The sequence below is a fragment of the Epinephelus lanceolatus genome, chromosome 11, assembly GCF_041903045.1.
Source record: "Epinephelus lanceolatus isolate andai-2023 chromosome 11, ASM4190304v1, whole genome shotgun sequence".
Classification (NCBI taxonomy): Eukaryota; Metazoa; Chordata; class Actinopteri; order Perciformes; family Serranidae; genus Epinephelus; species Epinephelus lanceolatus.
The window spans coordinates 21963966-22022510 of NC_135744.1; the positions used below are offsets into that span (position 1 = coordinate 21963966).

General features: G+C 40.5%; 2 protein-coding genes across 2 annotated transcripts; one reads left to right on the forward strand and one right to left on the reverse strand.

Moving 5' to 3' along the window:
• The first annotated feature begins 273 nt into the window (after positions 1-273).
• On the forward strand, positions 274-22323 carry cnih2 (cornichon family AMPA receptor auxiliary protein 2). The gene is made up of 6 exons (XM_033636100.2): positions 274-1808; positions 8107-8175; positions 15876-15923; positions 19043-19155; positions 19235-19378; positions 22163-22323. The coding sequence occupies exons 1-6, from the start codon at positions 1728-1730 to the stop codon at positions 22188-22190; spliced, it is 483 nt and encodes a 160-aa protein (XP_033491991.1). The 5' UTR covers positions 274-1727; the 3' UTR covers positions 22191-22323.
• Positions 22324-37979: 15656 nt separating this feature from the next.
• Positions 37980-58291, reverse strand: tm7sf2 (transmembrane 7 superfamily member 2). Its single transcript, XM_033637249.2, has 11 exons — positions 58211-58291; positions 54232-54314; positions 52394-52590; positions 50321-50375; positions 49621-49815; positions 47891-47994; positions 45576-45695; positions 45254-45422; positions 45080-45160; positions 44780-44902; positions 37980-38750 (listed from the first exon to the last, which is right to left on the reverse strand). Exons 2-11 carry the CDS (start codon positions 54302-54304, stop codon positions 38590-38592), a joined length of 1278 nt encoding a protein of 425 aa, XP_033493140.2. The 5' UTR covers positions 54305-54314; positions 58211-58291; the 3' UTR covers positions 37980-38589.
• Between the last annotated feature and the right edge of the window lie 254 nt (positions 58292-58545).

The following is a 58545-nucleotide window of genomic DNA, read 5'->3' on the forward strand; positions in this document are numbered from 1 at the left end:
GAAAAGGGAATGACAGAGGCAGGGGTAGAAATGGAAAGAGAAAAGCAGACAAAAGAAAAAAAAAAACATTTGCAGCCTGCCCTGCCCCCTCATCGATCCCTGGGGAGAAAGGGATTATGGAAATGTATAAATGCAAGAGAGAGAGAGGGAGACTGACAGACAGCGAGGAGGAAGAGGAGGAGGAGAGAGGGAGAGCAAATAAGAGAGGGAGGGAGACAGCGCGATGCTATTGGTTGACCGTTAGAACATCAAGCGTGATAGAAATATTTCTCTTGCAGTCCAAGAAACAGAGGAAGGCAGAGACAGTAGACTCAGGAAACACAATCAGGTCTGTTTTCAAAACCTCTGGAAGAGATAAAAAAGACTTTAGAAAGAAGGAAGGGCAAATAGGGAGGAGGTAGACAACAGAAAGGTGGACTAATTAACTTATGACTTCTTGGAGATCTCTAAATCAGAATAAATGCGGCTCAACATGTAGATGTTCTGCACGTCTCCCCCTTTTTTTCCTCTTTCATAATTAACCCTGCAGAGACAAATCTCAGTGTTTTTGTAGAAATCTGGGGGATGCGTTTGAGAGAAAGATGCAGAGCAGGGAATTGTGACATGGTGCCGACCCAAATTGACAGAGACGAGGACAGAGTGGACTGTTCAGTGGCAGACACGTCTCCAACCAGACACAGGTATTCTCTACTCGATATTAAGCTCGGGCGAGATGTCGATCCATGCTAACTCAAACTGTCATCAGTGTTTTGCTCTGATCTTGTATTTGTAAGTCCTCGTGGATGTGTGGTGTTGGTGTTGTGATGCTAAACAGTTGTTTCATTTGAAACCTGCCTAAGTGATTTATACTTATCATTTTATACTTTAATTAGCATTTGCTTTGACAGAAATTAACTGTCTAACGTGCAAAGCAATACGTCGTATCAGAACAATGTGATGATTTCTCTAAAATAATTCAGTAATAAAGTAAGTAACATACCAAGACACTGTCTGTAAATTATGACTCACAGATAATCTGCAAACTGGCTGTTTACAAATGTGTTAAATGTGGTTTTAAATATGCGTCACTAATGGTGTTTTTGATTTAGAGCAACAGATGAGCTGAAAGCCATAAGACAAACTACTGAACTATCACAAGCCATAACCATCTTAGATGATAATCCTCCTCGCTGTCGTTTAAACGCCGTGCTGTGCTCAGTATCGACAAGAATCCTGTGCTTCTGTTGTCGGCGTGTCACTCAGACACTTTGTGGCTTACTGTGAGGAAGAAAGAGAGAGAGAGAGAGAGAGAGAGAGAGAGAGAGAGAGAGAGAGAGAGGAAAAAAAATGTGTAGGCTTTTTCTAAAGAGAAACTACATGGAGGAGGAGGAGGAGGAGACAGACATCTTGCCTGTCAGAGACTGAGCATCAGGCCAACGACACACAACTGTGGCTGTGAACAGACATTAAAGTGCTTCCTCAATCAAAGCGAGACAGGTCCTGCTGTCAGGTATTCAAAACGAGACAAAGAGTGGAAGCAGTGAAGCCATGCTGATTATTGATTGTTACTAAAACTGAGTGCTCTACCTTCCTGGAGGACGCCCGCCTCAGAGGGGAGGGGGGGGACAGACAATAACCTCCACTAAAAGAAGGAGGGAGAGCAATAGCCAGAGAGAGGCAGAGAGCAAAGGGAGAACTTCCCTTTCTCTGTGTCGACCCATCTCGTCGTCAGGCTGGCTGGCTCAGCCATGGCGTTCACCTTTGCGGCCTTCTGCTACATGCTCACCCTGGTGCTGTGCGCCGCTCTCATCTTCTTTGTCATATGGCAGGTGAGTGGCAACCGTGCACACTGGAGCCACAGCACACACACAAACTCCAAATAGGGCACATGAACGTCCACGGCCCACGCAGGCAGACAAACGCAGCCCGCCTACACACAACACCGACAGGAACACAGCATACACACACCTCGCTCAGGTACTCCAGAGGTAATGACATGCATAAAATGTGTCGGCTGAATATCACTGTAATTGTACCTATATGTGACTGACATTTTCAATTGCCTCTTAAAAGCCACCAAATGGCACATTGTTCCCACACAGCGAGCTGCAAAGACATAATTAGTTGAAACAGACCACAGAGTTACAAAAGACTGAAAAACAAAAGATGTTAAAGGGACTGTTCATCCCAAAATCAAAAATATATATTTATCCTCTTACCTGTAGTGCTATTTATCAATTTAGATTGTTTTGTGTGAGTTCCTGAGTGTTTGAGATATCCACCTTCTCGCCAATATAATGGAACTAATGTCACTCGGCTTGTGGTGCTCAAAGCCCCAAAAAAATACATTGGAAAAACTCAACACCAACATCTCTTTCCAACACATTCTCACTCCCAACTTGTCAAATATCGACACTTGGTCAGAAAAACAACTGACTTTTGGTGTCACATGGGACACAAACAGCAGACTCACTGGAGTAAGTCTAAAATTTGTCTCATCCATTTCCCCTCTTGCCCGCCTAATGCTTACTTTCTTCCCCGGAGTGTCAACAAATGGCACCGCCCGGGTCATTTCACACTGCCGCTAAAGGTTGCCTCGGTGTGTCAGTGTCTGACACCAACGGGCCACTGACCAAGCTTCATTGTTTGACGAGTCAGGAGTGAGACCCAACTGCTCTTTCCAGAAATCATGACCTCAAGGTAATCCACAGACCTTGTTGTGAGCAGTTTCATGTAGGAACTATTTTCTTTCTCCCGAACTACACCCACAAACCGTATCACCGCTCAGAAGGAAGCGTGCATGGAACATGTACGAGAGGCTTGTGCTCGTGACAGCATGAGTGTAACCATTAATGACGTCATGCTCGGCTAGCTCAGTGGTGCTAGGTGAGCTAGCAGTAGATGCCAGGCTTTTCTCCTACAAATTATGTTTGCATGTTTCTGAATTACGTGACCTAATCCCTGCCTGGATTATGTAGACAACGTTTCCTTTGGGTAATGAAACACTACATTCATGTACCATGTCGGCTTCATGAGGAAGATGTTGGGAAGGATGGTGAACGTACAAAGTGCAGGAACTTGACACCAGAACCCTGGGTTTGTGTGCAGACTCTCGTCTTAGGTTTAGGCAACAAAAGCACTTTTGCTGGGTCTCAAATCGCGTACTTCTGTACTTACACTTAATATTTTGAGTGCATAAGTGCGTTCACACTGAGAAGTATGGAAAAATGCAGTGCACTATGAGTACCGGGATGGTGCACTCAAAACGGTCAAAAAGTTGAGTGTGGAAGTATGGACATTTCTCACCCTCAACGATCGCCATCTTGGCCACGTAGCGGAAGGGGAGGGGCCATTTTTCAAACTGGAAATGGCAGCCGAGGACTGTGAACGTCGCTGCATTGTACAAATGTAAGTTATACGTGTTTTTTGCAGTAAGCACCACTATACTTGATGTAATGATTTGGTACCGCAAATGATAACGCAAATGCTAAAGCTAGTTTGCTAACTAGCTAATTTGCAGTCGTCATTTCCGATGAGTGCAACGGCTGTGTTTGGTTTGAGACAACACTACCCTGTCAAAATTCACGCACTACGCCAATAAGTACATAGTGCACATAGTATACTACATGGAAGTGCACTAACGGTACCGGAAGTATGTGATTTGAGACACAGGGTTGGTGATCAGATTTATATGATGTTAACAAGGGGCTTTTTGGAGTAATGGTCTCCCCATCTTTAAATTACTTATTTTGTGCTAGAGATTGTCTACCTGTTATTGCTGTCTTGTTGTATGTTCGTAGTCTGCACAATTGTTTTGTTGCAGAGTAAATAAATCTGGAAAGATTGTGATTTCAGTTTAATATTAATAATAAAGGTTATAAAAAAAAATAATGCTGGCATCACTACAAGTGGATAGTAAATTGCAAGATAGAATATTTGGTTGGAAAACAACTGAAATAGGTTGCAAGTGAACATTTTGCTGATTCTTTTAGCTTGCCAGGCACATTATTTAGCGACATTTCCTCATTATGTTAATGCAAATGTAAAGCACTCTGCATTGCATTTCCCTCAAAATGTATTTGCTGTTCCTCACTAGTTATATATAAATGTACTTTGTAGGAGGCAGCGCTGTGGATGCAAGCTTCCCTCTGATATGGCTGATGGGTGTAGCTCAGACAGAAAATAGTTCCCACATGAAACCGCTCAGAGCAAAGTCTGTGGATTATCTTTATTAACTGGGTCATGATTTCTGGAAAGAGACATTGCTGTTGAGTTTTTTTTCTTTACGCTTTGAGTACCAAAAGCTGAGTGCCATCTAGTTCCATTATATTAGAGAGAAGGCAGACATCTCTACAGCCGATATCTCCAACACTCAGCAACTCACACCAGAACGATCTAGATTAATTAATAGCACTACAGGTGAGAGGGAAAATAGGTATTTTTGATTTTGGGGGTGAACTGTCCCTTTAAGTCTTAATTTATTTGTGCATATTTCATCTGTTTCCACACACTGACCTGCTTACATACCAGTATATCACTAGTGTAATTAACTGGAGCCCGTCTGACCCTGACACATTAAACAAGAGCGGCTCCATCTCCGGCTCACAGTAAAACAACCTATGATCCCAGAGACAATAAACAGTTCCTCAAACAAGGCGCTCAGGCTTCAGCAAACTGCACAAAATGAGTACAGAGACACAGCAAAACACACTGATCATAAATTTCACCACCAGACTGTTGTGAATCCGTCTGCCTGCAGCGTTTGGAGAGGACACTGACACACTCGGATCACTGGTTACACAAGAGCAGACTCAACAAACACTGAGGCTTTGATCTCTCACCTTTAACATTCGATCCATGGAGGCAGGAATTATATGAAATACATAACACATCATTACGAACATAAGACTTGAAATGACTAACGTACCAATTGACTAAGTGGGTGAGACTACATATGAGTCAGTCAGTGTGTCTGTGTGTGAAAGAGACGGGGGGGAAGCGTGTGTCTGGCTCACCATTCAGCCATGTGACTGAAACGCTTATCAAACTATGATTAGGTTCACCCCTTCCCCCAGTCTGCCTCTACCCATGGGTACGGCACCCCAATTCTACGTGGCTCTCGACCAATCAGAGCGTTTGTTCGATGCTATAGTAACCATGGAGCCCGCTGAGGGGCTCACCATGTCGCCATGGAAACTGCATCTGTTTACAACGGAGCTAAGTGTGAAGGAAGATGAGGGAGAGCTGTATAGACTCGTATGGGGGCAATAACCACCAGCACTGTTTCTATTCTGAACAGATAGTGTTTTCATGTAATCAGTCATTGTTGACGCAAATCAGATGCTCACTTATCTGCAAATAATGTCTGTGTTTTATTGCTTTTCAATGAGCCATCAACGATAAGCTGAGCTGCTTAAAAGCTGAACTGATGATAAGCATAGCAGGTGGCCTTTACACCGAGAGTTATTAGTATTTTTATAGAGCTATTAATCAGGGAGCTGGTGAGAAAAAAATATCACTCATACTCATACTGCTTCTCACAGGGAGCAGATAGAGAGCTATTAGGGAATCCGAACAATGACAGAAAACACAATTTCATATTCTGATGTCTTACTCATGGGTGTAGATTTCAGGGGGTGTTTGTCCCCACCAGTAAAAACATGAAAGCAGGAGAGGACTTTTTCTTTGACAAATTAAAAACATTTACACCATAAATTGATGCACAAATCAGTGCATAAAAAAATCACCAGAACAGAGAAAATTAAGTGTTTAAGCTCACAATTTTCTGGCAGAGGACCCTCAAATTGCACAATATTGAAAAAACAACAACTATGGCCTTGGTTTTACTGAAAAGGACAAGGAACAAAATCGTGCAAGATCTTCTGCAGACTTCCAGCAGACCATAATTCTCAAACTCAACAAAGCTTTAAGTCTTGCATTTGAAATATGACAAACTTTTGCCAAGCATAATTTTGAATGTTATGTAATCCTGCCAGATTATGAATAAATAAATGCCTAATTTTGCCATTAGAAATTAGTTTCCTTGACAGCTGTCGATGTCTCAGAGGGTATTCTGTAAATTCTAATGTGAACTTTATTATCAGGCTGAATTAAAATAGACTGGTATAATATTTTAGAGGAGATTGGGGGAAAAAACAAGAGAAACAAGGGTAAAATTCAAACCAACACTGTGTGACAAACAGGGCTGGAACAATATCTGATTATTACAAAGCAAGGCAAGGAAGCTTTATTTGTAAAGCACATTTCATACACCAGGGCAAGTCAAAGTGCTTTACAGAGCAATAAAATATAATATATAAAACATAATAAGTAATACAGATTTACAATAAAAGCGTAAAGAGAAAAAAAAAAAGTAAAAGAAATTACTAAATTATTTACATTTTTAAAAAATTACAATAAAATAGCAACAGTGCAGACAAAAGGTGAAAAGATAAAAAAGATTATTTAAAATGTAACTGATTTAAAGTCGAGTTTAGGAATAAGTTTGCAGTCATTACAGGGTGGAGTAGGCAGTGTAAAAAATCTATGTTTTTAGCTTTGACTTAAAAGATGTCAGAGTCGGGCTTGGGACGTTATTCTAGGTTTGTGCTGCATGATAACAAATACTACATGATTAACACACCCAAAAGAGTTCATGCTAATGATATTATCGCAATATCTAGAGAAAATATGAAAATAAATAAAAACATGCTATCAGTCAAATTCATCCTTACTGTTTTTTATTTTGTCTCCTATTTGACAAATGAATTAAACTCAAAATACAAGTATAGGGAGGTGGAAAGAGAGTCTGTAACCATAACTGTACACAATCATACAAAATGAGCAATTACACTTATTAGATAATGAAAAAGCAACCAGATGGCATTGGGTAAAGGAGATAAGGTGAGAACTGAAAGACACTGAAATCATTTAAAGGTCCAGTGTGTAGGATTTATGGGGATGTACGGGCTGAAATGGATTAATATATATAATAAGTACATTTTCTTTTGTGTATAATTACCCGAAAATAAGAATCATTGTGTTTTTGTTACCTTGGAATAACCAATATATATCTATGCCATGTTTCTACAGTGGCCCACAACGGACAAACCAAACACTGGCTGTAGAGAGTGTCCCATTTGTGTTTTTGCATTTTCATTAGCAGCCCCTCCACGACAAGACTGTGGAAATTGAAACTGCTCTATTGATTGATTCTACCAGTTTAAATCACCGGGTGCATTTGTTTGGGAGAGGAAGAGACCTCTGTGGATAATTTGGCTCCTGGTAAAAACCTCCTGAACAACTGGATCTGAAGTTATCACAGAAAATAGCACGTAATAGCAGGTTGTAGGCTAGCAGGGTGTCTCCGATGTGCCAAACAGCTTTGGAGAAACACTGATTTGTAATGTGAAAATGCTTTATTCAGTGGTTTTACCGGTTTAAATTACCTGGTCTGTTTGTTTTGAAGAGGAGGAGACCTCTGTGAATAATTCAGCTCCCGCTAAAAACCTCCTGAACAATAAACACCGAAGGAAATCTAACCAGGGGAAGTTCAGCTGGTTGCAATCTGCAGCCTCACCACTAGATGCCACTAAATCCCCCTAAATCTTACACAATGTTCCTTTAAGAGGCACTAGATTATTTACAGGATATTATCCTAAAGGTATTGTTGACATGATATCAATATGTCATAGTTATTGTTGATACCAATACTGCACAACACCACTAGTGGCAATACAGGGAGAATTTAAATCAGAATTTTATCTCCTTCAATAGTAAGAAACTACACAGTGACACATGTAGGAGCTCATACACAGCGTAAAGGGAATGAGCAAGGCTCCAAGTAATTATACATACACACATTCACCATTTAATCACCATGTGTGCTCGAGCAAAGGGAACGATGTGGCTGCAGCTGTACAAGATGTAGTGGGTGTGCAGCACAGCAAACTGTTCTAGGAGAGTTACAACAGCATTGTACGACAGGCTGAGACAAGACCATTTCTTGTGTAGTGTGTAGTGTTAAAGAGATACCAACTATGTCTTTATCTGATATATTACAGTACATTCATTAGTGCTGTAAAGGTAACTAATTGGAAGCAAACTCACGTGTCTGTTATTTTTCAGATCATTGCGTTTGATGAGCTTCGCACAGACTTCAAAAACCCCATTGATCAGAGCAATCCCACCAGAGCGGTAAGAACCCTGCTGTTTCACTTCTTTCAAGGATGATCAAACCCTTGTGTGCACGCAGAAATCCCTTCTGTACAGTTCCAAGAGGAACCTTCAATGCGCTGCACATAGATACTGAGAACAAATTGAGGATTTCACATCAAAAATGTTGTATATGACCTTGAATGTATCAGTCAATATTACAGTTTTCCAAAACAGTGTTTAAAGAACGATTTTCCAGGAGAAACCCTGTAGAAGATTGTCATTTATGCCTGTAATCATAGTGGAAAAACCCAATCCTCAACACATTCTCACTCCATCCTCGTCACATATTGACGTTTGGTCATGTACTTTCCACCTCACATATGACGTGAATGGTACCCTGGGTGCATTGGTTGTTGACATTCTTGACACTGTGTCAAGTTCTGCCTGTTACATGCATTGTCTTCTTTCAAAATACACTTCCATTTTCACAGGAATTTTAACGTTTACATACAGTCTCTTTCAAAATCAACGCACTACTTCGGTGCAACACTGCAAATTGACTTTTTTTTTTCCCTCAACAACAAAAGCACGTAGTTAGGTTTAGGAAAAAAGAATACGGTTTGGCTTGACGAACTTATGGGACACAAACACCGCTCTCTTGGGTGAAAGTCAGTGTTTGCTGGACACAACCACCACTCCTCCCCCCAGTCGGACTTTTGCCACGTATCATGTCAACGTTAATGGACTGCTTTTTTCATTGGTTTCTGACACTGCAAGTGCAAGTCCGCCCAAGCGCCAGATTTCGACGACTTCGGAGTGAGACCGGGCTCATTTTTCACAAGAAACCCTGCAGTGCGTTGTCATTCATGCCCGTAATCATGCTGGAAAAACTCAATCCTCAGAAAAACGTGTTGGCATTGTGCATTTCTGCATACCACGAATAAATGACACTTGCATGTTATGAAGTAACGAACAAATTTAAACGTCACGTTTCAAAAATGCTGTGGTTAACATGTGTTTTATGCAGAAAAAACACTTGGTTATTGTTAGGAACAGATCATGTTTTGGATAAAAGTAGCTGGGTTTAGGGGCACAACCCCTGCTGGAAAAGCAGCAACGTGTTGGTGAAAAACAACCCGCAGGAAATACAGCTGCAGGTCCCTAAAAAAAACACCCACGTTTGGGGGCTGAAAAGTCACTGGAAACTCACTAAAAACAGCCAGTTGTGTTGTTTGTTGATGTCAAACAGTAATTTGCAGCTTGGCAGGCGTCTTGCCTCACGACGTATCCGACATAACGTATCCATGGTTTGCAGAAACCTCTGAGGCCAACATTTCCTTTTGTCAGCTGGGCTGGGAAAAGCAACCCTAATTATATGTAAATGAAAGTTCTGTGATTTTGGAACAAAATCCTTCAAATGTTTTATTCAGCTGCATTTAGTCAACATCAAATATTTGTACTTCTTTGAAAACACTTCCTACTAATCCAGGCCTCCAGGTGATTCCAACAGCAGCACCCAGGCAGCGTTTGCCTTGAAAGCTCATTTGTATGCAGATTGAAGCAATCAACCTTCTGCAAAGACAGCGCCTCGTTGGCCTAATCAATTAAAGAGATGGATGCAAATGAAGCCGCTGCTTGTACAATGAGATACTGTGCTGTCACCACAATAAAAGCCCAGATACAAGATTTCACCTCACTGTAAAAAACAAACAACTCATTCACTTAAGTCACATCTGAAAATCTGTCTTGCTCTTTTGCAGAAACATAAAATAACATAATTAAAAACGACTGCCGTTATTCATTTGGCGAGTTAACAGCAGCTGTGAATTTCTTTTTTCACAAGTTAGCGAATGTTCTAGCAATCATGTGAACCTGCATCTGAACTGCAAAGTGAGAGTGATGAGGAGTGGGAGAGGAAGCTGTGAAACCAGACTGTGGGAGTGTGGAGGCACGCCAGCTACAGCGGGGTGGACACAATAACTGCAACACCTGTAAAATATAATGCAAATGAAAACAATTGCTCCAAACAAAACAAAAAAAAATAACCTGATGTGAATAATCAGTTCAAAGTGGATGTTATTTTTTACCCTGCAGACAAAAATGGAGAGCTGCTTTCTCAGACAAGGTATCAACAAATATTGAATATTACAAGCCTCCTGGCTGCAGCATTTGTATCAAGTCTGCTGTATTAAATTGTATTACACTGGACAGGTGTTTCTTTCCAACCTGTAACTGACAACCTAAATGTGTCAACGTGTCAGATGTGTTCAGAAAGAACAAGATCTGCCAGGATGTGTTGCTGCCAGTCTCTCGCAAAATCAATAAACTGCACAAACAGAAAAAGACACACTGTACGAGGCAACGGCCTTGGAAAATAAACAGCAATTATTTCTGATGTTAGCAGAGAGCAATGCAGGTTCGCTCAGCTGCAGTTGTCTGCAAAGCCACAAAGGCGGTCAATATTTGACGGTGAAAGAGTAATTACCAAAGAACATAAAGGAAGAGACTAAAACATTTTTCCACATCAGGTGCAGGTGTCACATCGCCACAGTGGGAAACACTGTGACAAAAAAGAGCAGTGCTGTGTGAAATGGCCACAGTATTATGCCTCTCTCTTTGTAATAGCAAATTATAAAAGTTGATGTCTTGACATTTCCTTCATTTCAAGCCGTCTCTTACAGGGTTGGGACAAAATATTAATACGGGAATATCTTGTATTACTTCCCCTTGCAATATGTTACTGATACATTAGTGCCAAATATCATTTTTATTAAAACATGCAGGCGCTCTAAACGGATTCCCCTGCCAATTGGGCTTACCAGAGTCACACCTCCATGACTTCACATGGTAGCGCTTATCAAATCGAGTGCTCCTTCAGTGAAGTTTCTCTGTAGGCCAACACAGACGTTAGCATCGCCCTGGGTCCCTCGTCAGAAAGCCTGTGGGATTTTTCAGTTGGATTTTTGGATTACTGCAATAATAATCTCTGTGGTAAATAAAGGTTTATGATACTTACAGCAAGATACAGCAAGACTTGTTAAGTAAGATAATCATCACAAATGAAGACACCTTCATGATTATTGAAGCCTAACTAATGCTAGGCTATCAACAAACTACACCGCGGTTGCATGACTTAACGACGCCCCCACAACGAGGCTGTAAGGCTGATTTCGGCATACACTGCTGCATTATCCATCCACAAAACAAAATTTGAATGTTAAGCCTACACAAATGCCCCACACTGTCAAAACGACATAAAAACTTTATGTTCACTTGACACAAAAACTCCTCCCTTGTGAGTTTGACATAAATTTTTACGTTAAAGGGATAGTGCACCCATAAATGAAAATTCAGCCATTATCTACTCACCCTCATGCCGAGGGAGGCTCAAGTGAAGTTTTAGAGTCCTCACATCCCTTGCAGAGATCCGAGGGGAGAGGGGGTAGCAACACAACTCCACCTAATGGAGGCTTACGGCGCCCCTGATTCAAAAATCCAAAAACACATAATTAAAACCACAAAATATCTCCATATGGGCACAAGTGCACACACGTGAGCGTGGTGCACAAAGAGGCAGTCAGAGCTACAGGCTACAATGAGGCTAAAAACAGAGTTCAAATGACATTTTTCCAAACAACTTTTTATGTCGGGGCTTCAGGACACTTGGATCACTACGGACGAGCAGTATGGAGATATTTTGTGGTTTCAATTATGTGTTTTTGGACGTTTGAATCAGGGGCGCCGTAAGCCTCCATTAGGTGGAGTTGTGCTGCTACCCCCTCCCCCCTTGGATGTGAGGACTCTAAAACTTCACCTGAGCCTCCATCGGCATATGGGTGAGTAGATAATGGCTGAATTTTCATTTTTGGGTGCACTGTCCCTTTAAGTCACGACAACAATTTATAAAGTCGATTTCGCTTTAGGCTAATAAACAACACTATCACATTGTGGCATGTTGGAGCTAAATAGGTGGAGTTTCCCAGCATGCCGAAGAAAACTGTGTTTAAATGTGTTCTAAATGACTCATGTTATCCATTACACACTGATTTATGTCTAAGTTTTTCACAATGACTCTAATGGGTTACAGTTAATGTTGTGGTAAAAGCTATTTTGCACCATGAGTTAAGTCATATACACAGTTAGTAACCTCGTGCTTGTGTAGATATTGGTGTCTAACACAAAGCTCTGCTGTGGTGACATAAAGAGCATTTCTTGATTTTGAATCTGTCTCTTTGCTGTATCACTGCAATTAAGAAATGTAAACTTGCCACAATATGTTCTTAAGTTATGTTAAACTAACATAAAATTCCTGTCAGACGAGTGTCATGTGACACATTTATTTTGTGTCTGGTGGTCTCAAAACCTTTATGTCACTGTTTACCACAGACTTCATCACAGGCATCTAACATCAAAAATCTCATTGATTTCAAGACAAGGGAACCAGCAGTGGTGAAATGCTAACTCATTTCCAGGTTTTAGGGCTCAATCCTTGGGCACTCTGTGAGTGAAGGTAAAGTGAAAATGGCGGACAGGGCAGAGTCGGACAGCAGAGGAAACAAATCAGAAAGGCACCTTCATCTTTCAAGTCAAAAGATGAATAAACAAAATCAGTAAAGACTATGGGATTCGCAAGACAGAGATACATTTTTTTATCCTCCTGCATTTTGTTTTGCAATGCTTTCATTTTGTCTTGTCTTATAAATGCAGTGCACCGCTGTACTGTACAGCTGTGCATTCAGTGTCGCCAATTTTCTCGCTGTTTAGCAACTTTTCAGACCCACTTGTGGCTTTATTGTAAAAATAATGATGGCATCACCCAAATTTCAGTAAATGCATGATATTTTTAAAGACGTGAGTAATCATTTTAAATAATTGTGATCTCAAAATTGACCAAAACAATCATCTCAATTGACAAATATGTGAACGTGACACCACGCTGCAGTGAATATATACTGTACATACTTCCTGATTTCACGCTTTTTTTCCTTCTTCTTCATTTACACACACATTGTAATGTATCATAGATAACTATTTTCCAATGTATCATTTATCGTGGAATCACTGTATCGTGATACAATCGTTATCGTGGGCAACATATCAAGATAGAATTGTATCGTGATTCCCGCTCCAATTCTTTAATGAAAGGGCTGTAGAAAATATTACAAGGTTGTTTGTTAGTGAAATCAATATTTTATTCTTATTTGCTACTTGATGAGATTATTAATCACACTACACACTCGACAACACTCTTTACCCTGCATTTCTTTTATTGGTTCTGTACGTTCTGAAATGGCCCCGCTGCCTTTGATGAACGTCTTCAGTTGTGTTTCCCTTGTTGGAACAATTAAAAATTCATAGTGAAGTGGATGACCTGACACTAATTAGGGCATCTCAGGGAGGCTCCAGGCTGTAAAATCAGCAGAGCACAGTTACTGCAGGACAACAATTTATGAGTGCAATTACAATCCATAAAACGTGCAGCAGCTTAGCTGGCAGGTCCGGCAGTGTCCTCTTTACATTTTAAAGCTCAGCATCACAGAAGGATGTGGTGCACAAAGCAAGCAAAAAGAACCAAAAAACCAACAACTGTAAATAGATAGAGAGGGTGGGGAGCCAGTGGCTGGCTTGGAGGCTGGATGTTGTAGATTCAGGGCAAAATCCAGTTTCAGGTCACCGGGGGAGTTTGCAGTTATGTCCACAGATTCATAAAAATGTGGAGGCTGTGCTTCTGGCTAAAGGGAATCACAGGAGCATCAATACTGGAAGCCATCTTCCTGTAACTAAGACAGATGCTTCAATATGTCATAAAATGAGCCTGCGAGTCTTTCCAGCTGAGGCTTCGTTAAATACAAAGGAAACAAACAGTGGTATGGTTTGCACATGCTGCTTATCTACTTGATGTATTTTTGTTCCAAAAAATAAATGAAGCAAAACAAATGAACAATTGGTCTCTTAATTACCTGACTATTAGTACGTGTGTGCACCTGCTCTCCTAGCCTGCTGGTGTTAATCTGCGTGGATGAATAAAAACAAAACATCTCATTTACGGTGAAAAACAAAACATCTCATTTACGGTGCTAGCTAATCAATGCACACCCAAAAAAACATCACCATTAGAGGCCAGTAGCTGCTGGCGACCAGAAGATGGATGGCTTTCATTTGTAAAACTGATCAGTGAACCCTCTCATGGCTCACTGGAGACTCATAACGGTTAGCTTTGGTGCAAAATGTCAGCACCAAACATGACTGTCCTTATTGCTTCAAATGTGGCTGTCATTACTGATGAACGGTTTCCATCAGTTCGGTTTTCTCAGCTAATCATTATTTCTTTTTCATGCTCGGTTGCATTTAAATCTTTGTTTTTAAAATATAATGGAAATCAAGTTAAAGGTTTGAAACAGAAAACAAAATTGGTTATTCAGTCAAATATTATTCACTTATTCATATTTGTTAAGTTTTTTTCTTTTTTAATGGGTTGTAGGCTACAGAAGCATCTTTTAACCTATCATATAAATTTAAGCATGAATCTCTACATGTTTGAAAGCACTCAGCAGGTCTAGAGTTGTTATTTTATTGATGTTTCACCCACAGACTTTATAAAATAACAGACGTAGCCTCCATGAGGTCACCCATTTGTTTTAGGATGGCATTTTCACTGTAGCCATCTGGGTTTGTTGAAGCAAGAAGCAACCCGACGGAAAGCCGCTCAGCCTTGCAGCCAGTTTCTCCCAGTGGCCACTCATGGTATTGCCATGAAAAAATACAAAAAACATTGGCCTAAACAAGGTCAATTATCACTCTTTCTGTTATGAATTTTTCATCCACGGAAATGTTATATTTGTAAAACTTTCCTGGAGCCATGAAAAGCGATTTAAAAGCACATTACGTCAAAGTCTATGATGTAAAGTCTATGAGCCGAGCCAGAACTTGCAGGTGGGGCCAGCAGGAGAGACTTTGCTGCCCATATTCAGTGGGCCGTGTACCACAGAAGTAAACCTGGAAGCTATAAACTTTTTTGGCATATGCGCTAGGCAAGCAGCTTCATTGGAATGAATAGGCACCATCTTGGTGAGGTGACTCCGTGGATGAGCGAGGGTTGGATCTGACTCAGAAACCAAGGACACTATGCACATCCACCTATACCTGCAACCTAATGCTAGCACTAGCTTGCTAGCTTAGTTGTTAGCAAAATGCTACTTTCATGAACTGAAAATGCAACGTGAAGGGTCCAAATTCTAAGATAAAAACATGGAGAACACCCAAAAACAAGTTCACAGCTATTTAAAATGTACACAGTGCCACGGATACGCATTGCTACACCTCTATCCTGATTTACAGGCCGCCGTGGTAGCAACTTGTCAATCATAAGTACCTATGAGCTAAAACATACTCTGCTTTATGTTCTATTTTACTTTAAATGGGACCATGATTTACAAAATGAACATCATGCTGTACCAAAAGAAGACTTAAAACTAACAATTGACACCATGAACTCATTCGGAGAATGTTTACTGGGGTAAAAATTCAAGTGAGAAATATTTATTGTCTTCCATACAATCTGACTTATTCCACAATGGCTATGTCCACTTCCTTTATACAGTTATGGTGTCACCAAAATGTCTAAAAGTTTGTCAGCTGAAACAGAATTCTCTGAAACCTATATCATCCTTTAGATTTATTTTCATGGACAGGATGAATAAATATTCAGACTGTTAATCAGACTTTCTTTATATCCACAGAGAGAGAGGATCCTCAACATTGAAAGAATCTGCAACCTGCTCCGCAGAGTGAGTAATAGTTGTTTCTACCTGCTGATGGTGGATGACTAAAACAGAAGGGCTTCAGACAAGCATGACCGTTTGTCTCTCTACTCATTGTGAGGACCATGACGCACACTGATTCATTTCACATGTAGCCCATCCTCACAACCCACCACCCACCACCACTGCTCCGCAGTGCAGACACACAGAGATGGAGGACAGCTATACAGTCAGAGAGAGTGCTCAGTGTCCCTGAAATTAAATGTGACATGCTGTGGAGGCCATTTTGAACATGTTACACAGCATCAGGTACGACAGAGACTTCAAGTACGCTCAAGTTATTACATCACTAAATATGATACCACAGGGGCCATAAATTATCAGCATGCTACTGTACCACTGGGGCCCATATATTTATGCAGAGTAGTAATACCTTTCAAGGTTAGCTCGGGGATCACTATTTGAACCGTAATGTATTTTATATCTGTGAAAAGATGAATGTTTTTATGACTGAATGAACAGTTAGTCTGTTAAAATGGCTCTCATAGGAACACAGTCTGTTAGGTTCAAAAGGAGGAAAATGGTTATTGGAGGTGAATGTGCATTTAGCTCCTGGTTCACAGATGTTTGCTATTGACTTATATATTGATTTTATTGATTCATTCTTTCACACAGTGGCGCACTGCAAGGACTTAAAGTGCCACTAACACATAACCACTCTACCACTATGTAATTGGAGAAGAATTTAGCTGACACATTTGTTTGATATTTTGCTGCGGTACAAATATAATTTCAATGACCTTTGACTGTTGCAGAGGGAGACAACATGCAGGGAGGTACAAATTTCCTTATGTAGCTAAAACCAACGTGGAGTAGCAACAAAGGCTCTGTCAACATTACATCAAATACAAGATGAGAAGATTCTGAACATATCAGTATATTTTCCTTTGATGTCCTGATCTAAAACCCTAGTTCAGGGGTCAGCAACCTTTACTATTAAAAGAGCAATTACTGGCCAGAATAAGTAAACAAAATCTGTCTGGAGCCACAAAACATTTGAATCAAGGTAACAGCCCATTAAGTCTAAATTAGCCCATCAACATTACGAATAGGTCTAAATGAGCATCCATTGGTAGGATTTACTTCAAGGTGCCTACTCTGCAGTGGGATGTTGATAATTATTTAGTACTTTAACTTTGCAGCATTGGCGGTGAAAGCAAATTAATCTGTCCGCACATTATTTAAATCCTCTATTTTCCTCAAAGACTTTTCCTTTTTGGATTCAGAATCCATAGCTGGCCTTGCTAGAGCGACTCCGGGCCACTGCTACTGAAGTTCAGCAAAATCTAGAGGAAAAGGCACCAGGTCATAGACGTAGGACACACATTTTAGTTGATGAAACGTTAACACATTTTTTTAGTCCAATGTATAGGCTGCACATTTTTACAATTGTAAGAAGCAATAACCACTTTAGGCCTACAACAATGAAAAATGAAAATCTGAATGTTGAGGAGGGTCTAAAGAGCCATATGCAGCCCCGGAGCCACAGGTTGCCTACCCCTGCCCTAGTCTCTTGTGGACTTTGAACTAGCACAGCAGATGTCTCCGTTCGTAAAGTAGATATCAGACAAAGCAGCATGGACAAAAAGTCACAAACAGATAGTTGGTCATTGTTGCTGTTTCTGGTGCATGCTCATTACACAAAGTAACAATGGGCATGTGCAAATCATGGGGATGCAACCCAGTCACCAAAGATAAATTATAGCAAGGTATGTTTTGGCAATCCATGGATATGTTACTTTTTTACATTATCATGTAGTGGATATGTTGAATGTTAAGTCCCAACAACACTGCGGTTGACATGTGGTCAGGTTTAGGCACAAAAACCACTTATGGTTGGGAAAGGGTAATATTTTGGCTTAAAAATCCCAGTTTTGGGGACACTACCACACCAGGAAATATGGTTTCTCATCACACTGTCTTGGCAGAAAATGCAGTTATCCCCTATGGAAAAACACCCACATTTGTTGCTTAAAGAGCCGCTGGAAAAACAGTCACAGATCACTAAAAACCTTCCATGTTCAGTGCCTAAAAAGCTGCTTGTGAAACAGCGAAGGTTTGCTACAAAACACCCGAATTTTGTGTCCAAAAGTCATCTGATAAAAAAGCGACGGGTCCTTTACATACAATCGGTTTTGTTGTCCGTTAGGCTGCAACGGTAGTCTGCAGCTCGGCAGGTGTCTTGCCATGGTGACACACCATCCACCATGACAAAGTCAGCTCATTTACTACGAACGATTATAAGATACATAGGTAACGGGCAACTGTAACACGTTTTGCAGAAACGTACAACACCAACATTTTCTTCTGGTGACTAGGCCGGGAGATCGTTTCCCAAACGCTCCGTTTTACATGTCCACATGGATAGAAAGTGGCCGCAGTTTTGAAAAATCAGCACCTTAGGAGGCGTTTTCAAAACTCCGTTTGCGTGTGGACCAGAGACCAAAATGTAGAGGGAAATATCCATTTTCAAAAATATCTGTATACAGAGTCTAAAAGTTGTTCTTTAAAGCAGTTGTAATCAACATTTTTATGTGCTTTGGCACCAAACAGCAGACAGACAAAGCTAGTTTATGAACATATGGATCATTTAGCCAGATAAACAGCTGGTGGAGATCAAAACCAAAGCTAAAAGAAGAATGAATATCGGACTTACATTTATCAGGTGGTCAGATGGCCGACTTCAAATGAATGCTAATGTTGCTCCATACCAGTTCGCTAACAATTTTGCTACATCCACTTAAAAAGTGATAATACCTGTCACCATGGAGTTCACAGCTTGTTGGTTCAGATGTCTGGAAGCATGTTAGTTATCTGAGCGACCTGAACCATCTGCATCAATTCCTACTAACATCATCTCGCTACATGTGTATGAAGCTATATTTGCACTCGTAACAGCAGCGAGCCATGAGTAACATTAACACCTTCTGTGTGAAAGTGTTTGGTGTGATTTTGGTTTTGTAGATTGTAGTTATAACACAACATGCAACCCATGAGTCTTTCAGTGTTTGTCCAGCAGTTACTTAAGTGTGATTACTGTGATTATATGCAGGCCTGTAACATAACCTCCTGTCTGTTCTGGTTAGTTGGTGGTACCAGAGTACTCCATCCACGGGCTCTTCTGTCTGATGTTCATGTGTGCTGGAGAGTGGGTCACACTTGGCCTAAATATCCCGCTGCTCTTCTACCATCTGTGGAGGTACGGTCCCATAACAGATGTCCGACAAGCTTCTGTTGATCTGGTGCGAGCGTGAGCCAAACCTCTCTGCTTTTTTCAGGTTTTTTCATCGGCCAGCTGATGGGTCAGAGGTCATGTATGATCCTGTCAGCGTGATGAACGCTGACATTCTTAATTACTGCCAGAAGGAGTCCTGGTGTAAGCTGGGTTTTTATCTGCTCTCTTTCTTCTATTATCTCTACAGGTCAGTACGAACTCACAATCTTTTAAGTATGATCTTGCTTGAGGAGGTTTCAGTGACTACGTTTACATGCAAACTAATATCCCACTATTATTACAAATATGACAGTATTGTGAGTTTAATGCAAGTCATGTTAACAGCATAAATTAGGCCAATTCCTGATTAAGACATGAAATATGCCAGTATTATTTTGGTTTTAAGAGCATTATTAACAAGTCTGCCACTGGTGGAAAACTGTGAAAAAATCCTATTTTGAGGCAAAGAAGCAAAACAGTACAAGCAGCTGCAGCCGTTCCCACTTTTTCACATTTGACCTGGCACATTAATTGGAGTGTGCAGGGCTGCATGTAATTGAGAATATCAGTAGAATATTCATTTTCATTAGCCATTTAAACAGCTTAGTAGGAATAAAATTGACAGGCGTGCGCCCGCTATTTGTAATCAACATACTGCCACGCCCCCGTTTCTCTACATAAGGAAACAGGTTAGCCTCCAGGTGGATGATGGAAAAAGCAGTGAAGTTGTTTTTACACACATATTAAGGTCCTAACACACCAGTGTCTGGCCATCAGTGAGCGTCTGTGAATGTCTTGGCAGTCTGAAACACCCGTTCATCACTTTCTTCAAACATGTTATATCAGTCGCGGAGAAGCGTTCTGTCCTGAAGGCACAGACTGCAATATCTTCTAACTAGGTTACATGTGTCATCTCTGCTCAGAGGTAGATCATAATCTTTTATATAACTGGATGACTCATCATCATAATAATAATAATAATAATAATAATAATATTTATGATAATAATAATTTCATGGCACTAAGTATGTTCAGTATGGACATTCCCATACACTGTACTGTAAGCTAGGACTGGGACACTCAGTTTTTAGATTTTAATTACAAGTATTACAACTACAGTTATTACAACTTGTCATTGCACGTAAGTGTTTGAATATTTTCTACATGAAACTGTGCATCTTTTATGTTTTTTATTGTGTAGTTGTTTGGCTTGTAAAAGAGATTATTGATCACAGCGGGACCTACCTGGTAAAATATGGGTGAATATAAAAAAAATATATATATTAAAAAATGATTACGAAGATAATTGATGGGGATGAAAAGGCATCAAACGAGTGCATGCATAACTAAATTAACAGTTTTTGAATATTGTTGTTTATTAAAGCCTTTGTTAATGAATGCAGTTTTAACGTGCTATGCATTTAGTGTAATCATCATCATTTGTGCATGCTAGTGGTACGTGGGTCAGGGTTTGTGAGAGTCAATCCACCCCATCGTAACCGGATGTTATATATATACATAGAATAGAAAGAACTTTTTCATCACCAAAAGGAAATTCAACTGTCCAGCAGCTCAAAAAAGTAAGTTAAAATAAGTGCATAAATAGAAATTAAAAATAAAATTAAAATTAAATTAAAATTGCGATGTGTATGTGACTGATTCAGGAGGTGTTAAACAGTCTTATTGCCGTATATACATACACCGATCAGCCAAAACATTAAAACCACTGACAGGTGAAGTGAATAACTTCAAGATTGATCATCTTGTTACAGTGCATTGTTCTGCTGAGAGACCTTGGATCCTGGTATTCATTTGCATGCTACTTCACGTGCTCCACCCACCCAAACACCGTTGCAGACCAAGTAAACCCCTTCATGGCAATGGCACTGGTCGATAAAGATCCCAATCTGATTGAACATCTGAGGGATGTGCTGGTACCCCAGAGGTACCCCCAATCCATGGCCTCTGGGAGTGTTCTTTGGTACCTGGCATCAGGGCGTTACTTACAGATCTTTTGAGTCCCGTGGGTTGTGAGGTGGGGTACCAGCACATCTTACAGCTGTTTGATCAGATCAGGGTCCAAGGAATTTGGAGGCCAGGGCAATGTCTTGAGCTCTTTATCTCGTTCATCGGACCATTCCTAAGCCATTTTTGTGGTGTTGCATGGCGTATTGTCCTGCTGGGGGGCCACTGTTAGTGAGGAGTGCTATTGCCATGAGGGGGGGTGCTTGGTCTGCACCGGTGTTTAGGTGGCTGGAGTGTCACAGGTGGCAACCACATGAATGTCAGAGCCCAAGGTTTCCCAACAGAACATTGCATTGTAACAACATAACTAAGAGCGCTGCTTTGTCCCTTAATGATCCGCCTGCCCAAAACCCACAATATTTTCTAACAAACTTGCCCAAATCACCTGATCCGCGACTGGCGGACTCACAAGCTCTGTTTGTGCTGCTCAACCCATTAAATTTATCAACGCTTCTTCAGCAAAGTGTAGATTTACTGTAGCAACTCCACCTTGTCGTCCATCCAGACAAATATTCGTGTGGTTGCCATTTTGTTTGTTTGTACATCACCGCTCTGTAGAAGGAAGCGCATGTGCACAGGCACGTGTTGTTTCATTACAAAGTCACACCGCCAACTACTGGCCTGGTGTGTATACTACAGCGTTTTTGGATCCGTGTGCACAGCGACTGTCATCAAATTATTGTCGTCTGAATGCAGAACTTTTTTCAAAAATGAAAATGAGAAACGATTCCGTTTTTGTGTAAACATGGCCTAAGTTGGCAACACTGATCCCAGATTTTCACATATGGACTATTTGTGAATGAGGCCCATTATCTTTTTCAGAAAAGGGCAAAACCCAGAATATTTTGTGCATGTAAACGTAGCCACTGATGCCTTTCAACTTTGTTGTGATGTTGCTAAAGAGCAGCACAATCATTGATTTCTCCCTACTTTTCTGTGTGTTGCCATTGCCTATTTCCCACTGCAGTATGGTCTACGCCTTGGTGAGCTTCTAACAGACAGGACAAACCTGGAGAAATAAAGGGAAGTATCTGTAAGAAAGACACAGAGGAACATACAGAGACATTGACTCTTCCACTCCCCATGTACCCTTCACATCACTGGCTTGGATATTCAACAGTCTAACCTTGGACAAAACAAGAAGACCAATCTGAGTGATAATGTGAATGTAAAGGCCTCCACTCGATTTTATCACTTTCTGCTGTCGGACGACTGGACAAGGTTTTGACATGAAACACAAAGAAGACGCAGCAGGTGTGTTGCCTTTGACCCATTATACGAATTAACAATATATGTCTGAAGGGCTGGAGTTTTCCCGTGCTGCTCTTACTAATCCAGTCGCTCAACTCACTGTGAATCTCCAAACACTTATGGGCTGGAAAACAGAAAAACATGTCTGTATTCTTTGACTTTGAAAATATACTAGAAGGAGGATTGTTTTGGTATCATTCCATGTATTTAAGATAATAGACACCTCTAATATGAAACCAGTGCTTTGATTGTTTAACAGGTACATTAAACTGTAGGAAGCAGGTTAATCTGTACAGGTTTAGACAGGCAGAGACAGCCTGTCAGGGGAATAACAGATTGGTATGTGCATTTTTAACCAGGATGGAGATAAAAGCATAGACCAATACAACATCTGTTTGACGCCAGCCTCTGCCAAACACCAGAATTCAAAAAACAAGGAATTAATCATAAGTTGACTGCTTTGAGTGCTTGTAATGTGCATTCAGAATAAGTATGTCCATAGCTGTAAGGACGTATTTTATGCTACATGCTAGGTTCATGCTTTCCAAAGAGCTTCATGCTCAGACATTTAATGCCAAAAGTTAATATCTGAAAAACCATTGTGCCAAAAAAATCAATTAAAGGTTTGGTGTGTAGGATTTAGGGGGACATATTTGCAGAAATGTAATATTAGTTTTCTTTGGTGTATAATCAGCTGAAAATAAGAATCAAGTTTTTTTTGTTACCTTAGAATGAGAAGTTTTTATCTACATAGGGAGCGGGTCCTCAACCACGAAATCCGCCATGTTTTGGCAGCCCATTCTCACTCCCAACTCGTCAAATACAGCCGCTTTTACAGTGATTTTGGTGTCAGAGACCAAGGCACCGAGGCACCTTTCACGGTGGTATGATACGCAACGCCACACTCCAGTTTTAGAGGCAGTGGGCAACAACCCAATCCGTCTGATACAGCCGTTTTGTCAATGGACAAGGGCGTCAGACACAGACACAGAGAGGCACCCATCGTGGCAGTTTGTAACACCATCAGCAACTACCCCAATGTAAAGAGCAAGAAAGTCATTATAGGGCAGACAGGAGAGGACATGGATGGGTCCAACAAACTCTGGAGTTTCACCCAGGAGACTGCTGTTTGATTCCTGTGTGAATTTTCATGTTCTGGGATGCTGTGTCAAGTTCTGCCTGTTACATGCATAGCGTTCTTTCAAAATACACTTCCACTGTCACTGGAAATTTACAGTTTACATACAATCTCTTTCAAAATAAAAGCACTACGTCGGTACAACATGAATTGACAGTTGGCATGGTTGAGTTTAGGCAACAAAAGCATGTAGTTCGGTTCGGGAAATAAAGAACAGGGTTTGGCTGTATAATCTTACGGGACACAAACACCGCTATCTGGTGTGAAAGTCCATGTTTGTTGGATCCATCCATCACCCCTCCCACCTGCCCTACTCGGACTTTTGTCGCCTTAACTTTTGTTCGTGTCCTGCTGTGTTTCCCCCGATGCTGCCAGGTAACATTAAACTATAACAGCGTGCCGACGTTAAAGGACGGCTCTATTCGTCAGTGTCTGATGCCGCAAGTCACTGCCAAATGCCAGATTTTGACAACTTTGGAGTAAGATAGGGTTGGAATTTCAAGCCAAACCATGATGTTTTTTTTTTTACTAAACCTAACCATGTGCTTTTGTTGCCTAAACTGAAGGAATCAACCTTAAAATTAAGTCCTTTACCAACACTGTGAGTTTATTCTGAAAAAGACTTTTTTGCAGTTAATGAGTGAAAACTGTTTTTTGAAAAGACAATATACATGTAACAGGCGTAAATTGACACGCCATCCATGAACATCCAAAACAGACACAGGAGAGTACCTAGTGTGTCATACTTTAGCGTGTATGTCCATTTACAAAGTGACAGTATTTGATGAGTTAGGATGAGAACATGTTGGTTTCTACAGTAGCCCAGAACGGACAAACCAAACACTGGCTCTAGACAGGGCTATTTGGTTTTTGTTTTGGCCACCGTAGTTAATTAGCACCCCCTCCACCATGAGTCCTAAAAACACTGATTTGTCACTGGAAACTACTTTATTCAGTTTTTATTGTTTTTAATCACCAGGTCCAATTGTTTTGGAGAGGAAGAGACCTCTGCCGATAATTTGGCTCCTGGTAAAAACCTCTTAAACACCTGGATCTTAAGTTATTACGGAAGAAAGGTGAGCACACATTCGCAGGTGGTGGGCTAGCGGCCCTTCTGCGACAAGCCAAACAGCGTTGGAGAGACACTTGAATTTTTTTTTTATGTGAAACTGTTTTATTCAGTGTTTTTACCGGTTTAGATCATCAGGTCAATTTGTTTTGAAGATAACGAGACCTCTGAGGATAATTTGCCACCCGGTGAAAACCTCCTGAACAATGAACACTGAAGGAATCCTCACTGGGAGTTCATGCGTGACACACGGGAGTTTAACCTGGTTGCAATCTGCAGTCATCACTGCTAGATGCAACTAAATCCTACACACTGCTCCTTTAAGACAAGTGAAAACAAAAATGACAAAGCTGTATCTTAATCTACGTGCCGAGGCACTGCCAGGCCTTGTCTTTGTTTTCACTCTCTGTAACACACATTTTGGCACAGTGTTTTTTTTGCCCTTAAAAAATAGACAAAAAAAAACTTAGTTCTGTTGTATTTTTAGTGTGCAATGAGCGCCTTAGTCCTATTATCAGTTTACTCATCTGCATCTATACTATGGTCATTTTAGCACAGCAACTGTTCTCTGATCCGAGGTAGAATATAGAAATCTCATGTACAAAAAGAAATTTTAAAAACAGCAAACTAGCAATGTAATATGATTCATGAGACATATCGATGCAGTGTTATTCAGTGTATGTAATAACAGTGAGTGCGACACAAGTGGCAGATGACACAACAGTGACTCTATGACAATGTTTCAGTTATTTCAGAAGTGTAAAGGCAGCGGAGTCATCTCAACACATCTACAATCATACAGTTTCAGGAGGGACAGGAGTTCATGTTGCCGATGATATGTAAACAGAGAAGCCTTTTTTCCTCAGCTGGTGCTGCCTTCGCTATCATGTGTTCATTAGTTTGATCTGTTAGTAGATAAGTGATGGTTCAAATGTGTGATTTTAACATCAGTAGAAAAACTGAAAGTCCGGGGCCTGAGAACAAACTGTGATGTTTGTCATGCACCGGCTCCCTGTGTAATAAATGGTGGTGATGACACGTTTGGTACATGAACTGTGGGACTCACTTGGAAAAGTTTTTAATCATGGAAAGATTACAACTAAAATCACACCTTAACATGAGCTTACACGGAGGTTCAACAGCGGTTGCGTGTCACTAATATTCAGGATTTATTTATTTTGTCATTCATAATCAGGCAAAGAAATTGTCTGGAAACTTAATTACAGGACAGATTAGTAAATACTATTGTACGACTACACAAATAATTGTGTGTATGGTAGCAATATATATTAAAGGTTTAACTACATTTAAATTGGAAACATAAAACTTTGAACACCAGTATTAATACAAAAGGATATGGCTGGCATAGTTCTGTATTTTAAGTATTGTCAGGCGCGTAACACCAAATTCTGGGCCCCATGCATAAGTTTTGGGCCCCCCATCCTTCCTTCTTGATCCATGTCTCTCTCACGCTCCCTTCCTCTTCTCATTTGGAGCCCTGATGTCCCATTGTTGAGGAAAGACATGACAGTCTGGTGCTCCAGCAGCATCAGCACTCCCTCACTTGGCTCAAGCAAGATTTCTGAAGCGTTCAGAAATACTCACTCCATGTGCCAGAACACACTCTGGCATCAAATGGGCCTTTCGTAAATTCTGAGCACTGCTGGACTTTACCATTTGGATATTCAGAACCCCACACTCTCTGAGTAGCAGAGCGTGCTCTGGGCACTGTGTGTGTGGAGACGGAGCAGCAGAGTGGCGCACGGAGTGAATGTGTGATTAATTCAATTCATGTAGAAATAGAAGGCTCTGTTACTTCAAACAACAGCACCTTCATTTTACTGTAGTGTGTCAGGTTGGATTTACGATTGCACCCATAAAGACGGATTATAGTGCAGGTGCAGACTAAACCATTTTGCAGCTTTAAGTGGTGAGAGGGGCCTCAGAGAGCTTCCACTATTTTCTTTAAATGTAGTTCAGCCTTTTAACCGATTTATTCAGCTAGTTTTATTGTAGTTACGCCACTAATTAGTGAGAAATTTTAAAAATTGCTTTTTCAGGGCCCCCCTCTCACTGGGGCCCGGGTAATTAGTCCCACTCCCCTCCCCCCACTATGACGCCCCTGGTTATTGTCACGAATCCCATGAAAAGATTGAAACCAACAGTGTGTAAGTGCATCTGTCAATACATTCGACTTCCCTGTCCTGTCTGTGGCTCTCAACCCCAAGCTCATTCATTTAATGTTATATTATTATAAATACCCATTTGCCGCAGTAGTAGTACGAATATTTACAGCAGCAGTCATTGTTGGTTTTGATCTTTTCACAGGATTTCTTGACAGTAAGAAAAATACAGAATATCACCAGCCTTATCCTTAAAATAAGAGTTTCATTCCCAATTTAAAAAGAAAAAAGGTTTTAAAAAAGTGATAAGTACAACGTTGTCAAATTTCATCTGTAGTGACTGATTCAGACATATGCGTTCCCTTTCAGGAAGCTTCTGTCCTCCTTTTGATTTAAAATCTTACATAATAGCTTGTCAAGTTATAATTTGTCCTCCACAGTGCTACAGCAGTCATTATAATAATTATGATAATAATAATAATAATAGGGCTGCCCCTTTATAGTCGACCAAATGTTAGTCAACCAGAAGGTCAGTGGTCATTAGTCAGAAGATTTGATTGGTCGCTTAGTCACAGGACAAACAAAAACAAAAAACAAACATGAAACGCTATTAGGAGCTGCGCCTTGTCAAAATAAATCAAAACCTATATGACTGGACCATGTGTGAATTTAATTTCAAAGGACAGACACAGGAAGTGGCCACGCTCAGCAGTCAGACAGGAGTCAGGTTAATTTCCAGGGCTGGTACCTGCGGTTATCTCACAGGCTAGTTAATAACATGTCGGGCAGGAAATCCAAAGTGTGGGATCATTTTGAGAAGGTGAAGGACGAACCCAAGGTGATATGTAAACTCATCTTCATTGGTCGACTACAAACATGACGTATCATCTGAAACATGGAAGTAGCTACATGCCCATTAGCCCACAGTGTCATTAACAGGCGGCTCGCTCAGTGTGTGACGTGCACTTGTAGATAAAATATAGGCCTATATTAATGAAGGTTCATTAGAACGGTTTTGTATTTCTCTGTAATGTAGCACAGTGTTAACAATGTTACTGATACTATTCTTTCTCACACCTTCAACTCAAACCATCGTGTTGCCCCGCCTAAAGTCTATACTTTAATAATAAAATTAATATCACAAACATGCAGGTGACTAGTCGACTAATGGCGCTAAATGACGACTATTGGTCGACTAGGAAAATTTGCAGTCGGGGGCAGCCCTAAATGATAATAATAATAATAATAATAATAACTTGAATTTATATAGCACCTATCAAGGTATCCAAGGCCGCTACAGAGTAAGATAATAAATAAAATGAAAATAAAAAACAAAACAAGAACAGAAATGATAATAGCAATGATTGTCGGAGATAAGAGAGCTAAAGGTCATAAGCTTTTGTGAAGTGGGTTTTCAGCAGTTGTACATCAGTATGTGTTACCATTATGTGACTGAACCTTTGTAATTGCTACAGAAATGCCACCCATCAAGAAGGCTCTGTATTGGAGCTTCATCACACACACACACACACACACACACACACACACACACACACACACTGTGTCAATCACAGTCTGTTTCATGTCACTTGGGTAGTAATGAAGGGTTTGGAGGGAGATACTCAAACCGCTTTTGTGATTCGTATTCCAACCAAACGGCGACATTTCCTACTTGACTGAAGCGAGTCTGTCGGTGTTCTCGAAGACACACACAGTAGACAGAACACGCTGTGCCAAAAGATGTTCCCATGAAAGTAATCACAGGACACTGAGACCTCAAAACTCTGCCAACAATGTGAGTGTGTGTCGAGTCTGGACAATCACTATTAAAGCACAGGAACACGAGGAAAGGAGGAGAAACAGCTCGGCTGAATGTCATTATGTAGTTGCTCTGAACAAAGCATTTTAGAGAATTGTATTTAAGTATATCTATTTGTATCTGTCTTTTATACATTTATCATCAATGTACGCTACAGTAAATTTGGTGGATTACTTTATATTTATTAGGTTACACTATGATGTACAGTTAATAAACAGCGATTCTCATGCCGTATTCTAATAAAACAGTAATGCCAAAAAAAAGAAAATCATCTCCAAGCTTCTTACTTCCTGTCTGTTGAGGGTCAGTGTTTTGCCCATCTGTGAGGAGCTTTGCAGACGTGATGCTCTGCCAACAACAGAGATGTACTAGAGGAGGGAAATATATAAGTGAGGATGATGAGGGGACACTGAGTGGTGCATTAGACAGAGTTGAGGACACCAACTGCCACAGCGAAAAGCTGTCGGAAAAAAACAGCTGCATTTAGAAGTGGTTTTAGAGACATTCACGCAAGCTCTTAAAGAGCACCCAAAATAACTGAATTCCCTGAAAATGCCTCGCTGATGTGAGAAAAGCTTCTGCTGGAGAGGCGGCAAAGAGAAGATGATAGCCTTTCATTAATGTCTGCACCTCCAGAATACTAACATACTAAATTATAGAGCACTGGATACCTATTGGATTGCATAACAAAGCTAACTTGACATGAGTTCATCTCCACAGCGAAAAAGATTACTGATGAAAATGTCACTGCAGCTGCATTACATTTAGCATTTTCTGACATTTTTTTATGCTCAGCAACATTTTTTTTTTCTTCTGGTTTCTGGAGGAAAAAGGAGATACGGCAGAAAATGCTGAGGGAGACGCCTCAGGGAGTCATTTGTAGGGTTTGCCAGGTTATCACTTGTCTAAATAATGATTCAGACAGAAAACAGAGCAACAAAGAGGCTTCAAGCTGGCGTTTTCCCCCCCGTTTGAAAAGGACATATCATTCCCTGTCCATTCGCTGTCACCATGGAAACTAAATTGTATTAGAGATTCCTGTTGACTCACTCCGAGGCTCTCACTCAAAACAGAAAATATAATTCAAGTTGGTCCACATTCCTGGCTGTGTTGCTTTTTCTGCACAATGCATTTCAGTTTTAAAAAAATCATACACCCCCACCCCAGCACATATATAGCAGGTTCATGTATGTAGTCATGACGACCACAACCCCAATGCTTCTATACATGACACCTGCTTATCCCAGGACACACACACACACACACACACACACACACATACACACACACACACACACAGAACTGCTTGCTCACTCTCAACACGTGCATCTGTTTCTCGTTCTGTCTCATCCCACAGTTCACACTGTTTCACACTCATCATCCCGGGCTCTTCCTTTTTCAGCACCCTCCACCGCCATAATTGTCTCAACTCCTTTCCCCTCTCTCCTACGTCTGTGCTCTCGCAGAGATGTTGCCATGGAAACTGGCTACAACTGACGGGCCTGAAACGTCACGACGGGCATACACAATTGGCAAGTGCACGCAGAGGGGCATGCACACGGACACACATTCCGCTCATTCATTATTATGCACGACACTCTGGGATGTTGCGTGTTAATATGCAGGTACAGTATGCACACATAGGAGGAACATAAGGACCGAATGTGTCTTAAGATAAGGACAGTAACAGGAAGATGAGAGAGTGGAAGTGGAGGCATAAAATCTCAAAAGTGGACTATTTCAGTAAAACAAGAGATTTAATTCAAAATAAAAAAAGGTGAAATGTTTAGCTGTTGTGTGGCTGCTGATCTGCAAACTCAAATGCTTGCTTAACACAAAATAAATGTAGTATTTGAAGACTGACAAAGCAAAAATGAACTCTATTTTTTCTCCATCCCTTTCCATCTTGTCGTGACAAAATGAAGATTATGTGTCCGCTTCTTTTCATCCTAAAAATGAAGGAGGAGCAGATGTGCTTTCTTAACAACACCCGCTTGTGTCCAGGAATGTGTCAAACCTGTTCGCACTTATGTTTTTATTTGGACGGTGGATCGTCGGTCCAGACAGACAGAGACTTGAGCGTGACTCACTCTGACTGTCAGCTGCTGTCTCGTTTATAAAAAATACCCACCGCTTTCATCTGCAACTAAATACTTAGATTGTTTTCGATTAATTGCCTTTTTATTTAAAAAAAAAAAAAAATCATATTTCATTTGTCAATTATGTGCAAATCACAAAACAAATTAGAATACATGTCCTTTAAAATGCGTTTTTGCAACAAATGAAATCAGTGCTGGTGTTTTTGATCAATTAGGACATGAAGGTTGTTGATTTATGATCAAATTCCTGAGGCAATTTTAAGGCTAATTTAAGCAAACTTGTAATGGTCTTTTTAATCAGGTCTGCTCACAACTAATTTTAAGATTAAATTTTAAAATCAAATCACAGTATATTTTTTATGAATGAGGCCCTGAGGCTTTTATATCCGAGGTGTCTGCTGTCCTCCTTTTGCTCTTAGTAATGATCATGACAGCGGCTAATTTTACCCCTGATGACAGACTACTGTAATATTAATTATAACAGTGGTTTAACACTTGAAAGACCTTCATAACTTTAAGGGCAACAGCAGTTTTTCTCAGTAAAAACACAAACTGATTTCCTTAATATGGAATCAGTAAAACAGAGACACTGACTAAATATTCTCAAAATCACTTAAATGTGTTTTTGTCCCAGTTTCTCAATTTTTTAAATCTTCACTAAAGATGGATGAGGAGCAACAGTTCAGCATGTCTTTGGATCAGTGGTAAAAGAAACACTCAGAGCCAATACAACAATGTAAAAGTCCTGCATTCAAAATCCTAGTAAATAAAGGCTCATTTTTGATCAACGTTTGATACGTATACAGACACGGATAGAGCCTTCTCTCTGTACTCTGTGCTCATTTCATCTGTATTTCTGCACGTTTTTGGGAAGCTTATGGATTCAGACCAAATGGAGCAGTACCACTGTCAGTCGTGGAGGCAGTGTAGTGTAGCTCAAGTGAGATACGACCACAGGAGACGACAAAGACATTGAAAAGGTGCAATGGAACAAATTGCTAATATAGTAAAAGAAAATCTTCTACTCTCCACTATCACCTTGTTTGTGGTGTGAAACTTCTGACTCTGCCCTCTGGTGCCATCTATCAGATGTATCTATGCCATCATAAAGGATACACGGAAGTACAAAGGCAGTGATGTTTACAACATTTGAAACGGATGTATCTATCTTTGTACATAAAGGGAGTATAAATGAGCCCTATCCTCCCGTTTCTACTTACTTATTAAACTGGTGTCCGTACTTTTGTAAATATACTGATGATGCCTCTAGCAGATGGATAGAAACCTGATAGACTAAACTACCTGTAGCCATGGGGGAGGAGCTAATTTCATCCTTCTTTCGCCATTCAGTAGTTTGGAATATATGCTTAGAACATTACCAGGACAAAAACAGGACAGACATTGCATGGCAACAAATAAATGAAGACAGTGGTCTGCCAGGTACGTAGCATGATTTGTTAAAAATTTCATTAAAAGAGGTATGAACTGCTGAACATGTCATGATGACAATCTGACTGTATATAATGTATAACCATAATTAGCAGGGTAACATTACTCAGATTCACAATGTGTTCAAACTAGATAAAGAACTTCTTTTTAATCAAACAAACTCACTTGACAATCGACATAGACAACTGACGTGACATAATTGAGGCAAATTTCCGGACCAAAATATTACAGAGGACAGGAGTTTCGCGGCAGATCGGACATCACACAGATTCTCATAGGGATGAATAGACTTCCAATTAACCCATCCCAGCACACATCCATAAGTGGAATCAAGGTGTATGTATGAGTACATTAAAAAGTATCAAAGTAAAAAAAGTATGCATTCTGCAGAATATTTATCTTTGCTGATATATTATTACATTTCAGTGAGGAACACTTTAGTCAAAGAAAACTTTATTTCCATTTGCAGTGTTATATTTGGCGGTTTGGCTCTGTTCTGGGGCCTCTCTGCCTTTCCTTGGGCCTACACAGAAAGCCTCTTCTACGCGCCTATGTGGAAAGCCTAAGGTGGAGAGAGCACACCTCCCTGCCCTTCCACGTGCAAACAAGGAAAGCCTGAGGCAGAGAGAGCAAACCTCCCTGCCCTTCCATGTGCCTACATGGAAAGCCAAAGGCAGGGACCCCGGGACAAACAGAAATGACATTGATAAGTCAGACACAGCATGAAAAGGAGGAGCTGGGGTGGAGGCAGGTTGCAAAGCAGCTTGCAGAGGAAGCAGCAACAGTAGGCAGGCCAGAGCAGTTTAAATAGGGTGCCCTGAATGAGATTTGCCAATTGTTTGCATAGAAAGGAATCATGTGATCTATCAGCTGACTCCCTTCCATCAATCAGCTGCTCCATCAGTTGATTGGGCTGTTTATTGGACTAATGCTATGCTCAATTCTTGGATTGCAATTTCTGGTGCATTGATGTGTAAGGAGGGTTTTACTGTTGTATCTGGTTGATATTGAGCTAATTTATACCTCTGTATACAGTTAGGTCACACAAACCAGTGGTTCCTAATTATAACACTGGACTTTGTTGTGAAATATTGGATGAGTTCACCTTCTTGAACAATTATTTAAAAGAACCTGAGTTAAGAGAGGAAATCCATCTTTAGTCAAACTGCTAACAATGCATAGACATCTGTGACAAACGACCCGTCTCACTCCTTTTGTAAGATTGGCTTAAGTTTTACAATGTTCTTTATGATCTTATCATGTTTTTGTAATGTAAATTTTCACAAAATCTTAGTCTGAAAAGTAACTACTATCTATAACTGTTAAATGTAGTGCAGTAAGAGTGCGATATTTCCTTCTAAATTGTAGTAGAGCAGCAGTGGCATGACATGGAAATACTCAAGGAGTGCATGGACACCATGACAGGTGCAACAAGTATTATAAAGCAACATAAATTAAATAACGTGACACTTCTTATAGAATCAACAGCCAAACAAAACATCACCAAAGCAGACAACACAGAATTGTGATAACAGTATAAAGTCCACAGCAGCTGCCGCCACAAACACACCAACACGCTAAATCAAAGTAGAAAGCTGGGGCTTTTACACACTGAGTAGAGCACACGCAATACTATGGGGACATTCTCCACTTACAACCATCAGGGTAAGTTTGTTTTACTCACCTGTCTGAGCTTGAGTGTGGGGCCCCTGGAAGTCATTCTCTGCTCCGTCACTCTAAAAGTGTAGTAAGTACTGCACTCAGCCTCTCTGTCCCACGGTGCTCCTCTGAGTATTCAGACATTGTGAACTGAATGAGGTTCTGCAGTCAAAACTGTGACAGGGACTGACAGCCATAAACAGCAAGGTCAAACTTCCTGACAGAACAAAGAAGTCACAGCTGGATGATCCACCATGAGCACTTTAGCGTGTTAGCCATACCCAGCACGCACCTATCAGATATGCTTATATGCATCACTTAGTGTGCTGGCTGGGTGGTACATTATACTGTTGATAGATTAGGGTTGACACACCAGGCCTTATGTTAATTGTTACCCATTATGACAAAACAGGGTCATTCATGTTGCTGCAAAATTTTAGCTTCATTAAAAAGATATATTTTTCATGTTTTGTCAGGAAAAGATTGGTCAATGTCAGGCACTCAGACAATGATTACTATGGGTGGACTGATATATAAACAGAGTGGAACATTTGAGGTTAATTAGCCTCAACTCTGTGAGTGATCCAGATTTAGCTAGCTACGCTTCCACACACTTTTATAACTATCAAATACTGTATGTTTTCAAAGGTTTTTTGATAAAGTTTATGCTTACCTTACTTTAGTCCTTTGAGTTCCTGCCAAAAAAGTCACTTCATGAAAATGGTCTCAATGGAATTGCAGTCTTTTTCTTCCTCTCCGTCTTCTTCTTTGGTTTTACTGGCAGGCTGAAAATTAACATTAAAGCCACCTGCAGTACTAGAGTGTGTAATATCATGACTTTAACCTCCTGAGACCCTGTGTCCTCATATGAGGACATGACATTTTGGGTTTACTTGACCTTATACTTCATTCTACTTAACTCAGACCTCAGTCCTCATGCGTGGACACTTTTTAGTGCCATCTAGTGGTAGTAAAAGCAGAGTACACTAATACCAGTAAAACAACATGGCAGCCATCTCTGCAAAGTCAGTCTGCAGCCGATCCCGACACAAAAGTGGGCAAGGTCCAAAACCTGATTGCATTTTATGGTTGAAACTTGTTTATGATTAATAGTGTTTGGAGTTTGATATGGCAACAAATTTGACCAATTTTAGCAACAGTAACTAGCTAAGACGCTGTCAATTAGAAAGTACTCGTTTGAGGACATTGGGACTTTATTATCATTTAAATGTTTATTTTTGTTATGCTTATTGGGTCCTACTGATCTCAAATTGCTAGGAGAAAAAAAAAAATAAAAAAAAAATACATACCAAACAAAAGTTCGGGTCTCAGGAGGTGAACAACAACAACTGGCTAACCAACAAAAATAAATGAATAAATTACATTACATTACATTAAATCACTAATTAAATCATCAATTAAATTCTTTTTAAAAAATCAGACTTCAAACAACAAAAACTAAAAAACAAACAAAATAAATAATTAAATTAAATTAAACAAATAAATCTTTAAAGAAGTAATATTCTGGACATTAAACCTCTTTCATTGACATATTTTTAAAGCTCTTTGCAGCTGTACTCTTTATACCCTAACTCTTGCATTCTTTTTTTGGAAAGCAAGAAACTACAAACTAACAGGTTGGAAAATAACTTAAAGGGCATACAGTATATTATGAAAATGGTACAAATCACCATGGCTCTGTCAGAGAGAGTTTGACATGGCCTACATAATAAGAATATTTTCAGTATTTTACAAGCTATGGCTTTTATGGGACATGGCAAAATCGAGCACAAGTACAAAAACAAGCTCAGTTAAGTACAAAGAGTATTTTTAATATGCATTATCCTGTGTTTATGTGACAAAGAAAAATATCTATAATTTGTTGTAAATATTTGTCAGATGTGCAAAAAAATATTTAAGTATATAAAAGCTATGAAAATTAAATCTTGAAGTGGTTTGTCATTATGATCTGCCAGGTGCCACATACGACCACATAATTTAAAGTTTTAGTATAAAACAAATGAACATTCAAATAACTAATCTCATATTATAATAACAATAATATCACATTGATTCATGCACCTCTTTAACAGAATCGTAGAGGTACTAAAGCAGAATACACATATACAGTGTACATAAAACCTAATAATATTATGTATTTATTCAGCATGAATCGAGCCTCCAGACAACCCGGCATTATCCCAGCACATACCTAATTAGCACTTAGCGTATGACAAACAACAGAAAATAGCTTGAGTGCTGTGTGGGCAAGGCCAGGGGCAAGCTGTGTTGCAAAAGGTGAAAAATGAAGGTGTGCATACATCAGCACGGAGCTCTGTCATCTGTATGCACATGCCTCACAGCAACGTGAGAGAATTATCATTCGCAGTGTACATGCAAATAAGATCTACTACTTAGTAAGCACCTATTCAAAAAACTTTCCTCAAGTTGATGCACCGGCCTCGTTACCTCCACAGTGAATCAACCTGCTCTGATTCAGAGCTTCAAGAAGAAGCACTGCTTTAATGATAACTAAGGGTATTATTCAGGAGCTTGTGACTGCATCTACTTGTACTAATGCACCTCTTACACTTATTGTTCCGTCAGAGTCATTTGGAACAGAGCGTATTCAAAGCTGAAGCCTGACAGAGAAAAAAAGGTGGACATCTGCTATTAAGGCACGACTGCTGTAAGAGGATCCATTTAAACAGGATGATGATGACAGGTTGGAGAAGGTTATTAAAAAATGACACAGCTATTAGCTGCCATTTTCACAGGCTTGCAAAGGCGTAGATTTAAATCTTCATACAAAGGAATAATGCATTTTTCTGTACACTGAGGTCATATGAACACATTATTGTGTTTTCTAATCACTAGAAGAAATGCTGGCATTGTACATTTCTGCAAACCATGGATTATCTTTGCATGTTATTATGTAATGGTTGCTTTACGTTTCAGCAACACTGCGGTAACCTGTAGTTTGGTTTAGGCCCCAAAACCACTTGCTTATGTTTAGGAAAAGATCATGTTTTGGCTTAAAAGGACCACTTTTGGGAGCACAATCCCTGCTGGAAAAGTAGTAATATCTCGATAAATATAACCGTGTTTGTGCAACTATCCCAGCAAGAAATGCAGCAATATCTCGGTGAAAAAAAACAACCACTCTTGGTGCCACTTTCCTGAAGAGGAATGCAGTGATGTCTCGGTAAAATACAACCGTTTTTGTGTCACTATCAAAACATGAAACGTAGCAATGTCTTGGTAAAAAATAATCACTTTTCATGCCACTACCCCACTAAGAAATGCAGCGATGTCTCTAAAAAAAAAAACACCCTTTTTGTGCCACTATCCTGAAGGGGAATGCAGCAATGTTATGGTATAAAACAACTGCTTTTCATGCCATTATCCCAGCTGGAAATGCAGCAATGTCTTTGTAACAAACAACCGCTTTTCATGCCACTACCCCAGCAAGAAATGCAGCGATGCCTCTGTAAGGAGCAACCATTTTTTGTGCCACTATCCTGAAGGGTAATGCAGCAATGTTATGTTTTAAAACAACTACTTTTCATGCCACTATCCCAGCTGGAAACGCAGCAATGTCTCAGTAAAAAAACAAACACTCTTCGTGTCACTTTCCTGAAGGGGAATGCAGCAATGACCCAATGACAAACAGCTGTTTTTGTGCCATTGTCCCGGCAGGAAATGCAGCAATGTCTTGGTAAAATACAATCACTTTTCATGCCACTACCCCAGCAAGAACTGTGCAATGTCTCTCTAAAAAACAACCACTATTTGTGCCACTATCCTGAAGAGGAGTGCTGCAATCTCTCTGTAAAAAACGACCATTTTTGTGCCTGAATCCCTGCTGGAAAAACAGCAATGACTCACAAAAAACACAACTGGTTTTGCTGTTTGTTGGTCTCCTACAAGGCTTTGCAGCTTGGCAGTCATCTCATGAAGGTGACCTCCCGATGACAAAGTCAGCTCATATATAACGTCACTACAATTAATTGTAGAGTCATGATGTGGCACGTAAAAAAACATGCAAATGTAAATGTATTCAGAGTTTGCAGAAACACACAATGCCAACATTTTCTCCTAGCGACTGGGCTGTTTTCCCAGAATGCTTAAAGAGATTCAAATAGCTATCTGTCTAATAAATTCAATTAAGATCAAGTGCTGTTTTATATTGTTTTATTTCAGATGTATTTCACAGACAACAACACACTTAATAAAAGAAGACATTGTAAAAAAAACAAGCATGGTAAAAATTCTGTGGCCCAGTCTTTTCATCAAAAAAGAGGCACTGGTGTTTATACAGAAATGCAGTGTAATTGTTATTTCTCTAGGATAATATCTCCTCATTGAAATAAAATGTTTTTGCTTCTAATTTTTACAACAACTTGTGTCGTTTTTATGAGGAAAGAACCACAAGGCCGACACTGTTTTCAGATGTACTGCAGCTTTATAGCCTTTTGTGCTGGAATGCTTTAGAGAAGTGTGTATCCTCTTTCAGACTCCTGTGAGGTTTTAAAGTCAAAATGCAATGAATCAGAAATAGTGATCCATTGAAAATCATCTTGTAATTGAACCGCAGCCTAACGAATCAAGGCAGATTAAAATTGTGAGCTCCCTGCAGAATCCCCATAGCAGCAGCACCGGGTAATATTTGTAATCTGTGTGATTGGAAATGGATTTACATTTTTTCTTTATTGCCAAGTTTGTGTGGACATGAAGAGGATCTGGTGAGACAGTGTTGGTCCTGTTCCACCCATCTGCTTTCTTGTTCAGTATATATAGGGGAAGATCCTGTAGGGGACACGTCGGCAGTAGGTGTCCCACGCCAGTCCGTATTTGGCCCGACACTGTCTCTCATCTCGGTCCTCTCGGTGAATCAGCAAGACGGTGAAATATATGACATAGAAGTAAGGCAGGAGGTGTGAGAATCCTAGAGAGAAGGAAACCATACACAGACTGTCAGCAGGAGGAAACACAACAGAAAAGAAAACTATAAAATGTTTGATTCACACATGAAATGATGAACTCGAAACGATCATCACAACAGAGAAAAACTGACACCTTCATCTTACTATTTGATCAGGATGTGAGTGACATCGAACAAGCTGTAATCAAGCCTCCCCCGCAGAGAGCTGTACATTTTCTTTTCTGTATTATACAAGAGCCCTGCTGTGAATACCAGTTTGATTAAGCTTATAATGTTCAAAGTGTTTTTCAGAAAATACCTTTTTGTCTTTCAGCCAGGGTCTCGATATGACCGCTGTTCCTCTTTGTCAGTGCAGCTTTCAAACGTTTGGAATATGCTGTCATGATTTTTCTTTTTGGAGTGCATTTGTGACTTTTACAGCAGCAATTAAGGGGCTGAAACCACAGTACATCTCAATTACAAAGGCAGCTACACAAGTGAGTCACGCAAAGTTTGAATACCAATGAGCAGAATGTGTCAGCTGCGACAAAAAGTCTGACAGCCACCATTTCAGGAAGAGGGATTTCAAGGGAACATAAGGCAGCTTACAGAGGAACAAAGAGGACACATTGTTGCTGCCTTTATTGCTTCTGCATCAGTCGCAAAAACATTGTAATTATCTAATAGACTTTTCTGGTCGCTACCGAAATGTCTTCCTAACAAAGAGTATCGGAAACTGTCAGTTACTGAGAGTCAGATGTGTCATTCAGTTTGCCTGGTTTAGTAACGTAGTTCCGGATTTAAAGTTCCAGTGAACTGGAAACTAGAGCACCATTAGCTTCTGAACTAGGACACATTTTCCAGTAAAACAAAATATTTGAGTGATGTCCTGTTACAAGAGGCAGACACCGTCTCTGTCACCGTTAAGAGCAGACTTAAGACTATTCTTTGATAAAGCTTTCAGTTAGGGCTGGCTCAGGCTTGCCTTAGACCAGCCCCTAGTTCTGCCGGGGGCACCTCCTATGATACACCAAGCCCCTTCTCTCCTTCTCTCGCTGTCTTCATTTGCACATTTTCATGTCCTATTCTGCATATTACTAACTCGTCTTCTCCCCCGAAGCCTCTGTGCTCTCTCATCTCAAAAGCCCAGTTTCCACCAAACACTTTCAGTATGGTGCCTTTGGAACCAACAGTAACCCTTCAGACATGGTACCTAGACCCTAGCGTTTCCACTGCAAACAGTACTCTTTTATACGGTCGCCGGGGATGTTGTCACTCACTGCTCTGTCCAGCACTCACTGTGTTTCCTCATAATCGGTGACATAGACAGAAGTCTGGACCTCGTTTATCGTCCACAGAACGAGGCTGCACGCCGACATTTTCAGAACAAAAATAGAACAGGCTGCAGTGAGAGTCTCTCTCCATGGGATATTTAAAAATAGCAGGTTTGTGCATTTTGTCCTTCTTAGGCAAGCTCGGGGGTTTAGTTTTGCTGTAGCCCGACTCTACGCAACGCTGCAGTTCACATAACGCGGCTGAAATTAATATACATACACGCCTTAAGATCCACTCATTACTAAAAGTGTAATGTTCAAAATTGTCATATGGAATATTTAAGGTGTGTTGATTGAGTCACGTCATCAACTCATGCATTGAGTAACATTACAAGTTAACGTTCAACCTTAAAAGTTGCCGGCAGTCGGCCCAGTCAATTAAATTGTCGACTCCAGCTGCTGTGAGAGGCAGCAAAACATCCTCTCATTGCATATTTACAGTTTACTAATAAAACTCTCCACAGTATGAACAGTGGTTACATGAGCATCAAAACCAGACACAGCTCAGCCCTGAGCAGAGTGACTGTCTGCTATTGACCAGTCAACAGACTGCAGTGTTCACAGCTCCACCAGATCTGTGTGCTAGGTACCCCAACAGAAGGGGGACCAAAAATGGGGACTGTACAGAACGGTTCTATTGGTACCATCCACAACTTTTCACAGTGGAAACTAGAAAAAAAGTGTACCGAACTAAACTGTACCGTACTGCTCGGTGGAAACGGGGCTCAAGGTTCCCTCGGATTGTGGTTGCGCCTTGATCGTGGGTCGTGGTTGCGCTGGTGCTGTGGTCCTGCCTGATGCCTACTACTACATTACTAGTCATACTTCTACTATTATTAGGACACACATATGGTTATTATTGTCACATACATAAACTAATAATATATAGATATACATACTACCATAAACTACTATAATTATTACTTACATTTCTATAATCATTGTTATAGTAGTAATTGTTATTATTGTTGTTGCTGTGCATCTCTGTCTCTCCCTCCATGTATCATTTTGTCATCCATTATGTACACATCTATTGCACGTCTGTCCATCCTGGAAAAAAGATCCCTCCTGCCTCTTTGAGGCAGATTGTGATTTGTGATATTAGGCTTTATAAGTAAAACTGAATTGGAAAATTGAATTAAAGTTAAATCCTTCTCATTTGATCAGACCATGACAAAGGGGTGGGCATAGAGTTTAGCCTGATGTGAAGCTACAGCGGAGTCCGTTCCTGAGTAGGCTGTTGGCTCCACACACACCTCACTCGACGTTAGACCAGGAGGAGGACGAGGAAGAGATGAATGAATATACCTCAGCCTGCTGATATCCAAACTATGGCTGCAACTGGCGATTTTAAATGATGATTAATCTGTCAGTTATTTTCTCGATTAATTGATTATTTATTTGGTCTATAATATGTCCGAAAATGGTGAAAAATGTCGATCAGTGTTTCCCTAACTTAGGATCCAGATGTTCAGTGACTAAAATCCTTCATCTGCTTAGAACATATAGTTTAAAATGACCAAGATCTAAAAAGTGTATCATTATAATGTGGCTGAAAACTGGATAAAAAGTGAATTTATGACAGCTTCTGGCACACAACCGCAACCCTGATGCTGAAAAGAGGATGATATGATGCCACTGACAGGCGATTCTCTGGGTTTAAACAATGTTGAAAATGTTTGGAATAATGTCATATACACTTAATGAAATACATTACATTGGTGTAGTTGTTTTTCAACATCTTAATGTGGAAATGTTACATATTATATCTTTAACTTGTTTACATAAGACTCTTCTTGCTGACGGTCTGGTTTGCTTATATAGCTTATACAGAGGCATCAGTATTAAATTGAGACTGTTTCAAAACCAGTCAAAAACTTCCTGTTGCAGCTTTAAAGGGGCCATAAAATGTATTTTTCCCCAGCAACAATGGAACACATGATTACACGTATATGGAAGGAATGAACCCACAGATCAGTATGACATAACTGTGCAGTTCCCCTCAGCTCTACGTGAGCTTTTCAGCATCTCTCAGTTCATCGTTTTGATTTTCCAGTCTGCGACCTTATCGTTTCGGTTCAGTCTCAGTGCTCTAATCGCTGCTCTAATGGTGCTGTTCTCAGTCGGAAAGCTCTAAAACCCCGCTACACAAACAGCACACAGACACAGTTAGAGACCAGCTGGTGAACACAGTGGAGCATTTCACATCTGGGGTGGTAAGTTTGATGCACAGAGGTTTTTAAGAAATACTGCACTACTACAACAAACAACAGCACTGAAATGCCACATAAACTTATCTGCCATAATGAAAGACCATCATGGAAGATTTACTACTCAAAAAACTTCCCTTAAGTTGATGCAGCAGTTCATTTACAATACGACCACCTGTCAGCTCCAGTTGGTGGAGACTAAAACGGAGATAAAAGGAGAGTGAATATTTCACTCAGATTCATCAGGTGCCCACAAACGGGACTCCGAATGAAAGTTTCTGTTCTGGATGTGAAAAGTGAGCAACTGTTTGCTAGTGTAAGGCAGGTTTCTCGCTCATGTCTTACCTATAAACGTACTAGCTACTGAATTAACTATCAAAGGGCTGTGGGAGAAGTAAGAGCATGAGAACAGCTTTTCTATGGAACTGGGTCCACTTTAATGTACGACACAGAACGTAGGACAACTGAACATCGACAACAATAGCAGCAACTTACATTTTATATATATCAGTCCTCTAAACTTACATTAGCAACTTCAATTTTTGCCTCCCCCAAGTCGCTTAAAACAATCAATTATTGCAGGTTTAATTCAAACGTTTTTGAACATCTGCACAACATGTACCATTTGAGATTTTTCTAAGTAAAAAAGGGTTTGTACACAAAGTAGAATACATTGTTTTCAGTATATTGGGCGTTGTGTCAACACAAGTATTACTTAAGACATTCAGCCCTTATGATATGGCATTAGGAAAGCTGTATTAGTAAAGAGGAACCAAAAGCGACAAAGAGACAAATTCTCTGAAAATGTACTCATGAGATGCTGAACATTAATAGCAGCAAACCACTATTTGCTGTGTACAGATATGGTGGAGCGATGGTGTCCTGAGCAGAGAATGAACTCCAGCTCCTTCTGTGTGTGTCGTAATCTGAGCTTCCCTGTTCTTCGCTGTGGTGGATAAATGTTATTAAGGCTTACAATTACGCATATCTAAGGGTGGTGCTGCTTAAGTGACAAGCTGTCTGCCAGGCTCTTCAATCTGAAGCCCTTTTAACACAGAGATGGCGCTATAGGGTCGTACAAGGTTCCTTCTTTACCCAAAACCTATTTTTATTCATTAGCGTTTGAGCCCCACTGATGTGGCTTTCTCTGATGCGTGCTTGTGTGTGTTGTGTCTCTAAATGGATGTGCTGTGACAGTTATGTTACCTCTAATGTATGTGTGTTAAGCGTCTTATTCCTTTTGTACAGCACTTTGGTCAACGTGAGTTGTTTTTAAATGTGCTTTATAAATAAATTTGAGTTGAGCTGTGCCGCCTTTGCATTTTTGACACAGGACCAAAAAATGGTGGCATCCCTCCGTTCTTGTGTGTAATTTTAGACAGTATGCTGGCATCGGGGAATCAAAGGAGGTGTGGCGGGCGTGTAACACAACAGTGGTGGCCTCTAGTGGGACATATAACACAAGTCAACAGTACTTTCTAAACAATAACAATGGCTTAACATGGCAATAACAATCATTTACAGCACCTGTTATATAGCGGTTAATCTTGTCCTCTAGTCCGAGGGTAAGGAGCTCTTGAATTTCATTGTTTTTCCAATTTGTTGACATATTGGGCTGCTGTTTTTTTCTTTGAGTTAGCCACTAACGGCTATCAGCTGCTTTTTAAATCTCCCGCAGTGCCTCCCAACATAACACATTGTCAAAAGGTCACTCCCATACCACCCATGATCCTGTCCTGCCAGCTGTCCCATTTATACCAACACCGTTTTGGTACTGTTACTACCTCTGATGCTGGCTTTAAGGTGAGACAGCTCTGTCCCCCCATTCCACGATTATACCTTGTACCAGAACGGCAAGGTAGCATAACAGCGAGAAATTCCTGCCTTGAAGCGACAGCGTCAAAGAGGCTTGAGTCAGCTCCACCCCCTCGTCCAAATATGGTAACTTCTGGCTCCAAAAAACCAAGATGGCGTCTGCCAAAATACCAACCTCAAAGCTTCAAAGTGGGAGTCTACAAACCAATGGGTAGCATCATGGTGGCTACGTTCATTATTCTATACAGTCTATGGACCTGACCCACAGTCGATGGATAGCGTCACCGTGAAAGTGTAACACCCACCCTCTGGATCACCCCTGGTTAACACTGTTAGCTCTGTCTGCACTGTAAGAATCGTTAGTACAACTAGTACTGCTACCCTTTTCCATTTTAGCCATCTCCGTGTTTGTTTCTGTTTTTTTGTCCACCCACTGTACAGATGGAGAGTGAGAGAAGGATCCACACAGAGGTGCAAGTACACTTTTTTTTAAATTGCGTTTTAGATCCGCCATAAACACCAACACATCTTATTTTTCTAATAATAATGATGTTTCCGGAAACAATTAATACTCAGCCGTTATCTATAACCTCGTCCACAATTTCTAACAAAGACTCTCACTTGAAGTGATTGCGTGTCATCAGTGTGACCTGCATGCAAAACGAGCCGTGCGGAGGCTTTTAAGCTGTCTTACCACATGGCAGGGACCACGCCAGGGCCATGAGGAGGTCACCGAGGTAATTGGGATGACGAACGAGACCCCACCAGCCAGACACCAGCAGCCGTTTCCCTGTTGCTGTGGCAATAGTCTCCAGTCCTGCAAAGGGAAAATGTAGATACTTCTGAGTATAATAAGTGCAGGTCACTTCAGAGATCAACATCCACTCCATTCTGACATACACAGAATGAGTTTAGATATATAATTAGAGAATATAAGTGTGAAGTGAGAATATTTGTCTTAACTTAGAGAATACTTTAAAAGTAAACGACTGACTTGCAACACTTGGATGTGTCGGGTCTCGTCTGAACTGGTTCTTCTGTGAGTTTGATTTTCTGAAAATATAATATCCAACACCTGACGGCAAAGAGAGAAAAGATAACATCACCATCTTTAAGCGTGACACACAGCATGTTACAGCCTGATGAAGAAGAGCTCACGTGTTATTACCGTTCAGTGCTATTATAGCTGCTGCTCCAAGTGAACTTAAGGTCTGTGGGTGCACAACCAGGAAGGCAGCCTGCAGGCCGTACGTAAAGGGGACCCAGGCCAGGTCCCCGAAGACCAGCATGAAGCCGAAACCATCATGCACAATGTCCATGGTTGTCAGAACAGCTTCCTGTTATAACACAACAGCACAGGAAGTGAGGGTGAAAACCTCTGAGGTCGCCTTCTGGTGTGCCACCTTTTAAACGTCTGCAGGACTAGGATGAGAGTTCACGTATGACATTAGGATCTACAGTACTCGACTGACTCTGTTGACCCCCCTCACCTCATTCCACAGAGCATCTGCCACATACAGCAGCTGGAAACAGTTGACCAGAATCATGGCGAGTGAGGGGGAGCCTCGGAGCTCCACCTCCTTCATCAGCATGCCGAGGTTTATGACCACCTGAGGGGAAAACAGGTGACATGAACACTGATGAAAATCATCAATTAGGCGGCATGTTTCACCTGCACTGCCCAAGAATTGGTAGATGAACTAAAAAAAAGTCACTATGAGGTTATATATTACACTAGATTACATTATATCATAATTATTACAACTGTTACATTGCACCTTATATCTTATACCTCATACTATACTGTGCTGCACTTTGTTTGTCTATTATAATGTCTTTCCACTTCATATATTTCTGTTTTGCTATATTAAAGTGGGTTCCCTGGGTCAGGGTCACTCACTGGGCCCAGTTCTAGAACAAGAGAGTATTAAATATCTGGCAAAATATACAAATATATAAGATAGAAGTGTTTTCAAGGAGCAAAGGAGGTATGATAGGTAAAAGAGTAACTAAAAATGGTGGGGAAAAAACTAAAATGGTGAAAAAACCGACTGCTCCTGATAATCTATGATATATTGATTATTATATAACAATGAGATGTAGTGCTGCACATGACTGAGACAATGATATTGCACTACATTGACTGGTGAACATGATATTGAAGAATAATGTTGCACATGATGTGAAATTATGACACAAGATATTGACTGCTATCCTCCCTACAGAAGGGGGAGGAGTTGCACAGTTTGTGCAGGTGTACCTAATAAAGTGGTCACTGAGTGTGTGTGTGACGACTACATAAAACATTTTCATTTTGCTTTTACTTGCGTATTTTTTTTTTTTTTTTATCTTAATGGGTATTAACACAGGGACCCAGAGATCCAAGATTTTCATAGTCACTGCCTGCTCCTCTGTAACTGTTGTGCATATAATAATAACAATGAATCATTTCGGAGACTTCACCCTTAAAATGCCATTATCAGCAACTGCAAGACGTTAAAGTTAAAAGAACAGAGTTTAAACATTCAACAGGAAGCACAAATCTCCCACACACTGTCTGTAGCCAGCTGGTGGGAGCTTTTTCTGTCCTCTCCTACGCACCTGGCGTCAGAACATTCAGATGTGCAAAGGTTTTACTGTTTGTACTGTAAATACGGAGGAAACAACGTAAATAAAGGACTCATTACATCCACATTTTTCCAGTATGACTCCATCCTTTCACTGTCTCTGTGTTGCTTTTTGTCACTAGTGAAGATAAAGGGGACCTTGTTGTAATTTTAGCAATCTTATTTGAAATTCTCACTGGAGTTTCTTTATTTTGTGTCACTTGGTGTGATGACTCAGACACGGATAATGATGCCTGCCCTCCAACAAACGTCTCACTGTGTCAGGTCATCAGGGAGAAAAGTTTCTCACTCTGACTGTGTCAAACTCTCAGGATGCAAATTATTATGGAGGATCGAGGGAGTGCAACATCGCCACCTGTTGGTCCTGTTGGGCTCTCTGATGAAGCTCACCATCTGCGTTAATTAATGTTTATTAAAAGTATGTCTCTTAAATTATTCAGACTTGTAAATATAGTGAGAGATCACAAAGGTTTCAACAGTACCTACCCTCCACAAGTCACAACAGATTTAGATACACCAGCTTTGTGTTTTAATAGTTTAATTATGAGATATTTGTTGATTTCTTTCCTTTTTAGGTCTTTTTTTTTAATGTAAGTCTATTGTTTTACTGCATTACTTCCTCTTTGCATGAGAACATGACAGCAATATGTTTTTTCAAAGTAAAATATAAAATGGAGGAAGATTCTGTGAAGCAAAATGTAATATAAAGCTCTCTTCACACTTGGAGACAGAGGCAGTTTCACAATTTCTGACCTCAAATTAGTGTATAGCAACTTAAAACTTTTGTAAGAGCCAGTTTCATCATGGTAAATGTACCTATAGCGCCTTTCTAGTCATCCGACCACTCAAAGTGCTTTTTACACTACAGTCACATTCACCCAATCACACACACATTCACACACAGGTGGCCAAGGCTACCATACAAGGTGCCATCTGCTTCTCAGTTTTTTAACACACTCATACACCCATGTAAGCATCATTGGGAGCAATTCGGGGTTCAGTATCTTGCTCAAGGATGCTTCGACATGCAGACTGGAAGAGCAAGGAATCAAACCGCTGATCTTCCAATTGGTGGGCGACCCACTCTACATCTGAGCCACATCTGCCCACATTCAGTGTCTGGAATTAAAACTTTCAAACATGGGGAACTGGTCGTTCACTCCTGCAGGTTAACTCACCCAGCCAATCAGACCTGGTCTGAGCTCACAGAAATATTTTAGGTCAAAGTTCCTAATCCGGGGGTTTAGCTCCCGTCCGATGAAGAAGTCATAGAGGGGATTTCCTGGACAGGACAGAGAGAGGAATGCATTCAAAAAATCTACAGCAGGATTTGACACATACTATGCTTTCAGTTTTTTGTAGGTATATACAGTCAGTAAAAAGTGCAAAGCAAATTAATATCATGTTTAGGGGTGATATAAGTCTATCATCGCAGACTTCGCAGCCCCTCTGTGATAAGGACGTTGAAAAAACACTGGTTATTTTAACGTGAAACTGCTTTAATCAGTCTATTTACTGGTTTGAATTATCAGGTGCATTTGTTTTGGAGAGGAAGAGACCTCTGTGGATAATTCTACTCCCGCTAAAGGTCTCCTGAACGTCTGGATCTTAAGTTACCAGAGAAAAAGGTGAGCACACGTTAGCAGGTGCTGGGCTAGCGGCCTATCTGTGACATGCCAAACAGCCTAAGAGAAACACTGATTTGTGACATAAAACTGCTTTATTTAGTGTTGTTACCGGTTTAAAATACCAGGTGCATTTGTTTTAGAGAGGAAGAGACCTCTGTAGATAATACAGCTCCTGGTAAAAACCTCCTGAACAATAAACACTACAGGAATCCTAACCAGGAGAAGTTTCAGCTGGTTGCAATCTTCAGTCTTCCCCACTAGATGCCACTAAATCCCCCTAAATCTTACACACTGGACCTTTAACACCTTTAACACCTTTAACAAATAACACTGGCTGGTACTACTGTGCTGTGATCACTATCTACACCAGGCAGACCTGGTTACTAGCTGCAAATAAGGCCCCTTGGAAATTGCAAATTAATTGAAAGGTTCCACACTAATTGAATTTTGCAATTTGTTCTGGCAATGTCAGGCTAGTTTAAGCCTATAAACTTAATAGATCCACTTTCAAATTAATGTATGAAAGGCAGAACTGTAATCAATAATTTCATTTAGATGTGAATTCAAAGGTCCAGGTAAAATATCTGCTGTGAAAAAAGGCCTATGTTGATTCCTGGCGTTCAATCCACTGCACCAATTACTAGCTCTTTTGTTTGTAGACACATTGCACCTGCCCGTCTCGGCTTTCTTTCAGTTATTTTCAACCATTTTCTATTCCCAGAATGCCTTTTAACACCACCCAAAAAATGAGCATGAATTTGTTGCCTTTGGTCACTTCAGGCTGTTTATACATGTTCGTAAGTAGACAGCAGGAACAGTAATGGTCGACTGAGAGCTTCTGTAGTGAGAACAAGAGTCACTGAGGTCAACCGAAGCTGCTGTGTTTTCTGTTTTGTTTCATTTTGCAAAAACAAGAAGAGTCTGCAGTCATGCTAACAGCTCTGTGAGGCTGTGCTGCAGCATTTTGTCTTTTTTACAAACTGGGACGAATGTAATCATCGGTAAGCAGGAGCTGAATCACAATACTGGATGCTCTCAGGTTTCTGCCTTCAGATGCAGCAGAGCACGGCGCAGCCGGTGTAGCAGGGTCAATGTTCACTCGATGCCTGCAGGCTTATGAAGAGCTTGGCCCGCCGTTAGATAATTACCCACAGGAATACCAAAAATCTTCCACCACACAATAAAAGAGGCTTACAAATGCACAGTACATTGCCAGTGACTGTTTTAGAGAATGCTTTTTAAGGTGGATTCTTCCTTTATTAATGAACCTTCACGCTCACCTGTGTTGCCCCCCAAAGCAAGAGCATGAGAAGGAACCCAAAACGAGCGGATGTAGAGGTAGACAGAGAACAGGAATGACACTGCTATTGCACACACTGCCAGAGGCACCAGCAGCTCAAACAGATACCCCAGAGGAGCCCCGAGCCCCAGCAACAACATCAGTAACACACCACTGATGCACAGGCCATGAAAACCTGAGGGAGAAAAACAAACAAAGCTAAATGTTGTAGCCAGGGGAAAGAGATAAGCAGACTGACGCTAAAAAAAAAAAACAGTGAAAGTCGGAAGACATGGAAGTTCAGATTGTGTAACTCAAGTTAACTTTAGCTCACGGTCAGATCAGCCAGAGAGCGTGGAGGTTAGACTAAAAGATACATAAAGAAACATGACTTTTAGATCCTCCTTAAAATAAAATACCACAATGGGTGCATTGTGCTACACTGCAGCATTTCAATGAGGAAAAAAAGCATTTGTGTAAAACTCAAACATAACTGTGAAATATTACAGCTATCATAACACAATTATCCTCCGTTACTCAGCGTAAACACAAAGCTAGTCGTTGGTCAACAACACTGTAGAAATCACACTTATAATATGACTAAAAGATTAAAAAACTGTGCCTTTAACACATGCAAATTAAATCCTAAAACATATAATGTGTTGCAACACTCATGTTTTAATGATCAGTAATATAGATACCGTTTATGGGATACTTGAGACGCGTTCCATCCCTCAGCACTAATCCTTCAGACACCTGCAAGGAAATACATTCACTTTAAATCTGAACACATGAAACATATATTGAGTCATAGGCTCAGTTAAAGCATATATGATTTTTTCTATGGGATAAAATTTGATCCTATAACTAGCCGTGGATATTTGGGTCAAATTCACCTTATGAAAACTGTGCAATTCGTGTGTATACAGGGTCACGCACATAATATAACATCATGCTAAGGCTGGATAATATGGCTGACATTATCACTGGCATTAGTAAGAATATTCTTCACACAAATAACATTATGAATTGTGTACCACTTTTAACAGAGCACAGAACTAGAATTACCGCTACGTGGTTGTTTACCCGCAGACCAGTCAAGTTGTAGTTACAGTTTACATCAAACATTGATGCTTCACACACATCCTCCACCCGGCAGCACAGAGGATCTATACAATCATCAAAATATCTGCCCTTCTCTTCCTCAGATATGACGCAGAGTAATCGCCAGAAAAGTGCTTTCACAGAACATTATGATGTCCGCCTTTGACCTTTTGGATATATAAGGTCATCACTTCATTGTTTTATCCTGTTATAGGCAAATTTGTCATGTATAAATGTATGAGTGTATGAGGTCTGGAGTTTTGTCCCAAAAAATGTTCTGTGAAGCCACAGTGACTTTGACCTTTGACCTAAGTCCACCAAGTTCTGATCAGTTCATCGTTGAGGCCAACTGGATGTTTTATGCCACTTTGAATAAATTTCCTCAAGTTGTTGTGATGTTGTGTTCACGAGAATGAGACAGACGGACAACCCGAGAACATAATGTATCTTTTATAGTTTCTATGCCTCCAGCCGCAGCTATTGCCAGTACGGAGGCAAAGAAACTATAAATGAACATATAGAAACAAAATTGCAAAGTAACGTAACAGTGTATGGTGTATGGTGAAGTGTATCATCACTTCATTTTATCTTATTAGACATGTATGTAAAATATTGTCATAATTAGTGGAAGAACTCGTGAGTTATGGCCAAAGACATGTTTCATGAGGTCACAGTGACCTTGATTTTTGACTTCCAAATTCTAATCAGTTCATTCTTGAGTCCAAGCAGACATTTGTACCAAATTTGAGGAAACTTCCTTATGGTCTTCTTGAGAAATTCCATTCACAAGAATGAGACGGATGCAGGGTCATAGTCACCTTGACTCGACCTCCAAATTCTAATCAGTTCATTGTTGAGTCCAAGTAAACATTTGTGTCAAAAGAATATTTTTTAAATCCTACAGGATGTTCTTGAGATATCACATTCACAAGAATGATAAAGTTCATAGTGACCTTGACCTTTGACCCCTGACCACCAGAATGTAGTCACTTCTTCATTGAGTCTAAGTGGATGTTTGTGCCAAATTTGAGGAGACTTCCTCAAGGCCTTCTTGAGATACTACGTTCACCAGAATGAGACAGATGCAAGGTCACACTGACCTTGACCTTTGATCACCAATATCTAATCAATTTATAGTTGAGTCCTAGTGAACATGTGTGCCAAACTACAAAAAATTCTCCCTTCTTAAGGTATTGTGGTCACAAGAATAAGACAGACAAGGTCACAGTGACCTTGACCTTTGATCTGCCACCATCAGAATTGAATCAGTTCATCGTTGAGTCTAAGTGGAAGTTTGTGCCAAATTTGAAAAAAGAAAAAGAAAAAAAAAAATTCTTGACATATCATGTTCACAAGAATGGGACATACATACAGACAGATGGACAACCTGACAACATAATGCATCTGGCCACAGCTATCGCTGGCGTGGGCATAACAATCCTCTTCACGTGTGTTAAAGACAGAAACTTTAAAAGGTACAGTATGCAGGATTATACTAAAAACAATGTATAGACATGGTGTATTTATCTGCAGAGACTCGGCCTTCTGTCTGGATTTCCTTATTCTGCTGTGTTTGGGATATTTTGAGGCTGCAACCTTTGGACATTGGTGTGTAGCCGCCAGCCAATAACAGTGTGCAGGTGAGGTTGGGGCTGATGAACGTAGCCTACCTTTCCTAATGGCATCACATAGAGGAGGGCATGCAGAGCGATCCAGCCCAGCAGAAGCACGAGGGCCAGAGGATCCCACAGCTGGTCAGTGGAGGGGAGCTGAGGGGGCCACTGGAGCACACTGGCCTCAGGGGATCGACTCACACTGATCAGGAACAGCACCATCAACGGGAGAAAGATAGGGATGCATATGGCACCTGAGAGATGATTACAGACTAAAGTGAGATGACAACCTGGGTGACATGACTGAGCAGCAGTCAGAAGCAATGAAGATAAAGTGAAGCAGCACCACAGGGGAAACTTAATAACGGAGCATAGTGAGACTATCTAATGCACGGCCAGATTTATATAGCAGATGTGTGATAACAGTGAATAATTAAGCACGTTGAATAACTATGTAGTAGCAAAACAATTGGTTTAGCTGTCGGTGTGGGTGCAACAAACGACATGATTTTACTTCAAGACAACCAGAGAGCAAAACGGATGGGATGCTCAATCGAACAAACAGCAGGAGATGAAGTACCACCAATGTGCTCTCTCTCTCTCACACACACACACACACACACACACAAGCTGTGGTGTATTTGTTCTCTCATTTCCTGTCAAGTCTACAATGTAAAATCTTACTTAGGCGGTTGTAGTGATTCTTAATTAGAGCTACAGTTTGTGACGTTTGACAAGTTATTTTGTGGCAGATACATTAAAACTTTACATTTCATCAACGCTGTGGTTAATGTGTGGTTTGGACACAAAAACTATTTCAGTCAGGAACACTTAAGACGAAGAAAACATTATTTCCATTTGCAGTATTTTGTTGGGCGGTTTGGCTCTGTTCTGGGGCCCCTCTGCCTTTCCTTGGGCCTACACAGAAAGCCTCTTCCACACACCTATGTGAAAAGCCTAAGGCTGAGAGAGCACACCTGGCTGCCCTTCCATGTGCAAACAAGGAAAGCCTGACGCAGAGAGAGCAAACCTCTCTGCCCTTCCATGCGCCTACATGGACAGCCTAAGGCAGGGAGAGCAGCAGCAAAGACACCCTCGGGAACAGAACAGAGCAGCATCAATGACAGACATGATATTAATAAGTAAGACACAGCATGAAAAAGAGGAGCTGGGGTGGAGGCGGGTTGCAAAGCAGCTTGCAGAGAAAGCAGCAACAGTAGGCAGGCCAGAGCAGTTTAAATAGGGCGCCCTGAATGAGATTCGCCAATTGGTTGTATAGAAAGGAATCATGTGATCTATCAGCTGACTCCCTTCCATCAATCAGCTGCTCCATTAGTTGTTTGGGCTGTTTGAAATCAGCTGATGTAGCTGGGATGTGAGCTGAGCTTGACATCGTGAACTAATGCTGTGCTGTCATTGCAGTTTCCTGTGTGTTTCCTGCGTGTTTTGGATTTAAGGATTTGTTGCCTACTCCCGGTCTGTTTTGTTACCTTTTTGGACTGAAGTAAAGGCCGCGCTTTTTTAAAAAAAATTCTACTCTGCCTCCTGTGTGTTCTCTGCATTTGAGTCTGAGTTTTCACCAGAGTTGTGACATCACCTTTGATGTCAGCTTTTACCTGTGAGCAACACAGCGTAATGAAAACGTAATTCAGCAATGACAATTTCCCAAACAGAAGAAGAGTGAACATGTGACACGTTACAGGAGTGCATGAACAGAATCAAAGACAACATTTTGTTTATTTTCTGCTCAGCTGCAGCATGTGTGATAGGAAACACTGCTATATACCAATAATGTGAGTTAACTGTTATATAAAGGTAAAAACATCTGAAATACAATGAAGGTGGATGTGTCATGGTGGCGCCCTGGTTAGGCAGTCAGGCCTGCTGTGACTCACCCAGGGTTCCTCCAAACTCCCTCTCTGTGTCATGTGGAGATCTGTGTTTGAGCGACTGACTATTTGGCCTCATTATTGCTCTCCTGTGAAAAATAATAGGAATGTAGACATATTTCTGTCATAATAAAGACATCTGAGGAACAAATAATTAGACTGGAATGCCGATTAGTGCAGAGCTCTCTGATAATTTTGAACTTTTACCTGTGAGAAAAACTAAAAATCCTTTACATACCAAAAATATAATCAATGTACACACGCATTATGGTGCTTTATTACAGATTAAAAGCCCCTTATTTATATTTAATTCTAAGTTTTTCAATTTAGCATGAACATCACAACCTATTCTCTCCAACAAAAGAAACAAACCAAAAAAAATCAATATAAAGACACATTTCACAAAAACAATCAGCCAAAAAAAATATCTATTTTGAGACTCTCTTGTCACTAAGGTATCTCAACCATTGTACCTGGACGTTACAATTATCTTACAATGGAGCCAGTTCAGAGATTATAGTGAGTCAACAGTTGATAAAGGTAAATGAAAGGATGCCAAATCTTTAAAAAGGCATCATATCTGTTTTTCAGGACATAGGTTATCTTATCTAGAGGCATACAAATACAGATATATAGATTGATTGATATAGAGATGGGGGAATCTGACTTCCAGGTTAAAGCAATGTACTTCCTGGAAACAGCAGGAGCAATATTAATACATTTCCTCAAGCTTTGATTTCAAATTTGTAACATTTCCCCGGAGAAAAAAGTCCTGGATCTAATGAAATTGGTGTGTCCATTATTTTAGTGAGTGTGTCACACAAATCACACGAAAACGTTGTAACTTTCGTGCAGTGCGATGTGCAGTGTAGCATAGCGCCCTCTGCAGTGCAATTTTGAGGGGTTAGGTACAGCTGATGGATAAAATTGTAGTTCACCAATCTAAATCTGGCATTTACAGTGGCGATCAAACCGTTCTGACATAAGCCAGACCATAAATCTTCATCTAAAGTAACACCTAGGTCAGACTCACATCTCTCTCTTGATCTGTGTACATCATGTTTTGGGCATTCAGTCACTATAACATACATCCTGCTAATAAATTGCCTTGAACCTTTGTTACCGTGAAACACTTCCTCCACCTTTGTCTGGTCAGGTAGGGTCATTTGATCCCCAGACTTTTTTTAATGAAGGCTCTAAGTTGGGGTCAGGGGCTTTTACTTTTGATACTTTAAGTACATTTACTGGTAATACTTTGACAGTTGAAAAGAGGACTTAACATGTATTTTGGAGTATCATTACACGATAAAAAAATAAAAGTAGCGTCTTCCACCACTAGTCTGTGGAGGCAGTTATTCCCTCATAGGCTTATCAAACAGCGCTCATATTTAAGCAGGAGGACACTTTACAGGAGCCATAATCACATGGAAATTTTGAATACAGTTGATCACAAATGGACGACCACACGTCCCACTTATCTCAGTAAGATTTTTCTAAGTTAAAAGCAATTTTTTAAAGTGACTAGCTTTGCTAAAAATGTGAATCATATACAGTACAGGCCAAAAGTTTGGACACACCTTCTCATTCAATGCGTTTTCTTTATTTTCATGACTATTTACATTGTAGATTCTCACTGAAGGCATCAAAACTATGAATGAACACATGTGGAGTTATGTACTTAACAAAAAAAGGTGAAATAACTGAAAACATGTTTTATATTCTAGTTTCTTCAAAATAGCCACCCTTTGCTCTGATTACTGCTTTGCACACTCTTGGCATTCTCTCCATGAGCTTCAAGAGGTACTCACCTGAAATGGTTTCCACTTCACAGGTGTGCCTTATCAGGGTCAATTAGTGGAATTTCTTGCTTTATCAATGGGGTTGGGACCATCAGTTGTGTTGTGCAGAAGTCAGGTTAATACACAGCCGACAGCCCTATTGGACAACTGTTAAAATTCATATTATGGCAAGAACCAATCAGCTAACTAAAGAAAAACGAGTGGCCATCATTACTTTAAGAAATGAAGGTCAGTCAGTCCAGAAAATTGCAAAAACTTTAAATGTGTCCCCAAGTGGAGTCGCAAAAACCATCAAGCGCTACAACGAAACTGGCACACATGAGGACCGACCCAGGAAAGGAAGACCAAGAGTCACCTCTGCTTCTGAGGATAAGTTCATCTGAGTCACCAGCCTCAGAAATCGCAAGTTAACAGCAGCTCAGATCAGAGACCAGATGAATGCCACACAGAGTTCTAGCAGCAGACCCATCTCTAGAACAACTGTTAAGAGGAGACTGCGCCAATCAGGCCTTCATGGTCAAATAGCTGCTAGGAAACCACTGCTAAGGAGAGGCAACAAGCAGAAGAGATTTGTTTGGGCCAAGAAACACAAGGAATGGACATTAGACCAGTGGAAATCTGTGCTTTGGTCTGATGAGTCCAAATTTGAGATCTTTGGTTCCAACCGCCGTGTCTTTGTGAGACGCAGAAAAGGTGAACGGATAGATTCCACATGCCTGGTTCCCACTGTGAAGCATGGAGGAGGAGGTGTGATGGTGTGGGGGTGTTTTGCTGGTGACACTGTTGGGGATTTATTCAAAATTGAAGGCACACTGAACCAGCATGGCTACCACAGCATCCTGCAGCGACATGCCAGCCCATCCGGTTTGCGTTTAGTTGGACCATCATTTATTTTTCAACAGGACAATGACCCCAAACACACCTCCAGGCTGTGTAAGGGCTATTTGACCAAGAAGGAGAGTGATGGAGTGCTGCGGCAGATGACCTGGCCTCCACAGTCACCGGACCTGAACCCAATCGAGATGGTTTGGGGTGAGCTGGACTGCAGAGTGAAGGCAAAGGGGCCAACAAGTGCTAAACACCTCTGGAAACTCCTTCAAGACTGTTGGAAAACCATTTCAGGTGACTACCTCTTGAAGCTCATCGAGAGAATGCCAAGAGTGTGCAAAGCAGTAATCAGAGCAAAGGGTGGCTATTTTGAAGAAACTAGAATATAAAACATGTTTTCAGTTATTTCACCTTTTTTTGTTAAGTACATAACTCCACATGTGTTCATTCATAGTTTTGATGCCTTCAGTGAGAATCTACAATGTAAATAGTCATGAAAACAAAGAAAACGCATTGAATGAGAAGGTGTGTCCAAACTTTTGGCCTGTACTGTATAAATGTATAAATGTGTACATCTCACTCATGACTTGCCTGGTGTTGTCAGAACTTTTAAGTTTTCCTCAGACATTCACTCATATTGTACAAGACACTCTAAGGACCGTTATCTTCCATATTGTCTGACTTCTCTTAATCAATATTCATTGTAATACAGAGGACCATCTCTTTGGAACAACCTTCTTCCATCTCTACAATCATCATCAAAAGGACTCTAATTTGCAAAGACTCTTAACACATCCCTGATTCAGTATGAAATCAGCATTTTTATCTTTTTCCTTTTTAGGTATGATTGTTGTTATTTAACATGGGAGGTATCTTCATGAGCCATTTTTGGCTTCTAGCCTCTCCTGCACAATGTTTTAACTTTTAATTTCTTTTTTCTGTATTTTCTATACATGTATGTGCACATATACTAAACTAAACCAACGATGCAGGAAAATAAATCAGGGTGAAAGAGGAACAATGTGATTTTTTCAGTGTCAGCAAAAAATATATTTAAATATTCTGCTATTACATATATTGATATTAAATTAGGCAATTATTTGCAAGCTGCCACATAATTTAAATCAGCTGTTATTTTGTATAGCCTGTTAGTGCTGTCATAAACCACCGAAACAAAGTTCAGGTGTTCCTCTAACTGCATTTCTATTATGAACCATGAGACAAAAGGCCGTTTAGTTGTCGTCCCTTCACCTGCTGATACTAAAATGACCGGAAACAGCGGCTTAACAGAAAAACACAGCGTATAAAAAGGAGTAACGTGCTGCTTGTCTTGGAACTCAGTAAATTCAGTGTCTTACCGGTGTAAAGCATGGAGCTGTAGACGGGACTGTAATGATATTCTAATGCATCCATCCAGCAGCAGCCTGCAGGCGGAGACGCCCCCGAGACACGTTCGGGAGCACGAAGCTGCCTCTCAGCCAATCAGATGCCTCCGCGGTCATCAGAAGAGGGTGGGGAAAAGAAGGTTGAACCAATCAGAGGAGCGCATCAGGTGGCGACAGACGGTGCATGCTACAGTCCGGAAGTGACTGGTAAACGTTGTGAAACACCTGAATTACACCGATGAACTGTTATATTGCGGAGTTAAACTAATTATAATCAATTATAATACGTAATAAATTGTTATTTATTT

What these genes read in the sequence shown, in the direction of transcription:
- cnih2 (XM_033636100.2), top strand. Translation starts at nt 1,728, where the DNA reads ATGGCGTTCACCTTTGCGGCCTTCTGCTACATGCTCACCCTGGTGCTG. An exon ending in AGAGCAATCCCACCAGAGCG is followed by an intron (nt 8,176 to 15,875) that starts GTAAGAACCCTG and finishes TTATATCCACAG; the next exon opens with AGAGAGAGGATCCTCAACAT. An exon ending in CTCTTCTACCATCTGTGGAG is followed by an intron (nt 19,156 to 19,234) that starts GTACGGTCCCAT and finishes TGCTTTTTTCAG; the next exon opens with GTTTTTTCATCGGCCAGCTG.
- tm7sf2 (XM_033637249.2), bottom strand. Translation starts at nt 54,304, where the DNA reads ATGAGGCCAAATAGTCAGTCGCTCAAACACAGATCTCCACATGACACA. An exon ending in GACCAGGTCTGATTGGCTGG is followed by an intron (nt 45,696 to 47,890) that starts GTGAGTTAACCT and finishes TTTTCCCCTCAG; the next exon opens with GTGGTCATAAACCTCGGCAT. An exon ending in CAGATGCTCTGTGGAATGAG is followed by an intron (nt 45,423 to 45,575) that starts GTGAGGGGGGTC and finishes GTGTTATAACAG; the next exon opens with GAAGCTGTTCTGACAACCAT.